This window comes from Lissotriton vulgaris, unplaced genomic scaffold, assembly GCF_964263255.1.
Source record: "Lissotriton vulgaris unplaced genomic scaffold, aLisVul1.2 SCAFFOLD_281, whole genome shotgun sequence".
Taxonomy (NCBI): Eukaryota; Metazoa; Chordata; class Amphibia; order Caudata; family Salamandridae; genus Lissotriton; species Lissotriton vulgaris.
In genome coordinates this window covers 1,883,095-1,955,183 of record NW_028248540.1, presented here as the reverse complement: position 1 = coordinate 1,955,183, position 72,089 = coordinate 1,883,095, and the positions used below count along the sequence as shown (strand labels likewise).

General features: G+C 41.1%; 2 long non-coding RNA genes across 2 annotated transcripts; both read right to left on the bottom strand.

Annotated features, from left to right (window-relative positions):
* Window positions 1–30,063: 30,063 nt before the first annotated feature.
* Window positions 30,064–39,518, bottom strand: LOC147664068 (uncharacterized). Its single transcript, XR_015305204.1, has 7 exons — window positions 39,401–39,518; window positions 37,836–37,953; window positions 36,270–36,387; window positions 34,705–34,822; window positions 33,139–33,256; window positions 31,574–31,691; window positions 30,064–30,126 (listed from the first exon to the last, which is right to left on the bottom strand). It is a non-coding gene; the product is annotated as an uncharacterized LOC147664068 (long non-coding RNA).
* Window positions 39,519–42,531: 3,013 nt separating this feature from the next.
* Window positions 42,532–67,642, bottom strand: LOC147664067 (uncharacterized). The gene is made up of 16 exons (XR_015305203.1): window positions 67,578–67,642; window positions 66,012–66,129; window positions 64,447–64,564; window positions 61,315–61,432; window positions 59,750–59,867; window positions 58,184–58,301; window positions 56,620–56,737; window positions 55,054–55,171; window positions 53,489–53,606; window positions 51,924–52,041; window positions 50,359–50,476; window positions 48,793–48,910; window positions 47,228–47,345; window positions 45,662–45,779; window positions 44,097–44,214; window positions 42,532–42,649 (listed from the first exon to the last, which is right to left on the bottom strand). It is a non-coding gene; the product is annotated as an uncharacterized LOC147664067 (long non-coding RNA).
* Between the last annotated feature and the right edge of the window lie 4,447 nt (window positions 67,643–72,089).

The following is a 72,089-nucleotide window of genomic DNA, read 5'->3' as shown; positions in this document are numbered from 1 at the left end:
ACTTAAGACAGCTCATTCCAGCCTGAAGGATGGTAATTAACTCACAGGACATATTGCCTGCACAAGTATCTAAAGAAGATTTTCTCAGACACTTAGGCAGACAAAGTCTTTGATAAACTATCATGATGGCCATTGCGTCATCCATATTGCTACCGTCTTAGAATATTATATTTATGCGGAAGACCCCACTAAAAGGCACTGAGAGCTATCAGATGCTATGAACTTTTTATTAATGGCAAAATGATTAATTGAGATTTTGACTTACCATATATATTGATCGAGGCATGGAGAAGGCTGAGGAATGAGCTTTCTTTTTTTTTCCGTCTCAGCAAGCAGGGAAATATTCCTCTGCAACACTGCCTCTGCTGGCCATTCAGTATAATCTGCAGATGGAAAAGTCCACTGTTAGTCTTTTTTTAGAACTTGAATATTTCAAAACCAAATGCAACACTACCAAAACATGATTTTTATAAAGGGTCAATTAGCACTATGGCATGTCTCATATTGTGAAAATCCAAAACTCACTAAAAATTATAATCTTAATTTAGATTTCAACCTAGCAGACTTCTTTCAATCCTCTGCCTCATTTGCTGGTACTCTCTACACAACCCTATCACCTATATGAGGACTTAGATAGAAAGCTCTCTTTGGCAGCCAAGAGATAGAGTACCCTTCTCACAGGAAATATTTCAGGTTATGGTACACCATAGCAATTCAGTGATCTGATACGTTAAGGGAGGAAGGTTTATGCTACGGTTCGTGGGAATAATAAAAACAACAGATTCTAACATCTTCATTTTAGCGCATCCCTATCACTTAACCTATAGAGAACTCCAGAATGGTAAGATCAACCACTCCGTCAAACAAATGTATAAGTCTCAAATATTGTCCTAGGTCCTTTCATCTCACCACCTTAGTCTTCAGCTGGGCATTCTGTCCACATTGCTCCATTTTCTATACCTTGATATAAGTATCCTATTGCCTACTAGGCAACTGATTGGCCCTCATGTCAGATGACACCCTGCTGTAGCTTTGTGATGTAATGGCACCACTTGACCAATCGCCCTGGGTGACGATTACACCGGAGGACCAGACATCAGCAATTACAAACTAGGTAACTATCTGTGAATATGACTGCACAGCAAGTAGGAGGTGTAAGGGGGAAGTACAGTGCGCCATTGAAAGTATTGGGCTCCTATTTAAAGAGGGCTAGAGTTAGAAGAAGCAACTGATTGGCCCTCATGTCAGATGACATTCTGCTGTAGCTTTGTGATGTAATGGCACCACTTGACCAATCGCCTTGGGTGACGATTACACCGGAGGACCAGACGTCACCAATTACACACCAGGTAATTATCTGGGAATATGACTGCACAGCAAGTAGGAGTTGTAGGGGGAAGTACAGTGCGCCATTGAAAGTAGTGGGCTCCTATTCAAAGAGGACTAGAGTTAGAAGAACACTGTTTCTAAATAGCAGTCCATCTGGAGTATCAGAGTCCCACTCACAGAGAGCAGGGAAACAGGTTAAATAGCTTCCCTCCATCTGAATGTAAGTCATTTGCTCTAACTTAAGACAGCTCATTCCAGCCTGAAGGATGGTAATTAACTCACAGGACATATTGCCTGCACAAGAATCTAAAGAAGATTTTCTCAGACACTTAGGTAGACAAAGTCTTTGATAAACTATCATGATGGCCATTGCATCATCCATATTGCTACCGTCTTGGAAGATTATATTTATGCTGAAGACCCCACTAAAAGGCACTGAGAGCTATCAGATGCTATGAACTTTTTATTAATGGCAAAATGATTAATTGAGATTTTGACTTACCATATATATTGATCGAGGCATGGAGAAGGCTGAGGAATGAGCTTTCTTTTTTTTTCCGTCTCAGCAAGCAGAGAAATATTCCTCTGCAACACTGCCTCTGCTGGCCATTCAGTATAATCTGCAGATGGAAAAGTCCACTGTTAGTCTTTTTTTAGAACTTGAATATTTCAAAACCAAATGCAACACTACCAAAACATGATTTTTATAAAGGGTCAATTAGCACTATGGCATGTCTCATATTGTGAAAATCCAAAACTCACTAAAAATTATAATCTTAATTTAGATTTCAACCTAGCAGACTTCTTTCAATCCTCTGCCTCATTTGCTGGTACTCTCTACACAACCCTATCACCTATATGAGGACTTAGATAGAAAGCTCTCTTTGGCAGCCAAGAGATAGAGTACCCTTCTCACAGGAATTATTTCAGGTTATGGTACACCATAGCAATTCAGTGATCTGATACGTTAAGGGAGGAAGGTTTATGCTACGGTTTGTGGGAATAATAAAAACAACAGATTCTAACATCTTCATTTTAGCGCATCCCTATCACTTAACCTATAGAGAACTCCAGAATGGTAAGATCAACCACTCCTTCAAACAAATGTATAAGTCTCAAATATTGTCCTAGGTCCTTTCATCTCACCACCTTAGTCTTCAGCTGGGCATTCTGTCCACATTGCTCCATTTTCTATACCTTGATATAAGTATCCTATTGCGTACTAGGCAACTGATTGGCCCTCATGTCAGATGACACCCTGCTGTAGCTTTGTGATGTAATGGCACCACTTGACCAATCGCCCTGGGTGACGATTACACCGGAGGACCAGACATCAGCAATTACAAACTAGGTAACTATCTGTGAATATGACTGCACAGCAAGTAGGAGGTGTAAGGGGGAAGTACAGTGCGCCATTGAAAGTATTGGGCTCCTATTTAAAGAGTGCTAGAGTTAGAAGAAGCAACTGATTGGCCCTCATGTCAGATGACATTCTGCTGTAGCTTTGTGATGTAATGGCACCACTTGACCAATCGCCTTGGGTGACGATTACACCGGAGGACCAGACGTCACCAATTACACACCAGGTAATTATCTGGGAATATGACTGCACAGCAAGTAGGAGTTGTAGGGGGAAGTACAGTGCGCCATTGAAAGTAGTGGGCTCCTATTCAAAGAGGACTAGAGTTAGAAGAACACTGTTCTAAATAGCAGTCCATCTGGAGTATCAGAGTCCCACTCACAGAGAGCAGGGAAACAGGTTAAATAGCTTCCCTCCATCTGAATGTAAGTCATTTGCTCTAACTTAAGACAGCTCATTCCAGCCTGAAGGATGGTAATTAACTCACAGGACATATTGCCTGCACAAGTATCTAAAGAAGATTTTCTCAGACACTTAGGCAGACAAAGTCTTTGATAAACTATCATGGTGGCCATTGCGTCATCCATATTGCTACCGTCTTAGAATATTATATTTATGCGGAAGACCCCACTAAAAGGCACTGAGAGCTATCAGATGCTATGAACTTTTTATTAATGGCAAAATGATTAATTGAGATTTTGACTTACCATATATATTGATCGAGGCATGGAGAAGGCTGAGGAATGAGCTTTCTTTTTTTTTCCGTCTCAGCAAGCAGGGAAATATTCCTCTGCAACACTGCCTCTGCTGGCAATTCAGTATAATCTGCAGATGGAAAAGTCCACTGTTAGTCTTTTTTTAGAACTTGAATATTTCAAAACCAAATGCAACACTACCAAAACATGATTTTTATAAAGGGTCAATTAGCACTATGGCATGTCTCATATTGTGAAAATCCAAAACTCACTAAAAATTATAATCTTAATTTAGATTTCAACCTAGCAGACTTCTTTCAATCCTCTGCCTCATTTGCTGGTACTCTCTACACAACCCTATCACCTATATGAGGACTTAGATAGAAAGCTCTCTTTGGCAGCCAAGAGATAGAGTACCCTTCTCACAGGAATTATTTCAGGTTATGGTACACCATAGCAATTCAGTGATCTGATACGTTAAGGGAGGAAGGTTTATGCTACGGTTTGTGGGAATAATAAAAACAACAGATTCTAACATCTTCATTTTAGCGCATCCCTATCACTTAACCTATAGAGAACTCCAGAATGGTAAGATCAACCACTCCTTCAAACAAATGTATAAGTCTCAAATATTGTCCTAGGTCCTTTCATCTCACCACCTTAGTCTTCAGCTGGGCATTCTGTCCACATTGCTCCATTTTCTATACCTTGATATAAGTATCCTATTGCGTACTAGGCAACTGATTGGCCCTCATGTCAGATGACACCCTGCTGTAGCTTTGTGATGTAATGGCACCACTTGACCAATCGCCCTGGGTGACGATTACACCGGAGGACCAGACATCAGCAATTACAAACTAGGTAACTATCTGTGAATATGACTGCACAGCAAGTAGGAGGTGTAAGGGGGAAGTACAGTGCGCCATTGAAAGTATTGGGCTCCTATTTAAAGAGTGCTAGAGTTAGAAGAAGCAACTGATTGGCCCTCATGTCAGATGACATTCTGCTGTAGCTTTGTGATGTAATGGCACCACTTGACCAATCGCCTTGGGTGACGATTACACCGGAGGACCAGACGTCACCAATTACACACCAGGTAATTATCTGGGAATATGACTGCACAGCAAGTAGGAGTTGTAGGGGGAAGTACAGTGCGCCATTGAAAGTAGTGGGCTCCTATTCAAAGAGGACTAGAGTTAGAAGAACACTGTTCTAAATAGCAGTCCATCTGGAGTATCAGAGTCCCACTCACAGAGAGCAGGGAAACAGGTTAAATAGCTTCCCTCCATCTGAATGTAAGTCATTTGCTCTAACTTAAGACAGCTCATTCCAGCCTGAAGGATGGTAATTAACTCACAGGACATATTGCCTGCACAAGTATCTAAAGAAGATTTTCTCAGACACTTAGGCAGACAAAGTCTTTGATAAACTATCATGGTGGCCATTGCGTCATCCATATTGCTACCGTCTTAGAATATTATATTTATGCGGAAGACCCCACTAAAAGGCACTGAGAGCTATCAGATGCTATGAACTTTTTATTAATGGCAAAATGATTAATTGAGATTTTGACTTACCATATATATTGATCGAGGCATGGAGAAGGCTGAGGAATGAGCTTTCTTTTTTTTTCCGTCTCAGCAAGCAGGGAAATATTCCTCTGCAACACTGCCTCTGCTGGCCATTCAGTATAATCTGCAGATGGAAAAGTCCACTGTTAGTCTTTTTTTAGAACTTGAATATTTCAAAACCAAATGCAACACTACCAAAACATGATTTTTATAAAGGGTCAATTAGCACTATGGCATGTCTCATATTGTGAAAATCCAAAACTCACTAAAAATTATAATCTTAATTTAGATTTCAACCTAGCAGACTTCTTTCAATCCTCTGCCTCATTTGCTGGTACTCTCTACACAACCCTATCACCTATATGAGGACTTAGATAGAAAGCTCTCTTTGGCAGCCAAGAGATAGAGTACCCTTCTCACAGGAAATATTTCAGGTTATGGTACACCATAGCAATTCAGTGATCTGATACGTTAAGGGAGGAAGGTTTATGCTACGGTTCGTGGGAATAATAAAAACAACAGATTCTAACATCTTCATTTTAGCGCATCCCTATCACTTAACCTATAGAGAACTCCAGAATGGTAAGATCAACCACTCCGTCAAACAAATGTATAAGTCTCAAATATTGTCCTAGGTCCTTTCATCTCACCACCTTAGTCTTCAGCTGGGCATTCTGTCCACATTGCTCCATTTTCTATACATTGATATAAGTATCCTATTGCCTACTAGGCAACTGATTGGCCCTCATGTCAGATGACACCCTGCTGTAGCTTTGTGATGTAATGGCACCACTTGACCAATCGCCCTGGGTGACGATTACACCGGAGGACCAGACATCAGCAATTACAAACTAGGTAACTATCTGTGAATATGACTGCACAGCAAGTAGGAGGTGTAAGGGGGAAGTACAGTGCGCCATTGAAAGTATTGGGCTCCTATTTAAAGAGGGCTAGAGTTAGAAGAAGCAACTGATTGGCCCTCATGTCAGATGACATTCTGCTGTAGCTTTGTGATGTAATGGCACCACTTGACCAATCGCCTTGGGTGACGATTACACCGGAGGACCAGACGTCACCAATTACACACCAGGTAATTATCTGGGAATATGACTGCACAGCAAGTAGGAGTTGTAGGGGGAAGTACAGTGCGCCATTGAAAGTAGTGGGCTCCTATTCAAAGAGGACTAGAGTTAGAAGAACACTGTTTCTAAATAGCAGTCCATCTGGAGTATCAGAGTCCCACTCACAGAGAGCAGGGAAACAGGTTAAATAGCTTCCCTCCATCTGAATGTAAGTCATTTGCTCTAACTTAAGACAGCTCATTCCAGCCTGAAGGATGGTAATTAACTCACAGGACATATTGCCTGCACAAGAATCTAAAGAAGATTTTCTCAGACACTTAGGTAGACAAAGTCTTTGATAAACTATCATGATGGCCATTGCATCATCCATATTGCTACCGTCTTGGAAGATTATATTTATGCTGAAGACCCCACTAAAAGGCACTGAGAGCTATCAGATGCTATGAACTTTTTATTAATGGCAAAATGATTAATTGAGATTTTGACTTACCATATATATTGATCGAGGCATGGAGAAGGCTGAGGAATGAGCTTTCTTTTTTTTTCCGTCTCAGCAAGCAGAGAAATATTCCTCTGCAACACTGCCTCTGCTGGCCATTCAGTATAATCTGCAGATGGAAAAGTCCACTGTTAGTCTTTTTTTAGAACTTGAATATTTCAAAACCAAATGCAACACTACCAAAACATGATTTTTATAAAGGGTCAATTAGCACTATGGCATGTCTCATATTGTGAAAATCCAAAACTCACTAAAAATTATAATCTTAATTTAGATTTCAACCTAGCAGACTTCTTTCAATCCTCTGCCTCATTTGCTGGTACTCTCTACACAACCCTATCACCTATATGAGGACTTAGATAGAAAGCTCTCTTTGGCAGCCAAGAGATAGAGTACCCTTCTCACAGGAATTATTTCAGGTTATGGTACACCATAGCAATTCAGTGATCTGATACGTTAAGGGAGGAAGGTTTATGCTACGGTTTGTGGGAATAATAAAAACAACAGATTCTAACATCTTCATTTTAGCGCATCCCTATCACTTAACCTATAGAGAACTCCAGAATGGTAAGATCAACCACTCCTTCAAACAAATGTATAAGTCTCAAATATTGTCCTAGGTCCTTTCATCTCACCACCTTAGTCTTCAGCTGGGCATTCTGTCCACATTGCTCCATTTTCTATACCTTGATATAAGTATCCTATTGCGTACTAGGCAACTGATTGGCCCTCATGTCAGATGACACCCTGCTGTAGCTTTGTGATGTAATGGCACCACTTGACCAATCGCCCTGGGTGACGATTACACCGGAGGACCAGACATCAGCAATTACAAACTAGGTAACTATCTGTGAATATGACTGCACAGCAAGTAGGAGGTGTAAGGGGGAAGTACAGTGCGCCATTGAAAGTATTGGGCTCCTATTTAAAGAGTGCTAGAGTTAGAAGAAGCAACTGATTGGCCCTCATGTCAGATGACATTCTGCTGTAGCTTTGTGATGTAATGGCACCACTTGACCAATCGCCTTGGGTGACGATTACACCGGAGGACCAGACGTCACCAATTACACACCAGGTAATTATCTGGGAATATGACTGCACAGCAAGTAGGAGTTGTAGGGGGAAGTACAGTGCGCCATTGAAAGTAGTGGGCTCCTATTCAAAGAGGACTAGAGTTAGAAGAACACTGTTCTAAATAGCAGTCCATCTGGAGTATCAGAGTCCCACTCACAGAGAGCAGGGAAACAGGTTAAATAGCTTCCCTCCATCTGAATGTAAGTCATTTGCTCTAACTTAAGACAGCTCATTCCAGCCTGAAGGATGGTAATTAACTCACAGGACATATTGCCTGCACAAGTATCTAAAGAAGATTTTCTCAGACACTTAGGCAGACAAAGTCTTTGATAAACTATCATGGTGGCCATTGCGTCATCCATATTGCTACCGTCTTAGAATATTATATTTATGCGGAAGACCCCACTAAAAGGCACTGAGAGCTATCAGATGCTATGAACTTTTTATTAATGGCAAAATGATTAATTGAGATTTTGACTTACCATATATATTGATCGAGGCATGGAGAAGGCTGAGGAATGAGCTTTCTTTTTTTTTCCGTCTCAGCAAGCAGGGAAATATTCCTCTGCAACACTGCCTCTGCTGGCAATTCAGTATAATCTGCAGATGGAAAAGTCCACTGTTAGTCTTTTTTTAGAACTTGAATATTTCAAAACCAAATGCAACACTACCAAAACATGATTTTTATAAAGGGTCAATTAGCACTATGGCATGTCTCATATTGTGAAAATCCAAAACTCACTAAAAATTATAATCTTAATTTAGATTTCAACCTAGCAGACTTCTTTCAATCCTCTGCCTCATTTGCTGGTACTCTCTACACAACCCTATCACCTATATGAGGACTTAGATAGAAAGCTCTCTTTGGCAGCCAAGAGATAGAGTACCCTTCTCACAGGAATTATTTCAGGTTATGGTACACCATAGCAATTCAGTGATCTGATACGTTAAGGGAGGAAGGTTTATGCTACGGTTTGTGGGAATAATAAAAACAACAGATTCTAACATCTTCATTTTAGCGCATCCCTATCACTTAACCTATAGAGAACTCCAGAATGGTAAGATCAACCACTCCTTCAAACAAATGTATAAGTCTCAAATATTGTCCTAGGTCCTTTCATCTCACCACCTTAGTCTTCAGCTGGGCATTCTGTCCACATTGCTCCATTTTCTATACCTTGATATAAGTATCCTATTGCGTACTAGGCAACTGATTGGCCCTCATGTCAGATGACACCCTGCTGTAGCTTTGTGATGTAATGGCACCACTTGACCAATCGCCCTGGGTGACGATTACACCGGAGGACCAGACATCAGCAATTACAAACTAGGTAACTATCTGTGAATATGACTGCACAGCAAGTAGGAGGTGTAAGGGGGAAGTACAGTGCGCCATTGAAAGTATTGGGCTCCTATTTAAAGAGTGCTAGAGTTAGAAGAAGCAACTGATTGGCCCTCATGTCAGATGACATTCTGCTGTAGCTTTGTGATGTAATGGCACCACTTGACCAATCGCCTTGGGTGACGATTACACCGGAGGACCAGACGTCACCAATTACACACCAGGTAATTATCTGGGAATATGACTGCACAGCAAGTAGGAGTTGTAGGGGGAAGTACAGTGCGCCATTGAAAGTAGTGGGCTCCTATTCAAAGAGGACTAGAGTTAGAAGAACACTGTTCTAAATAGCAGTCCATCTGGAGTATCAGAGTCCCACTCACAGAGAGCAGGGAAACAGGTTAAATAGCTTCCCTCCATCTGAATGTAAGTCATTTGCTCTAACTTAAGACAGCTCATTCCAGCCTGAAGGATGGTAATTAACTCACAGGACATATTGCCTGCACAAGTATCTAAAGAAGATTTTCTCAGACACTTAGGCAGACAAAGTCTTTGATAAACTATCATGGTGGCCATTGCGTCATCCATATTGCTACCGTCTTAGAATATTATATTTATGCGGAAGACCCCACTAAAAGGCACTGAGAGCTATCAGATGCTATGAACTTTTTATTAATGGCAAAATGATTAATTGAGATTTTGACTTACCATATATATTGATCGAGGCATGGAGAAGGCTGAGGAATGAGCTTTCTTTTTTTTTCCGTCTCAGCAAGCAGGGAAATATTCCTCTGCAACACTGCCTCTGCTGGCCATTCAGTATAATCTGCAGATGGAAAAGTCCACTGTTAGTCTTTTTTTAGAACTTGAATATTTCAAAACCAAATGCAACACTACCAAAACATGATTTTTATAAAGGGTCAATTAGCACTATGGCATGTCTCATATTGTGAAAATCCAAAACTCACTAAAAATTATAATCTTAATTTAGATTTCAACCTAGCAGACTTCTTTCAATCCTCTGCCTCATTTGCTGGTACTCTCTACACAACCCTATCACCTATATGAGGACTTAGATAGAAAGCTCTCTTTGGCAGCCAAGAGATAGAGTACCCTTCTCACAGGAATTATTTCAGGTTATGGTACACCATAGCAATTCAGTGATCTGATACGTTAAGGGAGGAAGGTTTATGCTACGGTTCGTGGGAATAATAAAAACAACAGATTCTAACATCTTCATTTTAGCGCATCCCTATCACTTAACCTATAGAGAACTCCAGAATGGTAAGATCAACCACTCCTTCAAACAAATGTATAAGTCTCAAATATTGTCCTAGGTCCTTTCATCTCACCACCTTAGTCTTCAGCTGGGCATTCTGTCCACATTGCTCCATTTTCTATACCTTGATATAAGTATCCTATTGCGTACTAGGCAACTGATTGGCCCTCATGTCAGATGACACCCTGCTGTAGCTTTGTGATGTAATGGCACCACTTGACCAATCGCCCTGGGTGACGATTACACCGGAGGACCAGACATCAGCAATTACAAACTAGGTAACTATCTGTGAATATGACTGCACAGCAAGTAGGAGGTGTAAGGGGGAAGTACAGTGCGCCATTGAAAGTATTGGGCTCCTATTTAAAGAGGGCTAGAGTTAGAAGAAGCAACTGATTGGCCCTCATGTCAGATGACATTCTGCTGTAGCTTTGTGATGTAATGGCACCACTTGACCAATCGCCTTGGGTGACGATTACACCGGAGGACCAGACGTCACCAATTACACACCAGGTAATTATCTGGGAATATGACTGCACAGCAAGTAGGAGTTGTAGGGGGAAGTACAGTGCGCCATTGAAAGTAGTGGGCTCCTATTCAAAGAGGACTAGAGTTAGAAGAACACTGTTCTAAATAGCAGTCCATCTGGAGTATCAGAGTCCCACTCACAGAGAGCAGGGAAACAGGTTAAATAGCTTCCCTCCATCTGAATGTAAGTCATTTGCTCTAACTTAAGACAGCTCATTCCAGCCTGAAGGATGGTAATTAACTCACAGGACATATTGCCTGCACAAGTATCTAAAGAAGATTTTCTCAGACACTTAGGCAGACAAAGTCTTTGATAAACTATCATGATGGCCATTGCGTCATCCATATTGCTACCGTCTTAGAATATTATATTTATGCGGAAGACCCCACTAAAAGGCACTGAGAGCTATCAGATGCTATGAACTTTTTATTAATGGCAAAATGATTAATTGAGATTTTGACTTACCATATATATTGATCGAGGCATGGAGAAGGCTGAGGAATGAGCTTTCTTTTTTTTTCCGTCTCAGCAAGCAGGGAAATATTCCTCTGCAACACTGCCTCTGCTGGCCATTCAGTATAATCTGCAGATGGAAAAGTCCACTGTTAGTCTTTTTTTAGAACTTGAATATTTCAAAACCAAATGCAACACTACCAAAACATGATTTTTATAAAGGGTCAATTAGCACTATGGCATGTCTCATATTGTGAAAATCCAAAACTCACTAAAAATTATAATCTTAATTTAGATTTCAACCTAGCAGACTTCTTTCAATCCTCTGCCTCATTTGCTGGTACTCTCTACACAACCCTATCACCTATATGAGGACTTAGATAGAAAGCTCTCTTTGGCAGCCAAGAGATAGAGTACCCTTCTCACAGGAAATATTTCAGGTTATGGTACACCATAGCAATTCAGTGATCTGATACGTTAAGGGAGGAAGGTTTATGCTACGGTTCGTGGGAATAATAAAAACAACAGATTCTAACATCTTCATTTTAGCGCATCCCTATCACTTAACCTATAGAGAACTCCAGAATGGTAAGATCAACCACTCCGTCAAACAAATGTATAAGTCTCAAATATTGTCCTAGGTCCTTTCATCTCACCACCTTAGTCTTCAGCTGGGCATTCTGTCCACATTGCTCCATTTTCTATACCTTGATATAAGTATCCTATTGCCTACTAGGCAACTGATTGGCCCTCATGTCAGATGACACCCTGCTGTAGCTTTGTGATGTAATGGCACCACTTGACCAATCGCCCTGGGTGACGATTACACCGGAGGACCAGACATCAGCAATTACAAACTAGGTAACTATCTGTGAATATGACTGCACAGCAAGTAGGAGGTGTAAGGGGGAAGTACAGTGCGCCATTGAAAGTATTGGGCTCCTATTTAAAGAGGGCTAGAGTTAGAAGAAGCAACTGATTGGCCCTCATGTCAGATGACATTCTGCTGTAGCTTTGTGATGTAATGGCACCACTTGACCAATCGCCTTGGGTGACGATTACACCGGAGGACCAGACGTCACCAATTACACACCAGGTAATTATCTGGGAATATGACTGCACAGCAAGTAGGAGTTGTAGGGGGAAGTACAGTGCGCCATTGAAAGTAGTGGGCTCCTATTCAAAGAGGACTAGAGTTAGAAGAACACTGTTCTAAATAGCAGTCCATCTGGAGTATCAGAGTCCCACTCACAGAGAGCAGGGAAACAGGTTAAATAGCTTCCCTCCATCTGAATGTAAGTCATTTGCTCTAACTTAAGACAGCTCATTCCAGCCTGAAGGATGGTAATTAACTCACAGGACATATTGCCTGCACAAGAATCTAAAGAAGATTTTCTCAGACACTTAGGTAGACAAAGTCTTTGATAAACTATCATGATGGCCATTGCATCATCCATATTGCTACCGTCTTGGAAGATTATATTTATGCGGAAGACCCCACTAAAAGGCACAGAGAGCTATCAGATGCTATGAACTTTTTATTAATGGCAAAATGATTAATTGAGATTTTGACTTACCATATATATTGATCGAGGCATGGAGAAGGCTGAGGAATGAGCTTTCTTTTTTTTTCCGTCTCAGCAAGCAGAGAAATATTCCTCTGCAACACTGCCTCTGCTGGCCATTCAGTATAATCTGCAGATGGAAAAGTCCACTGTTAGTCTTTTTTTAGAACTTGAATATTTCAAAACCAAATGCAACACTACCAAAACATGATTTTTATAAAGGGTCAATTAGCACTATGGCATGTCTCATATTGTGAAAATCCAAAACTCACTAAAAATTATAATCTTAATTTAGATTTCAACCTAGCAGACTTCTTTCAATCCTCTGCCTCATTTGCTGGTACTCTCTACACAACCCTATCACCTATATGAGGACTTAGATAGAAAGCTCTCTTTGGCAGCCAAGAGATAGAGTACCCTTCTCACAGGAATTATTTCAGGTTATGGTACACCATAGCAATTCAGTGATCTGATACGTTAAGGGAGGAAGGTTTATGCTACGGTTTGTGGGAATAATAAAAACAACAGATTCTAACATCTTCATTTTAGCGCATCCCTATCACTTAACCTATAGAGAACTCCAGAATGGTAAGATCAACCACTCCTTCAAACAAATGTATAAGTCTCAAATATTGTCCTAGGTCCTTTCATCTCACCACCTTAGTCTTCAGCTGGGCATTCTGTCCACATTGCTCCATTTTCTATACCTTGATATAAGTATCCTATTGCGTACTAGGCAACTGATTGGCCCTCATGTCAGATGACACCCTGCTGTAGCTTTGTGATGTAATGGCACCACTTGACCAATCGCCCTGGGTGACGATTACACCGGAGGACCAGACATCAGCAATTACAAACTAGGTAACTATCTGTGAATATGACTGCACAGCAAGTAGGAGGTGTAAGGGGGAAGTACAGTGCGCCATTGAAAGTATTGGGCTCCTATTTAAAGAGGGCTAGAGTTAGAAGAAGCAACTGATTGGCCCTCATGTCAGATGACATTCTGCTGTAGCTTTGTGATGTAATGGCACCACTTGACCAATCGCCTTGGGTGACGATTACACCGGAGGACCAGACGTCACCAATTACACACCAGGTAATTATCTGGGAATATGACTGCACAGCAAGTAGGAGTTGTAGGGGGAAGTACAGTGCGCCATTGAAAGTAGTGGGCTCCTATTCAAAGAGGACTAGAGTTAGAAGAACACTGTTCTAAATAGCAGTCCATCTGGAGTATCAGAGTCCCACTCACAGAGAGCAGGGAAACAGGTTAAATAGCTTCCCTCCATCTGAATGTAAGTCATTTGCTCTAACTTAAGACAGCTCATTCCAGCCTGAAGGATGGTAATTAACTCACAGGACATATTGCCTGCACAAGTATCTAAAGAAGATTTTCTCAGACACTTAGGCAGACAAAGTCTTTGATAAACTATCATGATGGCCATTGCGTCATCCATATTGCTACCGTCTTAGAATATTATATTTATGCGGAAGACCCCACTAAAAGGCACTGAGAGCTATCAGATGCTATGAACTTTTTATTAATGGCAAAATGATTAATTGAGATTTTGACTTACCATATATATTGATCGAGGCATGGAGAAGGCTGAGGAATGAGCTTTCTTTTTTTTTCCGTCTCAGCAAGCAGGGAAATATTCCTCTGCAACACTGCCTCTGCTGGCCATTCAGTATAATCTGCAGATGGAAAAGTCCACTGTTAGTCTTTTTTTAGAACTTGAATATTTCAAAACCAAATGCAACACTACCAAAACATGATTTTTATAAAGGGTCAATTAGCACTATGGCATGTCTCATATTGTGAAAATCCAAAACTCACTAAAAATTATAATCTTAATTTAGATTTCAACCTAGCAGACTTCTTTCAATCCTCTGCCTCATTTGCTGGTACTCTCTACACAACCCTATCACCTATATGAGGACTTAGATAGAAAGCTCTCTTTGGCAGCCAAGAGATAGAGTACCCTTCTCACAGGAAATATTTCAGGTTATGGTACACCATAGCAATTCAGTGATCTGATACGTTAAGGGAGGAAGGTTTATGCTACGGTTCGTGGGAATAATAAAAACAACAGATTCTAACATCTTCATTTTAGCGCATCCCTATCACTTAACCTATAGAGAACTCCAGAATGGTAAGATCAACCACTCCGTCAAACAAATGTATAAGTCTCAAATATTGTCCTAGGTCCTTTCATCTCACCACCTTAGTCTTCAGCTGGGCATTCTGTCCACATTGCTCCATTTTCTATACCTTGATATAAGTATCCTATTGCCTACTAGGCAACTGATTGGCCCTCATGTCAGATGACACCCTGCTGTAGCTTTGTGATGTAATGGCACCACTTGACCAATCGCCCTGGGTGACGATTACACCGGAGGACCAGACATCAGCAATTACAAACTAGGTAACTATCTGTGAATATGACTGCACAGCAAGTAGGAGGTGTAAGGGGGAAGTACAGTGCGCCATTGAAAGTATTGGGCTCCTATTTAAAGAGGGCTAGAGTTAGAAGAAGCAACTGATTGGCCCTCATGTCAGATGACATTCTGCTGTAGCTTTGTGATGTAATGGCACCACTTGACCAATCGCCTTGGGTGACGATTACACCGGAGGACCAGACGTCACCAATTACACACCAGGTAATTATCTGGGAATATGACTGCACAGCAAGTAGGAGTTGTAGGGGGAAGTACAGTGCGCCATTGAAAGTAGTGGGCTCCTATTCAAAGAGGACTAGAGTTAGAAGAACACTGTTTCTAAATAGCAGTCCATCTGGAGTATCAGAGTCCCACTCACAGAGAGCAGGGAAACAGGTTAAATAGCTTCCCTCCATCTGAATGTAAGTCATTTGCTCTAACTTAAGACAGCTCATTCCAGCCTGAAGGATGGTAATTAACTCACAGGACATATTGCCTGCACAAGAATCTAAAGAAGATTTTCTCAGACACTTAGGTAGACAAAGTCTTTGATAAACTATCATGATGGCCATTGCATCATCCATATTGCTACCGTCTTGGAAGATTATATTTATGCTGAAGACCCCACTAAAAGGCACTGAGAGCTATCAGATGCTATGAACTTTTTATTAATGGCAAAATGATTAATTGAGATTTTGACTTACCATATATATTGATCGAGGCATGGAGAAGGCTGAGGAATGAGCTTTCTTTTTTTTTCCGTCTCAGCAAGCAGAGAAATATTCCTCTGCAACACTGCCTCTGCTGGCCATTCAGTATAATCTGCAGATGGAAAAGTCCACTGTTAGTCTTTTTTTAGAACTTGAATATTTCAAAACCAAATGCAACACTACCAAAACATGATTTTTATAAAGGGTCAATTAGCACTATGGCATGTCTCATATTGTGAAAATCCAAAACTCACTAAAAATTATAATCTTAATTTAGATTTCAACCTAGCAGACTTCTTTCAATCCTCTGCCTCATTTGCTGGTACTCTCTACACAACCCTATCACCTATATGAGGACTTAGATAGAAAGCTCTCTTTGGCAGCCAAGAGATAGAGTACCCTTCTCACAGGAATTATTTCAGGTTATGGTACACCATAGCAATTCAGTGATCTGATACGTTAAGGGAGGAAGGTTTATGCTACGGTTTGTGGGAATAATAAAAACAACAGATTCTAACATCTTCATTTTAGCGCATCCCTATCACTTAACCTATAGAGAACTCCAGAATGGTAAGATCAACCACTCCTTCAAACAAATGTATAAGTCTCAAATATTGTCCTAGGTCCTTTCATCTCACCACCTTAGTCTTCAGCTGGGCATTCTGTCCACATTGCTCCATTTTCTATACCTTGATATAAGTATCCTATTGCGTACTAGGCAACTGATTGGCCCTCATGTCAGATGACACCCTGCTGTAGCTTTGTGATGTAATGGCACCACTTGACCAATCGCCCTGGGTGACGATTACACCGGAGGACCAGACATCAGCAATTACAAACTAGGTAACTATCTGTGAATATGACTGCACAGCAAGTAGGAGGTGTAAGGGGGAAGTACAGTGCGCCATTGAAAGTATTGGGCTCCTATTTAAAGAGTGCTAGAGTTAGAAGAAGCAACTGATTGGCCCTCATGTCAGATGACATTCTGCTGTAGCTTTGTGATGTAATGGCACCACTTGACCAATCGCCTTGGGTGACGATTACACCGGAGGACCAGACGTCACCAATTACACACCAGGTAATTATCTGGGAATATGACTGCACAGCAAGTAGGAGTTGTAGGGGGAAGTACAGTGCGCCATTGAAAGTAGTGGGCTCCTATTCAAAGAGGACTAGAGTTAGAAGAACACTGTTCTAAATAGCAGTCCATCTGGAGTATCAGAGTCCCACTCACAGAGAGCAGGGAAACAGGTTAAATAGCTTCCCTCCATCTGAATGTAAGTCATTTGCTCTAACTTAAGACAGCTCATTCCAGCCTGAAGGATGGTAATTAACTCACAGGACATATTGCCTGCACAAGTATCTAAAAGAAGATTTTCTCAGACACTTAGGCAGACAAAGTCTTTGATAAACTATCATGGTGGCCATTGCGTCATCCATATTGCTACCGTCTTAGAATATTATATTTATGCGGAAGACCCCACTAAAAGGCACTGAGAGCTATCAGATGCTATGAACTTTTTATTAATGGCAAAATGATTAATTGAGATTTTGACTTACCATATATATTGATCGAGGCATGGAGAAGGCTGAGGAATGAGCTTTCTTTTTTTTTCCGTCTCAGCAAGCAGGGAAATATTCCTCTGCAACACTGCCTCTGCTGGCCATTCAGTATAATCTGCAGATGGAAAAGTCCACTGTTAGTCTTTTTTTAGAACTTGAATATTTCAAAACCAAATGCAACACTACCAAAACATGATTTTTATAAAGGGTCAATTAGCACTATGGCATGTCTCATATTGTGAAAATCCAAAACTCACTAAAAATTATAATCTTAATTTAGATTTCAACCTAGCAGACTTCTTTCAATCCTCTGCCTCATTTGCTGGTACTTTCTACACAACCCTATCACCTATATGAGGACTTAGATAGAAAGCTCTCTTTGGCAGCCAAGAGATAGAGTACCCTTCTCACAGGAATTATTTCAGGTTATGGTACACCATAGCAATTCAGTGATCTGATACGTTAAGGGAGGAAGGTTTATGCTACGGTTCGTGGGAATAATAAAAACAACAGATTCTAACATCTTCATTTTAGCGCATCCCTATCACTTAACCTATAGAGAACTCCAGAATGGTAAGATCAACCACTCCTTCAAACAAATGTATAAGTCTCAAATATTGTCCTAGGTCCTTTCATCTCACCACCTTAGTCTTCAGCTGGGCATTCTGTCCACATTGCTCCATTTTCTATACCTTGATATAAGTATCCTATTGCGTACTAGGCAACTGATTGGCCCTCATGTCAGATGACACCCTGCTGTAGCTTTGTGATGTAATGGCACCACTTGACCAATCGCCCTGGGTGACGATTACACCGGAGGACCAGACATCAGCAATTACAAACTAGGTAACTATCTGTGAATATGACTGCACAGCAAGTAGGAGGTGTAAGGGGGAAGTACAGTGCGCCATTGAAAGTATTGGGCTCCTATTTAAAGAGGGCTAGAGTTAGAAGAAGCAACTGATTGGCCCTCATGTCAGATGACATTCTGCTGTAGCTTTGTGATGTAATGGCACCACTTGACCAATCGCCTTGGGTGACGATTACACCGGAGGACCAGACGTCACCAATTACACACCAGGTAATTATCTGGGAATATGACTGCACAGCAAGTAGGAGTTGTAGGGGGAAGTACAGTGCGCCATTGAAAGTAGTGGGCTCCTATTCAAAGAGGACTAGAGTTAGAAGAACACTGTTCTAAATAGCAGTCCATCTGGAGTATCAGAGTCCCACTCACAGAGAGCAGGGAAACAGGTTAAATAGCTTCCCTCCATCTGAATGTAAGTCATTTGCTCTAACTTAAGACAGCTCATTCCAGCCTGAAGGATGGTAATTAACTCACAGGACATATTGCCTGCACAAGTATCTAAAGAAGATTTTCTCAGACACTTAGGCAGACAAAGTCTTTGATAAACTATCATGATGGCCATTGCGTCATCCATATTGCTACCGTCTTAGAATATTATATTTATGCGGAAGACCCCACTAAAAGGCACTGAGAGCTATCAGATGCTATGAACTTTTTATTAATGGCAAAATGATTAATTGAGATTTTGACTTACCATATATATTGATCGAGGCATGGAGAAGGCTGAGGAATGAGCTTTCTTTTTTTTTCCGTCTCAGCAAGCAGGGAAATATTCCTCTGCAACACTGCCTCTGCTGGCCATTCAGTATAATCTGCAGATGGAAAAGTCCACTGTTAGTCTTTTTTTAGAACTTGAATATTTCAAAACCAAATGCAACACTACCAAAACATGATTTTTATAAAGGGTCAATTAGCACTATGGCATGTCTCATATTGTGAAAATCCAAAACTCACTAAAAATTATAATCTTAATTTAGATTTCAACCTAGCAGACTTCTTTCAATCCTCTGCCTCATTTGCTGGTACTCTCTACACAACCCTATCACCTATATGAGGACTTAGATAGAAAGCTCTCTTTGGCAGCCAAGAGATAGAGTACCCTTCTCACAGGAAATATTTCAGGTTATGGTACACCATAGCAATTCAGTGATCTGATACGTTAAGGGAGGAAGGTTTATGCTACGGTTCGTGGGAATAATAAAAACAACAGATTCTAACATCTTCATTTTAGCGCATCCCTATCACTTAACCTATAGAGAACTCCAGAATGGTAAGATCAACCACTCCGTCAAACAAATGTATAAGTCTCAAATATTGTCCTAGGTCCTTTCATCTCACCACCTTAGTCTTCAGCTGGGCATTCTGTCCACATTGCTCCATTTTCTATACATTGATATAAGTATCCTATTGCCTACTAGGCAACTGATTGGCCCTCATGTCAGATGACACCCTGCTGTAGCTTTGTGATGTAATGGCACCACTTGACCAATCGCCCTGGGTGACGATTACACCGGAGGACCAGACATCAGCAATTACAAACTAGGTAACTATCTGTGAATATGACTGCACAGCAAGTAGGAGGTGTAAGGGGGAAGTACAGTGCGCCATTGAAAGTATTGGGCTCCTATTTAAAGAGGGCTAGAGTTAGAAGAAGCAACTGATTGGCCCTCATGTCAGATGACATTCTGCTGTAGCTTTGTGATGTAATGGCACCACTTGACCAATCGCCTTGGGTGACGATTACACCGGAGGACCAGACGTCACCAATTACACACCAGGTAATTATCTGGGAATATGACTGCACAGCAAGTAGGAGTTGTAGGGGGAAGTACAGTGCGCCATTGAAAGTAGTGGGCTCCTATTCAAAGAGGACTAGAGTTAGAAGAACACTGTTTCTAAATAGCAGTCCATCTGGAGTATCAGAGTCCCACTCACAGAGAGCAGGGAAACAGGTTAAATAGCTTCCCTCCATCTGAATGTAAGTCATTTGCTCTAACTTAAGACAGCTCATTCCAGCCTGAAGGATGGTAATTAACTCACAGGACATATTGCCTGCACAAGAATCTAAAGAAGATTTTCTCAGACACTTAGGTAGACAAAGTCTTTGATAAACTATCATGATGGCCATTGCATCATCCATATTGCTACCGTCTTGGAAGATTATATTTATGCTGAAGACCCCACTAAAAGGCACTGAGAGCTATCAGATGCTATGAACTTTTTATTAATGGCAAAATGATTAATTGAGATTTTGACTTACCATATATATTGATCGAGGCATGGAGAAGGCTGAGGAATGAGCTTTCTTTTTTTTTCCGTCTCAGCAAGCAGAGAAATATTCCTCTGCAACACTGCCTCTGCTGGCCATTCAGTATAATCTGCAGATGGAAAAGTCCACTGTTAGTCTTTTTTTAGAACTTGAATATTTCAAAACCAAATGCAACACTACCAAAACATGATTTTTATAAAGGGTCAATTAGCACTATGGCATGTCTCATATTGTGAAAATCCAAAACTCACTAAAAATTATAATCTTAATTTAGATTTCAACCTAGCAGACTTCTTTCAATCCTCTGCCTCATTTGCTGGTACTCTCTACACAACCCTATCACCTATATGAGGACTTAGATAGAAAGCTCTCTTTGGCAGCCAAGAGATAGAGTACCCTTCTCACAGGAATTATTTCAGGTTATGGTACACCATAGCAATTCAGTGATCTGATACGTTAAGGGAGGAAGGTTTATGCTACGGTTTGTGGGAATAATAAAAACAACAGATTCTAACATCTTCATTTTAGCGCATCCCTATCACTTAACCTATAGAGAACTCCAGAATGGTAAGATCAACCACTCCTTCAAACAAATGTATAAGTCTCAAATATTGTCCTAGGTCCTTTCATCTCACCACCTTAGTCTTCAGCTGGGCATTCTGTCCACATTGCTCCATTTTCTATACCTTGATATAAGTATCCTATTGCGTACTAGGCAACTGATTGGCCCTCATGTCAGATGACACCCTGCTGTAGCTTTGTGATGTAATGGCACCACTTGACCAATCGCCCTGGGTGACGATTACACCGGAGGACCAGACATCAGCAATTACAAACTAGGTAACTATCTGTGAATATGACTGCACAGCAAGTAGGAGGTGTAAGGGGGAAGTACAGTGCGCCATTGAAAGTATTGGGCTCCTATTTAAAGAGTGCTAGAGTTAGAAGAAGCAACTGATTGGCCCTCATGTCAGATGACATTCTGCTGTAGCTTTGTGATGTAATGGCACCACTTGACCAATCGCCTTGGGTGACGATTACACCGGAGGACCAGACGTCACCAATTACACACCAGGTAATTATCTGGGAATATGACTGCACAGCAAGTAGGAGTTGTAGGGGGAAGTACAGTGCGCCATTGAAAGTAGTGGGCTCCTATTCAAAGAGGACTAGAGTTAGAAGAACACTGTTCTAAATAGCAGTCCATCTGGAGTATCAGAGTCCCACTCACAGAGAGCAGGGAAACAGGTTAAATAGCTTCCCTCCATCTGAATGTAAGTCATTTGCTCTAACTTAAGACAGCTCATTCCAGCCTGAAGGATGGTAATTAACTCACAGGACATATTGCCTGCACAAGTATCTAAAAGAAGATTTTCTCAGACACTTAGGCAGACAAAGTCTTTGATAAACTATCATGGTGGCCATTGCGTCATCCATATTGCTACCGTCTTAGAATATTATATTTATGCGGAAGACCCCACTAAAAGGCACTGAGAGCTATCAGATGCTATGAACTTTTTATTAATGGCAAAATGATTAATTGAGATTTTGACTTACCATATATATTGATCGAGGCATGGAGAAGGCTGAGGAATGAGCTTTCTTTTTTTTTCCGTCTCAGCAAGCAGGGAAATATTCCTCTGCAACACTGCCTCTGCTGGCCATTCAGTATAATCTGCAGATGGAAAAGTCCACTGTTAGTCTTTTTTTAGAACTTGAATATTTCAAAACCAAATGCAACACTACCAAAACATGATTTTTATAAAGGGTCAATTAGCACTATGGCATGTCTCATATTGTGAAAATCCAAAACTCACTAAAAATTATAATCTTAATTTAGATTTCAACCTAGCAGACTTCTTTCAATCCTCTGCCTCATTTGCTGGTACTTTCTACACAACCCTATCACCTATATGAGGACTTAGATAGAAAGCTCTCTTTGGCAGCCAAGAGATAGAGTACCCTTCTCACAGGAATTATTTCAGGTTATGGTACACCATAGCAATTCAGTGATCTGATACGTTAAGGGAGGAAGGTTTATGCTACGGTTCGTGGGAATAATAAAAACAACAGATTCTAACATCTTCATTTTAGCGCATCCCTATCACTTAACCTATAGAGAACTCCAGAATGGTAAGATCAACCACTCCTTCAAACAAATGTATAAGTCTCAAATATTGTCCTAGGTCCTTTCATCTCACCACCTTAGTCTTCAGCTGGGCATTCTGTCCACATTGCTCCATTTTCTATACCTTGATATAAGTATCCTATTGCGTACTAGGCAACTGATTGGCCCTCATGTCAGATGACACCCTGCTGTAGCTTTGTGATGTAATGGCACCACTTGACCAATCGCCCTGGGTGACGATTACACCGGAGGACCAGACATCAGCAATTACAAACTAGGTAACTATCTGTGAATATGACTGCACAGCAAGTAGGAGGTGTAAGGGGGAAGTACAGTGCGCCATTGAAAGTATTGGGCTCCTATTTAAAGAGGGCTAGAGTTAGAAGAAGCAACTGATTGGCCCTCATGTCAGATGACATTCTGCTGTAGCTTTGTGATGTAATGGCACCACTTGACCAATCGCCTTGGGTGACGATTACACCGGAGGACCAGACGTCACCAATTACACACCAGGTAATTATCTGGGAATATGACTGCACAGCAAGTAGGAGTTGTAGGGGGAAGTACAGTGCGCCATTGAAAGTAGTGGGCTCCTATTCAAAGAGGACTAGAGTTAGAAGAACACTGTTCTAAATAGCAGTCCATCTGGAGTATCAGAGTCCCACTCACAGAGAGCAGGGAAACAGGTTAAATAGCTTCCCTCCATCTGAATGTAAGTCATTTGCTCTAACTTAAGACAGCTCATTCCAGCCTGAAGGATGGTAATTAACTCACAGGACATATTGCCTGCACAAGTATCTAAAGAAGATTTTCTCAGACACTTAGGCAGACAAAGTCTTTGATAAACTATCATGATGGCCATTGCGTCATCCATATTGCTACCGTCTTAGAATATTATATTTATGCGGAAGACCCCACTAAAAGGCACTGAGAGCTATCAGATGCTATGAACTTTTTATTAATGGCAAAATGATTAATTGAGATTTTGACTTACCATATATATTGATCGAGGCATGGAGAAGGCTGAGGAATGAGCTTTCTTTTTTTTTCCGTCTCAGCAAGCAGGGAAATATTCCTCTGCAACACTGCCTCTGCTGGCCATTCAGTATAATCTGCAGATGGAAAAGTCCACTGTTAGTCTTTTTTTAGAACTTGAATATTTCAAAACCAAATGCAACACTACCAAAACATGATTTTTATAAAGGGTCAATTAGCACTATGGCATGTCTCATATTGTGAAAATCCAAAACTCACTAAAAATTATAATCTTAATTTAGATTTCAACCTAGCAGACTTCTTTCAATCCTCTGCCTCATTTGCTGGTACTCTCTACACAACCCTATCACCTATATGAGGACTTAGATAGAAAGCTCTCTTTGGCAGCCAAGAGATAGAGTACCCTTCTCACAGGAAATATTTCAGGTTATGGTACACCATAGCAATTCAGTGATCTGATACGTTAAGGGAGGAAGGTTTATGCTACGGTTCGTGGGAATAATAAAAACAACAGATTCTAACATCTTCATTTTAGCGCATCCCTATCACTTAACCTATAGAGAACTCCAGAATGGTAAGATCAACCACTCCGTCAAACAAATGTATAAGTCTCAAATATTGTCCTAGGTCCTTTCATCTCACCACCTTAGTCTTCAGCTGGGCATTCTGTCCACATTGCTCCATTTTCTATACCTTGATATAAGTATCCTATTGCCTACTAGGCAACTGATTGGCCCTCATGTCAGATGACACCCTGCTGTAGCTTTGTGATGTAATGGCACCACTTGACCAATCGCCCTGGGTGACGATTACACCGGAGGACCAGACATCAGCAATTACAAACTAGGTAACTATCTGTGAATATGACTGCACAGCAAGTAGGAGGTGTAAGGGGGAAGTACAGTGCGCCATTGAAAGTATTGGGCTCCTATTTAAAGAGGGCTAGAGTTAGAAGAAGCAACTGATTGGCCCTCATGTCAGATGACATTCTGCTGTAGCTTTGTGATGTAATGGCACCACTTGACCAATCGCCTTGGGTGACGATTACACCGGAGGACCAGACGTCACCAATTACACACCAGGTAATTATCTGGGAATATGACTGCACAGCAAGTAGGAGTTGTAGGGTGAAGTACAGTGCGCCATTGAAAGTAGTGGGCTCCTATTCAAAGAGGACTAGAGTTAGAAGAACACTGTTTCTAAATAGCAGTCCATCTGGAGTATCAGAGTCCCACTCACAGAGAGCAGGGAAACAGGTTAAATAGCTTCCCTCCATCTGAATGTAAGTCATTTGCTCTAACTTAAGACAGCTCATTCCAGCCTGAAGGATGGTAATTAACTCACAGGACATATTGCCTGCACAAGAATCTAAAGAAGATTTTCTCAGACACTTAGGTAGACAAAGTCTTTGATAAACTATCATGATGGCCATTGCATCATCCATATTGCTACCGTCTTGGAAGATTATATTTATGCGGAAGACCCCACTAAAAGGCACTGAGAGCTATCAGATGCTATGAACTTTTTATTAATGGCAAAATGATTAATTGAGATTTTGACTTACCATATATATTGATCGAGGCATGGAGAAGGCTGAGGAATGAGCTTTCTTTTTTTTTCCGTCTCAGCAAGCAGAGAAATATTCCTCTGCAACACTGCCTCTGCTGGCCATTCAGTATAATCTGCAGATGGAAAAGTCCACTGTTAGTCTTTTTTTAGAACTTGAATATTTCAAAACCAAATGCAACACTACCAAAACATGATTTTTATAAAGGGTCAATTAGCACTATGGCATGTCTCATATTGTGAAAATCCAAAACTCACTAAAAATTATAATCTTAATTTAGATTTCAACCTAGCAGACTTCTTTCAATCCTCTGCCTCATTTGCTGGTACTCTCTACACAACCCTATCACCTATATGAGGACTTAGATAGAAAGCTCTCTTTGGCAGCCAAGAGATAGAGTACCCTTCTCACAGGAATTATTTCAGGTTATGGTACACCATAGCAATTCAGTGATCCGATACGTTAAGGGAGGAAGGTTTATGCTACGGTTTGTGGGAATAATAAAAACAACAGATTCTAACATCTTCATTTTAGCGCATCCCTATCACTTAACCTATAGAGAACTCCAGAATGGTAAGATCAACCACTCCTTCAAACAAATGTATAAGTCTCAAATATTGTCCTAGGTCCTTTCATCTCACCACCTTAGTCTTCAGCTGGGCATTCTGTCCACATTGCTCCATTTTCTATACCTTGATATAAGTATCCTATTGCGTACTAGGCAACTGATTGGCCCTCATGTCAGATGACACCCTGCTGTAGCTTTGTGATGTAATGGCACCACTTGACCAATCGCCCTGGGTGACGATTACACCGGAGGACCAGACATCAGCAATTACAAACTAGGTAACTATCTGTGAATATGACTGCACAGCAAGTAGGAGGTGTAAGGGGGAAGTACAGTGCGCCATTGAAAGTATTGGGCTCCTATTTAAAGAGGGCTAGAGTTAGAAGAAGCAACTGATTGGCCCTCATGTCAGATGACATTCTGCTGTAGCTTTGTGATGTAATGGCACCACTTGACCAATCGCCTTGGGTGACGATAACACCGGAGGACCAGACGTCACCAATTACACACCAGGTAATTATCTGGGAATATGACTGCACAGCAAGTAGGAGTTGTAGGGGGAAGTACAGTGCGCCATTGAAAGTAGTGGGCTCCTATTCAAAGAGGACTAGAGTTAGAAGAACACTGTTCTAAATAGCAGTCCATCTGGAGTATCAGAGTCCCACTCACAGAGAGCAGGGAAACAGGTTAAATAGCTTCCCTCCATCTGAATGTAAGTCATTTGCTCTAACTTAAGACAGCTCATTCCAGCCTGAAGGATGGTAATTAACTCACAGGACATATTGCCTGCACAAGTATCTAAAGAAGATTTTCTCAGACACTTAGGCAGACAAAGTCTTTGATAAACTATCATGATGGCCATTGCGTCATCCATATTGCTACCGTCTTAGAATATTATATTTATGCGGAAGACCCCACTAAAAGGCACTGAGAGCTATCAGATGCTATGAACTTTTTATTAATGGCAAAACGATTAATTGAGATTTTGACTTACCATATATATTGATCGAGGCATGGAGAAGGCTGAGGAATGAGCTTTCTTTTTTTTTCCGTCTCAGCAAGCAGGGAAATATTCCTCTGCAACACTGCCTCTGCTGGCCATTCAGTATAATCTGCAGATGGAAAAGTCCACTGTTAGTCTTTTTTTAGAACTTGAATATTTCAAAACCAAATGCAACACTACCAAAACATGATTTTTATAAAGGGTCAATTAGCACTATGGCATGTCTCATATTGTGAAAATCCAAAACTCACTAAAAATTATAATCTTAATTTAGATTTCAACCTAGCAGACTTCTTTCAATCCTCTGCCTCATTTGCTGGTACTCTCTACACAACCCTATCACCTATATGAGGACTTAGATAGAAAGCTCTCTTTGGCAGCCAAGAGATAGAGTACCCTTCTCACAGGAAATATTTCAGGTTATGGTACACCATAGCAATTCAGTGATCTGATACGTTAAGGGAGGAAGGTTTATGCTACGGTTCGTGGGAATAATAAAAACAACAGATTCTAACATCTTCATTTTAGCGCATCCCTATCACTTAACCTATAGAGAACTCCAGAATGGTAAGATCAACCACTCCGTCAAACAAATGTATAAGTCTCAAATATTGTCCTAGGTCCTTTCATCTCACCACCTTAGTCTTCAGCTGGGCATTCTGTCCACATTGCTCCATTTTCTATACCTTGATATAAGTATCCTATTGCCTACTAGGCAACTGATTGGCCCTCATGTCAGATGACACCCTGCTGTAGCTTTGTGATGTAATGGCACCACTTGACCAATCGCCCTGGGTGACGATTACACCGGAGGACCAGACATCAGCAATTACAAACTAGGTAACTATCTGTGAATATGACTGCACAGCAAGTAGGAGGTGTAAGGGGGAAGTACAGTGCGCCATTGAAAGTATTGGGCTCCTATTTAAAGAGGGCTAGAGTTAGAAGAAGCAACTGATTGGCCCTCATGTCAGATGACATTCTGCTGTAGCTTTGTGATGTAATGGCACCACTTGACCAATCGCCTTGGGTGACGATTACACCGGAGGACCAGACGTCACCAATTACACACCAGGTAATTATCTGGGAATATGACTGCACAGCAAGTAGGAGTTGTAGGGGGAAGTACAGTGCGCCATTGAAAGTAGTGGGCTCCTATTCAAAGAGGACTAGAGTTAGAAGAACACTGTTTCTAAATAGCAGTCCATCTGGAGTATCAGAGTCCCACTCACAGAGAGCAGGGAAACAGGTTAAATAGCTTCCCTCCATCTGAATGTAAGTCATTTGCTCTAACTTAAGACAGCTCATTCCAGCCTGAAGGATGGTAATTAACTCACAGGACATATTGCCTGCACAAGAATCTAAAGAAGATTTTCTCAGACACTTAGGTAGACAAAGTCTTTGATAAACTATCATGATGGCCATTGCATCATCCATATTGCTACCGTCTTGGAAGATTATATTTATGCTGAAGACCCCACTAAAAGGCACTGAGAGCTATCAGATGCTATGAACTTTTTATTAATGGCAAAATGATTAATTGAGATTTTGACTTACCATATATATTGATCGAGGCATGGAGAAGGCTGAGGAATGAGCTTTCTTTTTTTTTCCGTCTCAGCAAGCAGAGAAATATTCCTCTGCAACACTGCCTCTGCTGGCCATTCAGTATAATCTGCAGATGGAAAAGTCCACTGTTAGTCTTTTTTTAGAACTTGAATATTTCAAAACCAAATGCAACACTACCAAAACATGATTTTTATAAAGGGTCAATTAGCACTATGGCATGTCTCATATTGTGAAAATCCAAAACTCACTAAAAATTATAATCTTAATTTAGATTTCAACCTAGCAGACTTCTTTCAATCCTCTGCCTCATTTGCTGGTACTCTCTACACAACCCTATCACCTATATGAGGACTTAGATAGAAAGCTCTCTTTGGCAGCCAAGAGATAGAGTACCCTTCTCACAGGAATTATTTCAGGTTATGGTACACCATAGCAATTCAGTGATCTGATACGTTAAGGGAGGAAGGTTTATGCTACGGTTCGTGGGAATAATAAAAACAACAGATTCTAACATCTTCATTTTAGCGCATCCCTATCACTTAACCTATAGAGAACTCCAGAATGGTAAGATCAACCACTCCTTCAAACAAATGTATAAGTCTCAAATATTGTCCTAGGTCCTTTCATCTCACCACCTTAGTCTTCAGCTGGGCATTCTGTCCACATTGCTCCATTTTCTATACCTTGATATAAGTATCCTATTGCGTACTAGGCAACTGATTGGCCCTCATGTCAGATGACACCCTGCTGTAGCTTTGTGATGTAATGGCACCACTTGACCAATCGCCCTGGGTGACGATTACACCGGAGGACCAGACATCAGCAATTACAAACTAGGTAACTATCTGTGAATATGACTGCACAGCAAGTAGGAGGTGTAAGGGGGAAGTACAGTGCGCCATTGAAAGTATTGGGCTCCTATTTAAAGAGGGCTAGAGTTAGAAGAAGCAACTGATTGGCCCTCATGTCAGATGACATTCTGCTGTAGCTTTGTGATGTAATGGCACCACTTGACCAATCGCCTTGGGTGACGATTACACCGGAGGACCAGACGTCACCAATTACACACCAGGTAATTATCTGGGAATATGACTGCACAGCAAGTAGGAGTTGTAGGGGGAAGTACAGTGCGCCATTGAAAGTAGTGGGCTCCTATTCAAAGAGGACTAGAGTTAGAAGAACACTGTTCTAAATAGCAGTCCATCTGGAGTATCAGAGTCCCACTCACAGAGAGCAGGGAAACAGGTTAAATAGCTTCCCTCCATCTGAATGTAAGTCATTTGCTCTAACTTAAGACAGCTCATTCCAGCCTGAAGGATGGTAATTAACTCACAGGACATATTGCCTGCACAAGTATCTAAAGAAGATTTTCTCAGACACTTAGGCAGACAAAGTCTTTGATAAACTATCATGATGGCCATTGCGTCATCCATATTGCTACCGTCTTAGAATATTATATTTATGCGGAAGACCCCACTAAAAGGCACTGAGAGCTATCAGATGCTATGAACTTTTTATTAATGGCAAAATGATTAATTGAGATTTTGACTTACCATATATATTGATCGAGGCATGGAGAAGGCTGAGGAATGAGCTTTCTTTTTTTTTCCGTCTCAGCAAGCAGGGAAATATTCCTCTGCAACACTGCCTCTGCTGGCCATTCAGTATAATCTGCAGATGGAAAAGTCCACTGTTAGTCTTTTTTTAGAACTTGAATATTTCAAAACCAAATGCAACACTACCAAAACATGATTTTTATAAAGGGTCAATTAGCACTATGGCATGTCTCATATTGTGAAAATCCAAAACTCACTAAAAATTATAATCTTAATTTAGATTTCAACCTAGCAGACTTCTTTCAATCCTCTGCCTCATTTGCTGGTACTCTCTACACAACCCTATCACCTATATGAGGACTTAGATAGAAAGCTCTCTTTGGCAGCCAAGAGATAGAGTACCCTTCTCACAGGAATTATTTCAGGTTATGGTACACCATAGCAATTCAGTGATCTGATACGTTAAGGGAGGAAGGTTTATGCTACGGTTCGTGGGAATAATAAAAACAACAGATTCTAACATCTTCATTTTAGCGCATCCCTATCACTTAACCTATAGAGAACTCCAGAATGGTAAGATCAACCACTCCTTCAAACAAATGTATAAGTCTCAAATATTGTCCTAGGTCCTTTCATCTCACCACCTTAGTCTTCAGCTGGGCATTCTGTCCACATTGCTCCATTTTCTATACCTTGATATAAGTATCCTATTGCGTACTAGGCAACTGATTGGCCCTCATGTCAGATGACACCCTGCTGTAGCTTTGTGATGTAATGGCACCACTTGACCAATCGCCCTGGGTGACGATTACACCGGAGGACCAGACATCAGCAATTACAAACTAGGTAACTATCTGTGAATATGACTGCACAGCAAGTAGGAGGTGTAAGGGGGAAGTACAGTGCGCCATTGAAAGTATTGGGCTCCTATTTAAAGAGGGCTAGAGTTAGAAGAAGCAACTGATTGGCCCTCATGTCAGATGACATTCTGCTGTAGCTTTGTGATGTAATGGCACCACTTGACCAATCGCCTTGGGTGACGATTACACCGGAGGACCAGACGTCACCAATTACACACCAGGTAATTATCTGGGAATATGACTGCACAGCAAGTAGGAGTTGTAGGGGGAAGTACAGTGCGCCATTGAAAGTAGTGGGCTCCTATTCAAAGAGGACTAGAGTTAGAAGAACACTGTTCTAAATAGCAGTCCATCTGGAGTATCAGAGTCCCACTCACAGAGAGCAGGGAAACAGGTTAAATAGCTTCCCTCCATCTGAATGTAAGTCATTTGCTCTAACTTAAGACAGCTCATTCCAGCCTGAAGGATGGTAATTAACTCACAGGACATATTGCCTGCACAAGTATCTAAAGAAGATTTTCTCAGACACTTAGGCAGACAAAGTCTTTGATAAACTATCATGATGGCCATTGCGTCATCCATATTGCTACCGTCTTAGAATATTATATTTATGCGGAAGACCCCACTAAAAGGCACTGAGAGCTATCAGATGCTATGAACTTTTTATTAATGGCAAAATGATTAATTGAGATTTTGACTTACCATATATATTGATCGAGGCATGGAGAAGGCTGAGGAATGAGCTTTCTTTTTTTTTCCGTCTCAGCAAGCAGGGAAATATTCCTCTGCAACACTGCCTCTGCTGGCCATTCAGTATAATCTGCAGATGGAAAAGTCCACTGTTAGTCTTTTTTTAGAACTTGAATATTTCAAAACCAAATGCAACACTACCAAAACATGATTTTTATAAAGGGTCAATTAGCACTATGGCATGTCTCATATTGTGAAAATCCAAAACTCACTAAAAATTATAATCTTAATTTAGATTTCAACCTAGCAGACTTCTTTCAATCCTCTGCCTCATTTGCTGGTACTCTCTACACAACCCTATCACCTATATGAGGACTTAGATAGAAAGCTCTCTTTGGCAGCCAAGAGATAGAGTACCCTTCTCACAGGAATTATTTCAGGTTATGGTACACCATAGCAATTCAGTGATCTGATACGTTAAGGGAGGAAGGTTTATGCTACGGTTCGTGGGAATAATAAAAACAACAGATTCTAACATCTTCATTTTAGCGCATCCCTATCACTTAACCTATAGAGAACTCCAGAATGGTAAGATCAACCACTCCTTCAAACAAATGTATAAGTCTCAAATATTGTCCTAGGTCCTTTCATCTCACCACCTTAGTCTTCAGCTGGGCATTCTGTCCACATTGCTCCATTTTCTATACCTTGATATAAGTATCCTATTGCGTACTAGGCAACTGATTGGCCCTCATGTCAGATGACACCCTGCTGTAGCTTTGTGATGTAATGGCACCACTTGACCAATCGCCCTGGGTGACGATTACACCGGAGGACCAGACATCAGCAATTACAAACTAGGTAACTATCTGTGAATATGACTGCACAGCAAGTAGGAGGTGTAAGGGGGAAGTACAGTGCGCCATTGAAAGTATTGGGCTCCTATTTAAAGAGGGCTAGAGTTAGAAGAAGCAACTGATTGGCCCTCATGTCAGATGACATTCTGCTGTAGCTTTGTGATGTAATGGCACCACTTGACCAATCGCCTTGGGTGACGATTACACCGGAGGACCAGACGTCACCAATTACACACCAGGTAATTATCTGGGAATATGACTGCACAGCAAGTAGGAGTTGTAGGGGGAAGTACAGTGCGCCATTGAAAGTAGTGGGCTCCTATTCAAAGAGGACTAGAGTTAGAAGAACACTGTTCTAAATAGCAGTCCATCTGGAGTATCAGAGTCCCACTCACAGAGAGCAGGGAAACAGGTTAAATAGCTTCCCTCCATCTGAATGTAAGTCATTTGCTCTAACTTAAGACAGCTCATTCCAGCCTGAAGGATGGTAATTAACTCACAGGACATATTGCCTGCACAAGTATCTAAAGAAGATTTTCTCAGACACTTAGGCAGACAAAGTCTTTGATAAACTATCATGGTGGCCATTGCGTCATCCATATTGCTACCGTCTTAGAATATTATATTTATGCGGAAGACCCCACTAAAAGGCACTGAGAGCTATCAGATGCTATGAACTTTTTATTAATGGCAAAATGATTAATTGAGATTTTGACTTACCATATATATTGATCGAGGCATGGAGAAGGCTGAGGAATGAGCTTTCTTTTTTTTTCCGTCTCAGCAAGCAGGGAAATATTCCTCTGCAACACTGCCTCTGCTGGCCATTCAGTATAATCTGCAGATGGAAAAGTCCACTGTTAGTCTTTTTTTAGAACTTGAATATTTCAAAACCAAATGCAACACTACCAAAACATGATTTTTATAAAGGGTCAATTAGCACTATGGCATGTCTCATATTGTGAAAATCCAAAACTCACTAAAAATTATAATCTTAATTTAGATTTCAACCTAGCAGACTTCTTTCAATCCTCTGCCTCATTTGCTGGTACTCTCTACACAACCCTATCACCTATATGAGGACTTAGATAGAAAGCTCTCTTTGGCAGCCAAGAGATAGAGTACCCTTCTCACAGGAAATATTTCAGGTTATGGTACACCATAGCAATTCAGTGATCTGATACGTTAAGGGAGGAAGGTTTATGCTACGGTTCGTGGGAATAATAAAAACAACAGATTCTAACATCTTCATTTTAGCGCATCCCTATCACTTAACCTATAGAGAACTCCAGAATGGTAAGATCAACCACTCCGTCAAACAAATGTATAAGTCTCAAATATTGTCCTAGGTCCTTTCATCTCACCACCTTAGTCTTCAGCTGGGCATTCTGTCCACATTGCTCCATTTTCTATACCTTGATATAAGTATCCTATTGCCTACTAGGCAACTGATTGGCCCTCATGTCAGATGACACCCTGCTGTAGCTTTGTGATGTAATGGCACCACTTGACCAATCGCCCTGGGTGACGATTACACCGGAGGACCAGACATCAGCAATTACAAACTAGGTAACTATCTGTGAATATGACTGCACAGCAAGTAGGAGGTGTAAGGGGGAAGTACAGTGCGCCATTGAAAGTATTGGGCTCCTATTTAAAGAGGGCTAGAGTTAGAAGAAGCAACTGATTGGCCCTCATGTCAGATGACATTCTGCTGTAGCTTTGTGATGTAATGGCACCACTTGACCAATCGCCTTGGGTGACGATTACACCGGAGGACCAGACGTCACCAATTACACACCAGGTAATTATCTGGGAATATGACTGCACAGCAAGTAGGAGTTGTAGGGGGAAGTACAGTGCGCCATTGAAAGTAGTGGGCTCCTATTCAAAGAGGACTAGAGTTAGAAGAACACTGTTTCTAAATAGCAGTCCATCTGGAGTATCAGAGTCCCACTCACAGAGAGCAGGGAAACAGGTTAAATAGCTTCCCTCCATCTGAATGTAAGTCATTTGCTCTAACTTAAGACAGCTCATTCCAGCCTGAAGGATGGTAATTAACTCACAGGACATATTGCCTGCACAAGAATCTAAAGAAGATTTTCTCAGACACTTAGGTAGACAAAGTCTTTGATAAACTATCATGATGGCCATTGCATCATCCATATTGCTACCGTCTTGGAAGATTATATTTATGCGGAAGACCCCACTAAAAGGCACTGAGAGCTATCAGATGCTATGAACTTTTTATTAATGGCAAAATGATTAATTGAGATTTTGACTTACCATATATATTGATCGAGGCATGGAGAAGGCTGAGGAATGAGCTTTCTTTTTTTTTCCGTCTCAGCAAGCAGAGAAATATTCCTCTGCAACACTGCCTCTGCTGGCCATTCAGTATAATCTGCAGATGGAAAAGTCCACTGTTAGTCTTTTTTTAGAACTTGAATATTTCAAAACCAAATGCAACACTACCAAAACATGATTTTTATAAAGGGTCAATTAGCACTATGGCATGTCTCATATTGTGAAAATCCAAAACTCACTAAAAATTATAATCTTAATTTAGATTTCAACCTAGCAGACTTCTTTCAATCCTCTGCCTCATTTGCTGGTACTCTCTACACAACCCTATCACCTATATGAGGACTTAGATAGAAAGCTCTCTTTGGCAGCCAAGAGATAGAGTACCCTTCTCACAGGAATTATTTCAGGTTATGGTACACCATAGCAATTCAGTGATCTGATACGTTAAGGGAGGAAGGTTTATGCTACGGTTCGTGGGAATAATAAAAACAACAGATTCTAACATCTTCATTTTAGCGCATCCCTATCACTTAACCTATAGAGAACTCCAGAATGGTAAGATCAACCACTCCTTCAAACAAATGTATAAGTCTCAAATATTGTCCTAGGTCCTTTCATCTCACCACCTTAGTCTTCAGCTGGGCATTCTGTCCACATTGCTCCATTTTCTATACCTTGATATAAGTATCCTATTGCGTACTAGGCAACTGATTGGCCCTCATGTCAGATGACACCCTGCTGTAGCTTTGTGATGTAATGGCACCACTTGACCAATCGCCCTGGGTGACGATTACACCGGAGGACCAGACATCAGCAATTACAAACTAGGTAACTATCTGTGAATATGACTGCACAGCAAGTAGGAGGTGTAAGGGGGAAGTACAGTGCGCCATTGAAAGTATTGGGCTCCTATTTAAAGAGGGCTAGAGTTAGAAGAAGCAACTGATTGGCCCTCATGTCAGATGACATTCTGCTGTAGCTTTGTGATGTAATGGCACCACTTGACCAATCGCCTTGGGTGACGATTACACCGGAGGACCAGACGTCACCAATTACACACCAGGTAATTATCTGGGAATATGACTGCACAGCAAGTAGGAGTTGTAGGGGGAAGTACAGTGCGCCATTGAAAGTAGTGGGCTCCTATTCAAAGAGGACTAGAGTTAGAAGAACACTGTTCTAAATAGCAGTCCATCTGGAGTATCAGAGTCCCACTCACAGAGAGCAGGGAAACAGGTTAAATAGCTTCCCTCCATCTGAATGTAAGTCATTTGCTCTAACTTAAGACAGCTCATTCCAGCCTGAAGGATGGTAATTAACTCACAGGACATATTGCCTGCACAAGTATCTAAAGAAGATTTTCTCAGACACTTAGGCAGACAAAGTCTTTGATAAACTATCATGATGGCCATTGCGTCATCCATATTGCTACCGTCTTAGAATATTATATTTATGCGGAAGACCCCACTAAAAGGCACTGAGAGCTATCAGATGCTATGAACTTTTTATTAATGGCAAAATGATTAATTGAGATTTTGACTTACCATATATATTGATCGAGGCATGGAGAAGGCTGAGGAATGAGCTTTCTTTTTTTTTCCGTCTCAGCAAGCAGGGAAATATTCCTCTGCAACACTGCCTCTGCTGGCCATTCAGTATAATCTGCAGATGGAAAAGTCCACTGTTAGTCTTTTTTTAGAACTTGAATATTTCAAAACCAAATGCAACACTACCAAAACATGATTTTTATAAAGGGTCAATTAGCACTATGGCATGTCTCATATTGTGAAAATCCAAAACTCACTAAAAATTATAATCTTAATTTAGATTTCAACCTAGCAGACTTCTTTCAATCCTCTGCCTCATTTGCTGGTACTCTCTACACAACCCTATCACCTATATGAGGACTTAGATAGAAAGCTCTCTTTGGCAGCCAAGAGATAGAGTACCCTTCTCACAGGAAATATTTCAGGTTATGGTACACCATAGCAATTCAGTGATCTGATACGTTAAGGGAGGAAGGTTTATGCTACGGTTCGTGGGAATAATAAAAACAACAGATTCTAACATCTTCATTTTAGCGCATCCCTATCACTTAACCTATAGAGAACTCCAGAATGGTAAGATCAACCACTCCGTCAAACAAATGTATAAGTCTCAAATATTGTCCTAGGTCCTTTCATCTCACCACCTTAGTCTTCAGCTGGGCATTCTGTCCACATTGCTCCATTTTCTATACCTTGATATAAGTATCCTATTGCCTACTAGGCAACTGATTGGCCCTCATGTCAGATGACACCCTGCTGTAGCTTTGTGATGTAATGGCACCACTTGACCAATCGCCCTGGGTGACGATTACACCGGAGGACCAGACATCAGCAATTACAAACTAGGTAACTATCTGTGAATATGACTGCACAGCAAGTAGGAGGTGTAAGGGGGAAGTACAGTGCGCCATTGAAAGTATTGGGCTCCTATTTAAAGAGGGCTAGAGTTAGAAGAAGCAACTGATTGGCCCTCATGTCAGATGACATTCTGCTGTAGCTTTGTGATGTAATGGCACCACTTGACCAATCGCCTTGGGTGACGATTACACCGGAGGACCAGACGTCACCAATTACACACCAGGTAATTATCTGGGAATATGACTGCACAGCAAGTAGGAGTTGTAGGGTGAAGTACAGTGCGCCATTGAAAGTAGTGGGCTCCTATTCAAAGAGGACTAGAGTTAGAAGAACACTGTTTCTAAATAGCAGTCCATCTGGAGTATCAGAGTCCCACTCACAGAGAGCAGGGAAACAGGTTAAATAGCTTCCCTCCATCTGAATGTAAGTCATTTGCTCTAACTTAAGACAGCTCATTCCAGCCTGAAGGATGGTAATTAACTCACAGGACATATTGCCTGCACAAGAATCTAAAGAAGATTTTCTCAGACACTTAGGTAGACAAAGTCTTTGATAAACTATCATGATGGCCATTGCATCATCCATATTGCTACCGTCTTGGAAGATTATATTTATGCGGAAGACCCCACTAAAAGGCACTGAGAGCTATCAGATGCTATGAACTTTTTATTAATGGCAAAATGATTAATTGAGATTTTGACTTACCATATATATTGATCGAGGCATGGAGAAGGCTGAGGAATGAGCTTTCTTTTTTTTTCCGTCTCAGCAAGCAGAGAAATATTCCTCTGCAACACTGCCTCTGCTGGCCATTCAGTATAATCTGCAGATGGAAAAGTCCACTGTTAGTCTTTTTTTAGAACTTGAATATTTCAAAACCAAATGCAACACTACCAAAACATGATTTTTATAAAGGGTCAATTAGCACTATGGCATGTCTCATATTGTGAAAATCCAAAACTCACTAAAAATTATAATCTTAATTTAGATTTCAACCTAGCAGACTTCTTTCAATCCTCTGCCTCATTTGCTGGTACTCTCTACACAACCCTATCACCTATATGAGGACTTAGATAGAAAGCTCTCTTTGGCAGCCAAGAGATAGAGTACCCTTCTCACAGGAATTATTTCAGGTTATGGTACACCATAGCAATTCAGTGATCCGATACGTTAAGGGAGGAAGGTTTATGCTACGGTTTGTGGGAATAATAAAAACAACAGATTCTAACATCTTCATTTTAGCGCATCCCTATCACTTAACCTATAGAGAACTCCAGAATGGTAAGATCAACCACTCCTTCAAACAAATGTATAAGTCTCAAATATTGTCCTAGGTCCTTTCATCTCACCACCTTAGTCTTCAGCTGGGCATTCTGTCCACATTGCTCCATTTTCTATACCTTGATATAAGTATCCTATTGCGTACTAGGCAACTGATTGGCCCTCATGTCAGATGACACCCTGCTGTAGCTTTGTGATGTAATGGCACCACTTGACCAATCGCCCTGGGTGACGATTACACCGGAGGACCAGACATCAGCAATTACAAACTAGGTAACTATCTGTGAATATGACTGCACAGCAAGTAGGAGGTGTAAGGGGGAAGTACAGTGCGCCATTGAAAGTATTGGGCTCCTATTTAAAGAGGGCTAGAGTTAGAAGAAGCAACTGATTGGCCCTCATGTCAGATGACATTCTGCTGTAGCTTTGTGATGTAATGGCACCACTTGACCAATCGCCTTGGGTGACGATAACACCGGAGGACCAGACGTCACCAATTACACACCAGGTAATTATCTGGGAATATGACTGCACAGCAAGTAGGAGTTGTAGGGGGAAGTACAGTGCGCCATTGAAAGTAGTGGGCTCCTATTCAAAGAGGACTAGAGTTAGAAGAACACTGTTCTAAATAGCAGTCCATCTGGAGTATCAGAGTCCCACTCACAGAGAGCAGGGAAACAGGTTAAATAGCTTCCCTCCATCTGAATGTAAGTCATTTGCTCTAACTTAAGACAGCTCATTCCAGCCTGAAGGATGGTAATTAACTCACAGGACATATTGCCTGCACAAGTATCTAAAGAAGATTTTCTCAGACACTTAGGCAGACAAAGTCTTTGATAAACTATCATGATGGCCATTGCGTCATCCATATTGCTACCGTCTTAGAATATTATATTTATGCGGAAGACCCCACTAAAAGGCACTGAGAGCTATCAGATGCTATGAACTTTTTATTAATGGCAAAACGATTAATTGAGATTTTGACTTACCATATATATTGATCGAGGCATGGAGAAGGCTGAGGAATGAGCTTTCTTTTTTTTTCCGTCTCAGCAAGCAGGGAAATATTCCTCTGCAACACTGCCTCTGCTGGCCATTCAGTATAATCTGCAGATGGAAAAGTCCACTGTTAGTCTTTTTTTAGAACTTGAATATTTCAAAACCAAATGCAACACTACCAAAACATGATTTTTATAAAGGGTCAATTAGCACTATGGCATGTCTCATATTGTGAAAATCCAAAACTCACTAAAAATTATAATCTTAATTTAGATTTCAACCTAGCAGACTTCTTTCAATCCTCTGCCTCATTTGCTGGTACTCTCTACACAACCCTATCACCTATATGAGGACTTAGATAGAAAGCTCTCTTTGGCAGCCAAGAGATAGAGTACCCTTCTCACAGGAAATATTTCAGGTTATGGTACACCATAGCAATTCAGTGATCTGATACGTTAAGGGAGGAAGGTTTATGCTACGGTTCGTGGGAATAATAAAAACAACAGATTCTAACATCTTCATTTTAGCGCATCCCTATCACTTAACCTATAGAGAACTCCAGAATGGTAAGATCAACCACTCCGTCAAACAAATGTATAAGTCTCAAATATTGTCCTAGGTCCTTTCATCTCACCACCTTAGTCTTCAGCTGGGCATTCTGTCCACATTGCTCCATTTTCTATACCTTGATATAAGTATCCTATTGCCTACTAGGCAACTGATTGGCCCTCATGTCAGATGACACCCTGCTGTAGCTTTGTGATGTAATGGCACCACTTGACCAATCGCCCTGGGTGACGATTACACCGGAGGACCAGACATCAGCAATTACAAACTAGGTAACTATCTGTGAATATGACTGCACAGCAAGTAGGAGGTGTAAGGGGGAAGTACAGTGCGCCATTGAAAGTATTGGGCTCCTATTTAAAGAGGGCTAGAGTTAGAAGAAGCAACTGATTGGCCCTCATGTCAGATGACATTCTGCTGTAGCTTTGTGATGTAATGGCACCACTTGACCAATCGCCTTGGGTGACGATTACACCGGAGGACCAGACGTCACCAATTACACACCAGGTAATTATCTGGGAATATGACTGCACAGCAAGTAGGAGTTGTAGGGGGAAGTACAGTGCGCCATTGAAAGTAGTGGGCTCCTATTCAAAGAGGACTAGAGTTAGAAGAACACTGTTTCTAAATAGCAGTCCATCTGGAGTATCAGAGTCCCACTCACAGAGAGCAGGGAAACAGGTTAAATAGCTTCCCTCCATCTGAATGTAAGTCATTTGCTCTAACTTAAGACAGCTCATTCCAGCCTGAAGGATGGTAATTAACTCACAGGACATATTGCCTGCACAAGAATCTAAAGAAGATTTTCTCAGACACTTAGGTAGACAAAGTCTTTGATAAACTATCATGATGGCCATTGCATCATCCATATTGCTACCGTCTTGGAAGATTATATTTATGCTGAAGACCCCACTAAAAGGCACTGAGAGCTATCAGATGCTATGAACTTTTTATTAATGGCAAAATGATTAATTGAGATTTTGACTTACCATATATATTGATCGAGGCATGGAGAAGGCTGAGGAATGAGCTTTCTTTTTTTTTCCGTCTCAGCAAGCAGAGAAATATTCCTCTGCAACACTGCCTCTGCTGGCCATTCAGTATAATCTGCAGATGGAAAAGTCCACTGTTAGTCTTTTTTTAGAACTTGAATATTTCAAAACCAAATGCAACACTACCAAAACATGATTTTTATAAAGGGTCAATTAGCACTATGGCATGTCTCATATTGTGAAAATCCAAAACTCACTAAAAATTATAATCTTAATTTAGATTTCAACCTAGCAGACTTCTTTCAATCCTCTGCCTCATTTGCTGGTACTCTCTACACAACCCTATCACCTATATGAGGACTTAGATAGAAAGCTCTCTTTGGCAGCCAAGAGATAGAGTACCCTTCTCACAGGAATTATTTCAGGTTATGGTACACCATAGCAATTCAGTGATCTGATACGTTAAGGGAGGAAGGTTTATGCTACGGTTCGTGGGAATAATAAAAACAACAGATTCTAACATCTTCATTTTAGCGCATCCCTATCACTTAACCTATAGAGAACTCCAGAATGGTAAGATCAACCACTCCTTCAAACAAATGTATAAGTCTCAAATATTGTCCTAGGTCCTTTCATCTCACCACCTTAGTCTTCAGCTGGGCATTCTGTCCACATTGCTCCATTTTCTATACCTTGATATAAGTATCCTATTGCGTACTAGGCAACTGATTGGCCCTCATGTCAGATGACACCCTGCTGTAGCTTTGTGATGTAATGGCACCACTTGACCAATCGCCCTGGGTGACGATTACACCGGAGGACCAGACATCAGCAATTACAAACTAGGTAACTATCTGTGAATATGACTGCACAGCAAGTAGGAGGTGTAAGGGGGAAGTACAGTGCGCCATTGAAAGTATTGGGCTCCTATTTAAAGAGGGCTAGAGTTAGAAGAAGCAACTGATTGGCCCTCATGTCAGATGACATTCTGCTGTAGCTTTGTGATGTAATGGCACCACTTGACCAATCGCCTTGGGTGACGATTACACCGGAGGACCAGACGTCACCAATTACACACCAGGTAATTATCTGGGAATATGACTGCACAGCAAGTAGGAGTTGTAGGGGGAAGTACAGTGCGCCATTGAAAGTAGTGGGCTCCTATTCAAAGAGGACTAGAGTTAGAAGAACACTGTTCTAAATAGCAGTCCATCTGGAGTATCAGAGTCCCACTCACAGAGAGCAGGGAAACAGGTTAAATAGCTTCCCTCCATCTGAATGTAAGTCATTTGCTCTAACTTAAGACAGCTCATTCCAGCCTGAAGGATGGTAATTAACTCACAGGACATATTGCCTGCACAAGTATCTAAAGAAGATTTTCTCAGACACTTAGGCAGACAAAGTCTTTGATAAACTATCATGATGGCCATTGCGTCATCCATATTGCTACCGTCTTAGAATATTATATTTATGCGGAAGACCCCACTAAAAGGCACTGAGAGCTATCAGATGCTATGAACTTTTTATTAATGGCAAAATGATTAATTGAGATTTTGACTTACCATATATATTGATCGAGGCATGGAGAAGGCTGAGGAATGAGCTTTCTTTTTTTTTCCGTCTCAGCAAGCAGGGAAATATTCCTCTGCAACACTGCCTCTGCTGGCCATTCAGTATAATCTGCAGATGGAAAAGTCCACTGTTAGTCTTTTTTTAGAACTTGAATATTTCAAAACCAAATGCAACACTACCAAAACATGATTTTTATAAAGGGTCAATTAGCACTATGGCATGTCTCATATTGTGAAAATCCAAAACTCACTAAAAATTATAATCTTAATTTAGATTTCAACCTAGCAGACTTCTTTCAATCCTCTGCCTCATTTGCTGGTACTCTCTACACAACCCTATCACCTATATGAGGACTTAGATAGAAAGCTCTCTTTGGCAGCCAAGAGATAGAGTACCCTTCTCACAGGAATTATTTCAGGTTATGGTACACCATAGCAATTCAGTGATCTGATACGTTAAGGGAGGAAGGTTTATGCTACGGTTCGTGGGAATAATAAAAACAACAGATTCTAACATCTTCATTTTAGCGCATCCCTATCACTTAACCTATAGAGAACTCCAGAATGGTAAGATCAACCACTCCTTCAAACAAATGTATAAGTCTCAAATATTGTCCTAGGTCCTTTCATCTCACCACCTTAGTCTTCAGCTGGGCATTCTGTCCACATTGCTCCATTTTCTATACCTTGATATAAGTATCCTATTGCGTACTAGGCAACTGATTGGCCCTCATGTCAGATGACACCCTGCTGTAGCTTTGTGATGTAATGGCACCACTTGACCAATCGCCCTGGGTGACGATTACACCGGAGGACCAGACATCAGCAATTACAAACTAGGTAACTATCTGTGAATATGACTGCACAGCAAGTAGGAGGTGTAAGGGGGAAGTACAGTGCGCCATTGAAAGTATTGGGCTCCTATTTAAAGAGGGCTAGAGTTAGAAGAAGCAACTGATTGGCCCTCATGTCAGATGACATTCTGCTGTAGCTTTGTGATGTAATGGCACCACTTGACCAATCGCCTTGGGTGACGATTACACCGGAGGACCAGACGTCACCAATTACACACCAGGTAATTATCTGGGAATATGACTGCACAGCAAGTAGGAGTTGTAGGGGGAAGTACAGTGCGCCATTGAAAGTAGTGGGCTCCTATTCAAAGAGGACTAGAGTTAGAAGAACACTGTTCTAAATAGCAGTCCATCTGGAGTATCAGAGTCCCACTCACAGAGAGCAGGGAAACAGGTTAAATAGCTTCCCTCCATCTGAATGTAAGTCATTTGCTCTAACTTAAGACAGCTCATTCCAGCCTGAAGGATGGTAATTAACTCACAGGACATATTGCCTGCACAAGTATCTAAAGAAGATTTTCTCAGACACTTAGGCAGACAAAGTCTTTGATAAACTATCATGATGGCCATTGCGTCATCCATATTGCTACCGTCTTAGAATATTATATTTATGCGGAAGACCCCACTAAAAGGCACTGAGAGCTATCAGATGCTATGAACTTTTTATTAATGGCAAAATGATTAATTGAGATTTTGACTTACCATATATATTGATCGAGGCATGGAGAAGGCTGAGGAATGAGCTTTCTTTTTTTTTCCGTCTCAGCAAGCAGGGAAATATTCCTCTGCAACACTGCCTCTGCTGGCCATTCAGTATAATCTGCAGATGGAAAAGTCCACTGTTAGTCTTTTTTTAGAACTTGAATATTTCAAAACCAAATGCAACACTACCAAAACATGATTTTTATAAAGGGTCAATTAGCACTATGGCATGTCTCATATTGTGAAAATCCAAAACTCACTAAAAATTATAATCTTAATTTAGATTTCAACCTAGCAGACTTCTTTCAATCCTCTGCCTCATTTGCTGGTACTCTCTACACAACCCTATCACCTATATGAGGACTTAGATAGAAAGCTCTCTTTGGCAGCCAAGAGATAGAGTACCCTTCTCACAGGAATTATTTCAGGTTATGGTACACCATAGCAATTCAGTGATCTGATACGTTAAGGGAGGAAGGTTTATGCTACGGTTCGTGGGAATAATAAAAACAACAGATTCTAACATCTTCATTTTAGCGCATCCCTATCACTTAACCTATAGAGAACTCCAGAATGGTAAGATCAACCACTCCTTCAAACAAATGTATAAGTCTCAAATATTGTCCTAGGTCCTTTCATCTCACCACCTTAGTCTTCAGCTGGGCATTCTGTCCACATTGCTCCATTTTCTATACCTTGATATAAGTATCCTATTGCGTACTAGGCAACTGATTGGCCCTCATGTCAGATGACACCCTGCTGTAGCTTTGTGATGTAATGGCACCACTTGACCAATCGCCCTGGGTGACGATTACACCGGAGGACCAGACATCAGCAATTACAAACTAGGTAACTATCTGTGAATATGACTGCACAGCAAGTAGGAGGTGTAAGGGGGAAGTACAGTGCGCCATTGAAAGTATTGGGCTCCTATTTAAAGAGGGCTAGAGTTAGAAGAAGCAACTGATTGGCCCTCATGTCAGATGACATTCTGCTGTAGCTTTGTGATGTAATGGCACCACTTGACCAATCGCCTTGGGTGACGATTACACCGGAGGACCAGACGTCACCAATTACACACCAGGTAATTATCTGGGAATATGACTGCACAGCAAGTAGGAGTTGTAGGGGGAAGTACAGTGCGCCATTGAAAGTAGTGGGCTCCTATTCAAAGAGGACTAGAGTTAGAAGAACACTGTTCTAAATAGCAGTCCATCTGGAGTATCAGAGTCCCACTCACAGAGAGCAGGGAAACAGGTTAAATAGCTTCCCTCCATCTGAATGTAAGTCATTTGCTCTAACTTAAGACAGCTCATTCCAGCCTGAAGGATGGTAATTAACTCACAGGACATATTGCCTGCACAAGTATCTAAAGAAGATTTTCTCAGACACTTAGGCAGACAAAGTCTTTGATAAACTATCATGGTGGCCATTGCGTCATCCATATTGCTACCGTCTTAGAATATTATATTTATGCGGAAGACCCCACTAAAAGGCACTGAGAGCTATCAGATGCTATGAACTTTTTATTAATGGCAAAATGATTAATTGAGATTTTGACTTACCATATATATTGATCGAGGCATGGAGAAGGCTGAGGAATGAGCTTTCTTTTTTTTTCCGTCTCAGCAAGCAGGGAAATATTCCTCTGCAACACTGCCTCTGCTGGCCATTCAGTATAATCTGCAGATGGAAAAGTCCACTGTTAGTCTTTTTTTAGAACTTGAATATTTCAAAACCAAATGCAACACTACCAAAACATGATTTTTATAAAGGGTCAATTAGCACTATGGCATGTCTCATATTGTGAAAATCCAAAACTCACTAAAAATTATAATCTTAATTTAGATTTCAACCTAGCAGACTTCTTTCAATCCTCTGCCTCATTTGCTGGTACTCTCTACACAACCCTATCACCTATATGAGGACTTAGATAGAAAGCTCTCTTTGGCAGCCAAGAGATAGAGTACCCTTCTCACAGGAAATATTTCAGGTTATGGTACACCATAGCAATTCAGTGATCTGATACGTTAAGGGAGGAAGGTTTATGCTACGGTTCGTGGGAATAATAAAAACAACAGATTCTAACATCTTCATTTTAGCGCATCCCTATCACTTAACCTATAGAGAACTCCAGAATGGTAAGATCAACCACTCCGTCAAACAAATGTATAAGTCTCAAATATTGTCCTAGGTCCTTTCATCTCACCACCTTAGTCTTCAGCTGGGCATTCTGTCCACATTGCTCCATTTTCTATACCTTGATATAAGTATCCTATTGCCTACTAGGCAACTGATTGGCCCTCATGTCAGATGACACCCTGCTGTAGCTTTGTGATGTAATGGCACCACTTGACCAATCGCCCTGGGTGACGATTACACCGGAGGACCAGACATCAGCAATTACAAACTAGGTAACTATCTGTGAATATGACTGCACAGCAAGTAGGAGGTGTAAGGGGGAAGTACAGTGCGCCATTGAAAGTATTGGGCTCCTATTTAAAGAGGGCTAGAGTTAGAAGAAGCAACTGATTGGCCCTCATGTCAGATGACATTCTGCTGTAGCTTTGTGATGTAATGGCACCACTTGACCAATCGCCTTGGGTGACGATTACACCGGAGGACCAGACGTCACCAATTACACACCAGGTAATTATCTGGGAATATGACTGCACAGCAAGTAGGAGTTGTAGGGGGAAGTACAGTGCGCCATTGAAAGTAGTGGGCTCCTATTCAAAGAGGACTAGAGTTAGAAGAACACTGTTTCTAAATAGCAGTCCATCTGGAGTATCAGAGTCCCACTCACAGAGAGCAGGGAAACAGGTTAAATAGCTTCCCTCCATCTGAATGTAAGTCATTTGCTCTAACTTAAGACAGCTCATTCCAGCCTGAAGGATGGTAATTAACTCACAGGACATATTGCCTGCACAAGAATCTAAAGAAGATTTTCTCAGACACTTAGGTAGACAAAGTCTTTGATAAACTATCATGATGGCCATTGCATCATCCATATTGCTACCGTCTTGGAAGATTATATTTATGCGGAAGACCCCACTAAAAGGCACTGAGAGCTATCAGATGCTATGAACTTTTTATTAATGGCAAAATGATTAATTGAGATTTTGACTTACCATATATATTGATCGAGGCATGGAGAAGGCTGAGGAATGAGCTTTCTTTTTTTTTCCGTCTCAGCAAGCAGAGAAATATTCCTCTGCAACACTGCCTCTGCTGGCCATTCAGTATAATCTGCAGATGGAAAAGTCCACTGTTAGTCTTTTTTTAGAACTTGAATATTTCAAAACCAAATGCAACACTACCAAAACATGATTTTTATAAAGGGTCAATTAGCACTATGGCATGTCTCATATTGTGAAAATCCAAAACTCACTAAAAATTATAATCTTAATTTAGATTTCAACCTAGCAGACTTCTTTCAATCCTCTGCCTCATTTGCTGGTACTCTCTACACAACCCTATCACCTATATGAGGACTTAGATAGAAAGCTCTCTTTGGCAGCCAAGAGATAGAGTACCCTTCTCACAGGAATTATTTCAGGTTATGGTACACCATAGCAATTCAGTGATCTGATACGTTAAGGGAGGAAGGTTTATGCTACGGTTTGTGGGAATAATAAAAACAACAGATTCTAACATCTTCATTTTAGCGCATCCCTATCACTTAACCTATAGAGAACTCCAGAATGGTAAGATCAACCACTCCTTCAAACAAATGTATAAGTCTCAAATATTGTCCTAGGTCCTTTCATCTCACCACCTTAGTCTTCAGCTGGGCATTCTGTCCACATTGCTCCATTTTCTATACCTTGATATAAGTATCCTATTGCGTACTAGGCAACTGATTGGCCCTCATGTCAGATGACACCCTGCTGTAGCTTTGTGATGTAATGGCACCACTTGACCAATCGCCCTGGGTGACGATTACACCGGAGGACCAGACATCAGCAATTACAAACTAGGTAACTATCTGTGAATATGACTGCACAGCAAGTAGGAGGTGTAAGGGGGAAGTACAGTGCGCCATTGAAAGTATTGGGCTCCTATTTAAAGAGGGCTAGAGTTAGAAGAAGCAACTGATTGGCCCTCATGTCAGATGACATTCTGCTGTAGCTTTGTGATGTAATGGCACCACTTGACCAATCGCCTTGGGTGACGATTACACCGGAGGACCAGACGTCACCAATTACACACCAGGTAATTATCTGGGAATATGACTGCACAGCAAGTAGGAGTTGTAGGGGGAAGTACAGTGCGCCATTGAAAGTAGTGGGCTCCTATTCAAAGAGGACTAGAGTTAGAAGAACACTGTTCTAAATAGCAGTCCATCTGGAGTATCAGAGTCCCACTCACAGAGAGCAGGGAAACAGGTTAAATAGCTTCCCTCCATCTGAATGTAAGTCATTTGCTCTAACTTAAGACAGCTCATTCCAGCCTGAAGGATGGTAATTAACTCACAGGACATATTGCCTGCACAAGTATCTAAAGAAGATTTTCTCAGACACTTAGGCAGACAAAGTCTTTGATAAACTATCATGATGGCCATTGCGTCATCCATATTGCTACCGTCTTAGAATATTATATTTATGCGGAAGACCCCACTAAAAGGCACTGAGAGCTATCAGATGCTATGAACTTTTTATTAATGGCAAAACGATTAATTGAGATTTTGACTTACCATATATATTGATCGAGGCATGGAGAAGGCTGAGGAATGAGCTTTCTTTTTTTTTCCGTCTCAGCAAGCAGGGAAATATTCCTCTGCAACACTGCCTCTGCTGGCCATTCAGTATAATCTGCAGATGGAAAAGTCCACTGTTAGTCTTTTTTTAGAACTTGAATATTTCAAAACCAAATGCAACACTACCAAAACATGATTTTTATAAAGGGTCAATTAGCACTATGGCATGTCTCATATTGTGAAAATCCAAAACTCACTAAAAATTATAATCTTAATTTAGATTTCAACCTAGCAGACTTCTTTCAATCCTCTGCCTCATTTGCTGGTACTCTCTACACAACCCTATCACCTATATGAGGACTTAGATAGAAAGCTCTCTTTGGCAGCCAAGAGATAGAGTACCCTTCTCACAGGAAATATTTCAGGTTATGGTACACCATAGCAATTCAGTGATCTGATACGTTAAGGGAGGAAGGTTTATGCTACGGTTCGTGGGAATAATAAAAACAACAGATTCTAACATCTTCATTTTAGCGCATCCCTATCACTTAACCTATAGAGAACTCCAGAATGGTAAGATCAACCACTCCGTCAAACAAATGTATAAGTCTCAAATATTGTCCTAGGTCCTTTCATCTCACCACCTTAGTCTTCAGCTGGGCATTCTGTCCACATTGCTCCATTTTCTATACCTTGATATAAGTATCCTATTGCCTACTAGGCAACTGATTGGCCCTCATGTCAGATGACACCCTGCTGTAGCTTTGTGATGTAATGGCACCACTTGACCAATCGCCCTGGGTGACGATTACACCGGAGGACCAGACATCAGCAATTACAAACTAGGTAACTATCTGTGAATATGACTGCACAGCAAGTAGGAGGTGTAAGGGGGAAGTACAGTGCGCCATTGAAAGTATTGGGCTCCTATTTAAAGAGGGCTAGAGTTAGAAGAAGCAACTGATTGGCCCTCATGTCAGATGACATTCTGCTGTAGCTTTGTGATGTAATGGCACCACTTGACCAATCGCCTTGGGTGACGATTACACCGGAGGACCAGACGTCACCAATTACACACCAGGTAATTATCTGGGAATATGACTGCACAGCAAGTAGGAGTTGTAGGGGGAAGTACAGTGCGCCATTGAAAGTAGTGGGCTCCTATTCAAAGAGGACTAGAGTTAGAAGAACACTGTTTCTAAATAGCAGTCCATCTGGAGTATCAGAGTCCCACTCACAGAGAGCAGGGAAACAGGTTAAATAGCTTCCCTCCATCTGAATGTAAGTCATTTGCTCTAACTTAAGACAGCTCATTCCAGCCTGAAGGATGGTAATTAACTCACAGGACATATTGCCTGCACAAGAATCTAAAGAAGATTTTCTCAGACACTTAGGTAGACAAAGTCTTTGATAAACTATCATGATGGCCATTGCATCATCCATATTGCTACCGTCTTGGAAGATTATATTTATGCGGAAGACCCCACTAAAAGGCACTGAGAGCTATCAGATGCTATGAACTTTTTATTAATGGCAAAATGATTAATTGAGATTTTGACTTACCATATATATTGATCGAGGCATGGAGAAGGCTGAGGAATGAGCTTTCTTTTTTTTTCCGTCTCAGCAAGCAGAGAAATATTCCTCTGCAACACTGCCTCTGCTGGCCATTCAGTATAATCTGCAGATGGAAAAGTCCACTGTTAGTCTTTTTTTAGAACTTGAATATTTCAAAACCAAATGCAACACTACCAAAACATGATTTTTATAAAGGGTCAATTAGCACTATGGCATGTCTCATATTGTGAAAATCCAAAACTCACTAAAAATTATAATCTTAATTTAGATTTCAACCTAGCAGACTTCTTTCAATCCTCTGCCTCATTTGCTGGTACTCTCTACACAACCCTATCACCTATATGAGGACTTAGATAGAAAGCTCTCTTTGGCAGCCAAGAGATAGAGTACCCTTCTCACAGGAATTATTTCAGGTTATGGTACACCATAGCAATTCAGTGATCTGATACGTTAAGGGAGGAAGGTTTATGCTACGGTTTGTGGGAATAATAAAAACAACAGATTCTAACATCTTCATTTTAGCGCATCCCTATCACTTAACCTATAGAGAACTCCAGAATGGTAAGATCAACCACTCCTTCAAACAAATGTATAAGTCTCAAATATTGTCCTAGGTCCTTTCATCTCACCACCTTAGTCTTCAGCTGGGCATTCTGTCCACATTGCTCCATTTTCTATACCTTGATATAAGTATCCTATTGCGTACTAGGCAACTGATTGGCCCTCATGTCAGATGACACCCTGCTGTAGCTTTGTGATGTAATGGCACCACTTGACCAATCGCCCTGGGTGACGATTACACCGGAGGACCAGACATCAGCAATTACAAACTAGGTAACTATCTGTGAATATGACTGCACAGCAAGTAGGAGGTGTAAGGGGGAAGTACAGTGCGCCATTGAAAGTATTGGGCTCCTATTTAAAGAGTGCTAGAGTTAGAAGAAGCAACTGATTGGCCCTCATGTCAGATGACATTCTGCTGTAGCTTTGTGATGTAATGGCACCACTTGACCAATCGCCTTGGGTGACGATTACACCGGAGGACCAGACGTCACCAATTACACACCAGGTAATTATCTGGGAATATGACTGCACAGCAAGTAGGAGTTGTAGGGGGAAGTACAGTGCGCCATTGAAAGTAGTGGGCTCCTATTCAAAGAGGACTAGAGTTAGAAGAACACTGTTCTAAATAGCAGTCCATCTGGAGTATCAGAGTCCCACTCACAGAGAGCAGGGAAACAGGTTAAATAGCTTCCCTCCATCTGAATGTAAGTCATTTGCTCTAACTTAAGACAGCTCATTCCAGCCTGAAGGATGGTAATTAACTCACAGGACATATTGCCTGCACAAGTATCTAAAGAAGATTTTCTCAGACACTTAGGCAGACAAAGTCTTTGATAAACTATCATGGTGGCCATTGCGTCATCCATATTGCTACCGTCTTAGAATATTATATTTATGCGGAAGACCCCACTAAAAGGCACTGAGAGCTATCAGATGCTATGAACTTTTTATTAATGGCAAAATGATTAATTGAGATTTTGACTTACCATATATATTGATCGAGGCATGGAGAAGGCTGAGGAATGAGCTTTCTTTTTTTTTCCGTCTCAGCAAGCAGGGAAATATTCCTCTGCAACACTGCCTCTGCTGGCCATTCAGTATAATCTGCAGATGGAAAAGTCCACTGTTAGTCTTTTTTTAGAACTTGAATATTTCAAAACCAAATGCAACACTACCAAAAGATGATTTTTATAAAGGGTCAATTAGCACTATGGCATGTCTCATATTGTGAAAATCCAAAACTCACTAAAAATTATAATCTTAATTTAGATTTCAACCTAGCAGACTTCTTTCAATCCTCTGCCTCATTTGCTGGTACTCTCTACACAACCCTATCACCTATATGAGGACTTAGATAGAAAGCTCTCTTTGGCAGCCAAGAGATAGAGTACCCTTCTCACAGGAATTATTTCAGGTTATGGTACACCATAGCAATTCAGTGATCTGATACGTTAAGGGAGGAAGGTTTATGCTACGGTTCGTGGGAATAATAAAAACAACAGATTCTAACATCTTCATTTTAGCGCATCCCTATCACTTAACCTATAGAGAACTCCAGAATGGTAAGATCAACCACTCCTTCAAACAAATGTATAAGTCTCAAATATTGTCCTAGGTCCTTTCATCTCACCACCTTAGTCTTCAGCTGGGCATTCTGTCCACATTGCTCCATTTTCTATACCTTGATATAAGTATCCTATTGCGTACTAGGCAACTGATTGGCCCTCATGTCAGATGACACCCTGCTGTAGCTTTGTGATGTAATGGCACCACTTGACCAATCGCCCTGGGTGACGATTACACCGGAGGACCAGACATCAGCAATTACAAACTAGGTAACTATCTGTGAATATGACTGCACAGCAAGTAGGAGGTGTAAGGGGGAAGTACAGTGCGCCATTGAAAGTATTGGGCTCCTATTTAAAGAGGGCTAGAGTTAGAAGAAGCAACTGATTGGCCCTCATGTCAGATGACATTCTGCTGTAGCTTTGTGATGTAATGGCACCACTTGACCAATCGCCTTGGGTGACGATTACACCGGAGGACCAGACGTCACCAATTACACACCAGGTAATTATCTGGGAATATGACTGCACAGCAAGTAGGAGTTGTAGGGGGAAGTACAGTGCGCCATTGAAAGTAGTGGGCTCCTATTCAAAGAGGACTAGAGTTAGAAGAACACTGTTCTAAATAGCAGTCCATCTGGAGTATCAGAGTCCCACTCACAGAGAGCAGGGAAACAGGTTAAATAGCTTCCCTCCATCTGAATGTAAGTCATTTGCTCTAACTTAAGACAGCTCATTCCAGCCTGAAGGATGGTAATTAACTCACAGGACATATTGCCTGCACAAGTATCTAAAGAAGATTTTCTCAGACACTTAGGCAGACAAAGTCTTTGATAAACTATCATGGTGGCCATTGCGTCATCCATATTGCTACCGTCTTAGAATATTATATTTATGCGGAAGACCCCACTAAAAGGCACTGAGAGCTATCAGATGCTATGAACTTTTTATTAATGGCAAAATGATTAATTGAGATTTTGACTTACCATATATATTGATCGAGGCATGGAGAAGGCTGAGGAATGAGCTTTCTTTTTTTTTCCGTCTCAGCAAGCAGGGAAATATTCCTCTGCAACACTGCCTCTGCTGGCCATTCAGTATAATCTGCAGATGGAAAAGTCCACTGTTAGTCTTTTTTTAGAACTTGAATATTTCAAAACCAAATGCAACACTACCAAAACATGATTTTTATAAAGGGTCAATTAGCACTATGGCATGTCTCATATTGTGAAAATCCAAAACTCACTAAAAATTATAATCTTAATTTAGATTTCAACCTAGCAGACTTCTTTCAATCCTCTGCCTCATTTGCTGGTACTCTCTACACAACCCTATCACCTATATGAGGACTTAGATAGAAAGCTCTCTTTGGCAGCCAAGAGATAGAGTACCCTTCTCACAGGAATTATTTCAGGTTATGGTACACCATAGCAATTCAGTGATCTGATACGTTAAGGGAGGAAGGTTTATGCTACGGTTCGTGGGAATAATAAAAACAACAGATTCTAACATCTTCATTTTAGCGCATCCCTATCACTTAACCTATAGAGAACTCCAGAATGGTAAGATCAACCACTCCTTCAAACAAATGTATAAGTCTCAAATATTGTCCTAGGTCCTTTCATCTCACCACCTTAGTCTTCAGCTGGGCATTCTGTCCACATTGCTCCATTTTCTATACCTTGATATAAGTATCCTATTGCCTACTAGGCAACTGATTGGCCCTCATGTCAGATGACACCCTGCTGTAGCTTTGTGATGTAATGGCACCACTTGACCAATCGCCCTGGGTGACGATTACACCGGAGGACCAGACATCAGCAATTACAAACTAGGTAACTATCTGTGAATATGACTGCACAGCAAGTAGGAGGTGTAAGGGGGAAGTACAGTGCGCCATTGAAAGTATTGGGCTCCTATTTAAAGAGGGCTAGAGTTAGAAGAAGCAACTGATTGGCCCTCATGTCAGATGACATTCTGCTGTAGCTTTGTGATGTAATGGCACCACTTGACCAATCGCCTTGGGTGACGATTACACCGGAGGACCAGACGTCACCAATTACACACCAGGTAATTATCTGGGAATATGACTGCACAGCAAGTAGGAGTTGTAGGGGGAAGTACAGTGTGCCATTGAAAGTAGTGGGCTCCTATTCAAAGAGGACTAGAGTTAGAAGAACACTGTTCTAAATAGCAGTCCATCTGGAGTATCAGAGTCCCACTCACAGAGAGCAGGGAAACAGGTTAAATAGCTTCCCTCCATCTGAATGTAAGTCATTTGCTCTAACTTAAGACAGCTCATTCCAGCCTGAAGGATGGTAATTAACTCACAGGACATATTGCCTGCACAAGTATCTAAAGAAGATTTTCTCAGACACTTAGGCAGACAAAGTCTTTGATAAACTATCATGGTGGCCATTGCGTCATCCATATTGCTACCGTCTTAGAATATTATATTTATGCGGAAGACCCCACTAAAAGGCACTGAGAGCTATCAGATGCTATGAACTTTTTATTAATGGCAAAATGATTAATTGAGATTTTGACTTACCATATATATTGATCGAGGCATGGAGAAGGCTGAGGAATGAGCTTTCTTTTTTTTTCCGTCTTAGCAAGCAGGGAAATATTCCTCTGCAACACTGCCTCTGCTGGCCATTCAGTATAATCTGCAGATGGAAAAGTCCACTGTTAGTCTTTTTTTAGAACTTGAATATTTCAAAACCAAATGCAACACTACCAAAACATGATTTTTATAAAGGGTCAATTAGCACTATGGCATGTCTCATATTGTGAAAATCCAAAACTCACTAAAAATTATAATCTTAATTTAGATTTCAACCTAGCAGACTTCTTTCAATCCTCTGCCTCATTTGCTGGTACTCTCTACACAACCCTATCACCTATATGAGGACTTAGATAGAAAGCTCTCTTTGGCAGCCAAGAGATAGAGTACCCTTCTCACAGGAAATATTTCAGGTTATGGTACACCATAGCAATTCAGTGATCTGATACGTTAAGGGAGGAAGGTTTATGCTACGGTTCGTGGGAATAATAAAAACAACAGATTCTAACATCTTCATTTTAGCGCATCCCTATCACTTAACCTATAGAGAACTCCAGAATGGTAAGATCAACCACTCCTTCAAACAAATGTATAAGTCTCAAATATTGTCCTAGGTCCTTTCATCTCACCACCTTAGTCTTCAGCTGGGCATTCTGTCCACATTGCTCCATTTTCTATACCTTGATATAAGTATCCTATTGCCTACTAGGCAACTGATTGGCCCTCATGTCAGATGACACCCTGCTGTAGCTTTGTGATGTAATGGCACCACTTGACCAATCGCCCTGGGTGACGATTACACCGGAGGACCAGACATCAGCAATTACAAACTAGGTAACTATCTGTGAATATGACTGCACAGCAAGTAGGAGGTGTAAGGGGGAAGTACAGTGCGCCATTGAAAGTATTGGGCTCCTATTTAAAGAGGGCTAGAGTTAGAAGAAGCAACTGATTGGCCCTCATGTCAGATGACATTCTGCTGTAGCTTTGTGATGTAATGGCACCACTTGACCAATCGCCTTGGGTGACGATTACACCGGAGGACCAGACGTCACCAATTACACACCAGGTAATTATCTGGGAATATGACTGCACAGCAAGTAGAAGTTGTAGGGGGAAGTACAGTGCGCCATTGAAAGTAGTGGGCTCCTATTCAAAGAGGACTAGAGTTAGAAGAACACAGTTTCTAAATAGCAGTCCATCTGGAGTATCAGAGTCCCACTCACAGAGAGCAGGGAAACAGGTTAAATAGCTTCCCTCCATCTGAATGTAAGTCATTTGCTCTAACTTAAGACAGCTCATTCCAGCCTGAAGGATGGTAATTAACTCACAGGACATATTGCCTGCACAAGTATCTAAAGAAGATTTTCTCAGACACTTAGGCAGACAAAGTCTTTGATAAACTATCATGGTGGCCATTGCGTCATCCATATTGCTACCGTCTTAGAATATTATATTTATGCGGAAGACCCCACTAAAAGGCACTGAGAGCTATCAGATGCTATGAACTTTTTATTAATGGCAAAATGATTAATTGAGATTTTGACTTACCATATATATTGATCGAGGCATGGAGAAGGCTGAGGAATGAGCTTTCTTTTTTTTTCCGTCTCAGCAAGCAGGGAAATATTCCTCTGCAACACTGCCTCTGCTGGCCATTCAGTATAATCTGCAGATGGAAAAGTCCACTGTTAGTCTTTTTTTAGAACTTGAATATTTCAAAACCAAATGCAACACTACCAAAACATGATTTTTATAAAGGGTCAATTAGCACTATGGCATGTCTCATATTGTGAAAATCCAAAACTCACTAAAAATTATAATCTTAATTTAGATTTCAACCTAGCAGACTTCTTTCAATCCTCTGCCTCATTTGCTGGTACTCTCTACACAACCCTATCACCTATATGAGGACTTAGATAGAAAGCTCTCTTTGGCAGCCAAGAGATAGAGTACCCTTCTCACAGGAATTATTTCAGGTTATGGTACACCATAGCAATTCAGTGATCTGATACGTTAAGGGAGGAAGGTTTATGCTACGGTTCGTGGGAATAATAAAAACAACAGATTCTAACATCTTCATTTTAGCGCATCCCTATCACTTAACCTATAGAGAACTCCAGAATGGTAAGATCAACCACTCCTTCAAACAAATGTATAAGTCTCAAATATTGTCCTAGGTCCTTTCATCTCACCACCTTAGTCTTCAGCTGGGCATTCTGTCCACATTGCTCCATTTTCTATACCTTGATATAAGTATCCTATTGCCTACTAGGCAACTGATTGGCCCTCATGTCAGATGACACCCTGCTGTAGCTTTGTGATGTAATGGCACCACTTGACCAATCGCCCTGGGTGACGATTACACCGGAGGACCAGACATCAGCAATTACAAACTAGGTAACTATCTGTGAATATGACTGCACAGCAAGTAGGAGGTGTAAGGGGGAAGTACAGTGCGCCATTGAAAGTATTGGGCTCCTATTTAAAGAGGGCTAGAGTTAGAAGAAGCAACTGATTGGCCTCATGTCAGATGACATTCTGCTGTAGCTTTGTGATGTAATGGCACCACTTGACCAATCGCCTTGGGTGACGATTACACCGGAGGACCAGACGTCACCAATTACACACCAGGTAATTATCTGGGAATATGACTGCACAGCAAGTAGGAGTTGTAGGGGGAAGTACAGTGTGCCATTGAAAGTAGTGGGCTCCTATTCAAAGAGGACTAGAGTTAGAAGAACACTGTTCTAAATAGCAGTCCATCTGGAGTATCAGAGTCCCACTCACAGAGAGCAGGGAAACAGGTTAAATAGCTTCCCTCCATCTGAATGTAAGTCATTTGCTCTAACTTAAGACAGCTCATTCCAGCCTGAAGGATGGTAATTAACTCACAGGACATATTGCCTGCACAAGTATCTAAAGAAGATTTTCTCAGACACTTAGGCAGACAAAGTCTTTGATAAACTATCATGGTGGCCATTGCGTCATCCATATTGCTACCGTCTTAGAATATTATATTTATGCGGAAGACCCCACTAAAAGGCACTGAGAGCTATCAGATGCTATGAACTTTTTATTAATGGCAAAATGATTAATTGAGATTTTGACTTACCATATATATTGATCGAGGCATGGAGAAGGCTGAGGAATGAGCTTTCTTTTTTTTTCCGTCTTAGCAAGCAGGGAAATATTCCTCTGCAACACTGCCTCTGCTGGCCATTCAGTATAATCTGCAGATGGAAAAGTCCACTGTTAGTCTTTTTTTAGAACTTGAATATTTCAAAACCAAATGCAACACTACCAAAACATGATTTTTATAAAGGGTCAATTAGCACTATGGCATGTCTCATATTGTGAAAATCCAAAACTCACTAAAAATTATAATCTTAATTTAGATTTCAACCTAGCAGACTTCTTTCAATCCTCTGCCTCATTTGCTGGTACTCTCTACACAACCCTATCACCTATATGAGGACTTAGATAGAAAGCTCTCTTTGGCAGCCAAGAGATAGAGTACCCTTCTCACAGGAAATATTTCAGGTTATGGTACACCATAGCAATTCAGTGATCTGATACGTTAAGGGAGGAAGGTTTATGCTACGGTTCGTGGGAATAATAAAAACAACAGATTCTAACATCTTCATTTTAGCGCATCCCTATCACTTAACCTATAGAGAACTCCAGAATGGTAAGATCAACCACTCCTTCAAACAAATGTATAAGTCTCAAATATTGTCCTAGGTCCTTTCATCTCACCACCTTAGTCTTCAGCTGGGCATTCTGTCCACATTGCTCCATTTTCTATACCTTGATATAAGTATCCTATTGCGTACTAGGCAACTGATTGGCCCTCATGTCAGATGACACCCTGCTGTAGCTTTGTGATGTAATGGCACCACTTGACCAATCGCCCTGGGTGACGATTACACCGGAGGACCAGACATCAGCAATTACAAACTAGGTAACTATCTGTGAATATGACTGCACAGCAAGTAGGAGGTGTAAGGGGGAAGTACAGTGCGCCATTGAAAGTATTGGGCTCCTATTTAAAGAGGGCTAGAGTTAGAAGAAGCAACTGATTGGCCCTCATGTCAGATGACATTCTGCTGTAGCTTTGTGATGTAATGGCACCACTTGACCAATCGCCTTGGGTGACGATTACACCGGAGGACCAGACGTCACCAATTACACACCAGGTAATTATCTGGGAATATGACTGCACAGCAAGTAGAAGTTGTAGGGGGAAGTACAGTGCGCCATTGAAAGTAGTGGGCTCCTATTCAAAGAGGACTAGAGTTAGAAGAACACAGTTTCTAAATAGCAGTCCATCTGGAGTATCAGAGTCCCACTCACAGAGAGCAGGGAAACAGGTTAAATAGCTTCCCTCCATCTGAATGTAAGTCATTTGCTCTAACTTAAGACAGCTCATTCCAGCCTGAAGGATGGTAATTAACTCACAGGACATATTGCCTGCACAAGTATCTAAAGAAGATTTTCTCAGACACTTAGGCAGACAAAGTCTTTGATAAACTATCATGGTGGCCATTGCGTCATCCATATTGCTACCGTCTTAGAATATTATATTTATGCGGAAGACCCCACTAAAAGGCACTGAGAGCTATCAGATGCTATGAACTTTTTATTAATGGCAAAATGATTAATTGAGATTTTGACTTACCATATATATTGATCGAGGCATGGAGAAGGCTGAGGAATGAGCTTTCTTTTTTTTTCCGTCTCAGCAAGCAGGGAAATATTCCTCTGCAACACTGCCTCTGCTGGCCATTCAGTATAATCTGCAGATGGAAAAGTCCACTGTTAGTCTTTTTTTAGAACTTGAATATTTCAAAACCAAATGCAACACTACCAAAACATGATTTTTATAAAGGGTCAATTAGCACTATGGCATGTCTCATATTGTGAAAATCCAAAACTCACTAAAAATTATAATCTTAATTTAGATTTCAACCTAGCAGACTTCTTTCAATCCTCTGCCTCATTTGCTGGTACTCTCTACACAACCCTATCACCTATATGAGGACTTAGATAGAAAGCTCTCTTTGGCAGCCAAGAGATAGAGTACCCTTCTCACAGGAAATATTTCAGGTTATGGTACACCATAGCAATTCAGTGATCTGATACGTTAAGGGAGGAAGGTTTATGCTACGGTTCGTGGGAATAATAAAAACAACAGATTCTAACATCTTCATTTTAGCGCATCCCTATCACTTAACCTATAGAGAACTCCAGAATGGTAAGATCAACCACTCCTTCAAACAAATGTATAAGTCTCAAATATTGTCCTAGGTCCTTTCATCTCACCACCTTAGTCTTCAGCTGGGCATTCTGTCCACATTGCTCCATTTTCTATACCTTGATATAAGTACCCTATTGCGTACTAGGCAACTGATTGGCCCTCATGTCAGATGACACCCTGCTGTAGCTTTGTGATGTAATGGCACCACTTGACCAATCGCCCTGGGTGACGATTACACCGGAGGACCAGACATCAGCAATTACAAACTAGGTAACTATCTGTGAATATGACTGCACAGCAAGTAGGAGGTGTAAGGGGGAAGTACAGTGCGCCATTGAAAGTATTGGGCTCCTATTTAAAGAGGGCTAGAGTTAGAAGAAGCAACTGATTGGCCCTCATGTCAGATGACATTCTGCTGTAGCTTTGTGATGTAATGGCACCACTTGACCAATCGCCTTGGGTGACGATTACACCGGAGGACCAGACGTCACCAATTACACACCAGGTAATTATCTGGGAATATGACTGCACAGCAAGTAGGAGTTGTAGGGGGAAGTACAGTGCGCCATTGAAAGTAGTGGGCTCCTATTCAAAGAGGACTAGAGTTAGAAGAACACTGTTCTAAATAGCAGTCCATCTGGAGTATCAGAGTCCCACTCACAGAGAGCAGGGAAACAGGTTAAATAGCTTCCCTCCATCTGAATGTAAGTAATTTGCTCTAACTTAAGACAGCTCATTCCAGCCTGAAGGATGGTAATTAACTCACAGGACATATTGCCTACACAAGTATCTAAAGAAGATTTTCTCAGACACTTAGGCAGACAAAGTCTTTGATAAACTATCATGGTGGCCATTGCGTCATCCATATTGCTACCATCTTAGAATATTATATTTATGCGGAAGACCCCACTAAAAGGCACTGAGAGCTATCAGATGCTATGAACTTTTTATTAATGGCAAAATGATTAATTGAGATTTTGACTTACCATATATATTGATCGAGGCATGGAGAAGGCTGAGGAATGAGCTTTCTTTTTTTTTCCGTCTCAGCAAGCAGGGAAATATTCCTCTGCAACACTGCCTCTGCTGGCCATTCAGTATAATCTGCAGATGGAAAAGTCCACTGTTAGTCTTTTTTTAGAACTTGAATATTTCAAAACCAAATGCAACACTACCAAAACATGATTTTTATAAAGGGTCAATTAGCACTATGGCATGTCTCATATTGTGAAAATCCAAAACTCACTAAAAATTATAATCTTAATTTAGATTTCAACCTAGCAGACTTCTTTCAATCCTCTGCCTCATTTGCTGGTACTCTCTACACAACCCTATCACCTATATGAGGACTTAGATAGAAAGCTCTCTTTGGCAGCCAAGAGATAGAGTACCCTTCTCACAGGAAATATTTCAGGTTATGGTACACCATAGCAATTCAGTGATCTGATACGTTAAGGGAGGAAGGTTTATGCTACGGTTCGTGGGAATAATAAAAACAACAGATTCTAACATCTTCATTTTAGCGCATCCCTATCACTTAACCTATAGAGAATTCCAGAATGGTAAGATCAACCACTCCGTCAAACAAATGTATAAGTCTCAAATATTGTCCTAGGTCCTTTCATCTCACCACCTTAGTCTTCAGCTGGGCATTCTGTCCACATTGCTCCATTTTCTATACCTTGATATAAGTATCCTATTGCCTACTAGGCAACTGATTGGCCCTCATGTCAGATGACACCCTGCTGTAGCTTTGTGATGTAATGGCACCACTTGACCAATCGCCCTGGGTGACGATTACACCGGAGGACCAGACATCAGCAATTACAAACTAGGTAACTATCTGTGAATATGACTGCACAGCAAGTAGGAGGTGTAAGGGGGAAGTACAGTGCGCCATTGAAAGTATTGGGCTCCTATTTAAAGAGGGCTAGAGTTAGAAGAAGCAACTGATTAGCCCTCATGTCAGATGACATTCTGCTGTAGCTTTGTGATGTAATGGCACCACTTGACCAATCGCCCTGGGTGACGATTACACTGGAGGACCAGACGTCACCAATTACACACCAGGTAATTATCTGGGAATATGACTGCACAGCAAGTAGGAGTTGTAGGGGGAAGTACAGTGCGCCATTGAAAGTAGTGGGCTCCTATTCAAAGAGGACTAGAGTTAGAAGAACACAGTTTCTAAATAGCAGTCCATCTGGAGTATCAGAGTCCCACTCACAGAGAGCAGGGAAACAGGTTAAATAGCTTCCCTCCATCTGAATGTAAGTCATTTGCTCTAACCTAAGACAGCTCATTCCAGCCTGAAGGATGGTAATTAACTCACAGGACATATTGCCTGCACAAGTATCTAAAGAAGATTTTCTCAGACACTTAGGCAGACAAAGTCTTTGATAAACTATCATGATGGCCATTGCATCATCCATATTGCTACCGTCTTGGAAGATTATATTTATGCGGAAGACCCCACTAAAAGGCACAGAGAGCTATCAGATGCTATGAACTTTTTATTAATGGCAAAATGATTAATTGAGATTTTGACTTACCATATATATTGATCGAGGCATGGAGAAGGCTGAGGAATGAGCTTTCTTTTTTTTTCCGTCTCAGCAAGCAGAGAAATATTCCTCTGCAACACTGCCTCTGCTGGCCATTCAGTATAATCTGCAGATGGAAAAGTCCACTGTTAGTCTTTTTTTAGAACTTGAATATTTCAAAACCAAATGCAACACTACCAAAACATGATTTTTATAAAGGGTCAATTAGCACTATGGCATGTCTCATATTGTGAAAATCCAAAACTCACTAAAAATTATAATCTTAATTTAGATTTCAACCTAGCAGACTTCTTTCAATCCTCTGCCTCATTTGCTGGTACTCTCTACACAACCCTATCACCTATATGAGGACTTAGATAGAAAGCTCTCTTTGGCAGCCAAGAGATAGAGTACCCTTCTCACAGGAAATATTTCAGGTTATGGTACACCATAGCAATTCAGTGATCTGATACGTTAAGGGAGGAAGGTTTATGCTACGGTTCGTGGGAATAATAAAAACAACAGATTCTAACATCTTCATTTTAGCGCATCCCTATCACTTAACCTATAGAGAACTCCAGAATGGTAAGATCAACCACTCCTTCAAACAAATGTATAAGTCTCAAATATTGTCCTAGGTCCTTTCATCTCACCACCTTAGTCTTCAGCTGGGCATTCTGTCCACATTGCTCCATTTTCTATACCTTGATATAAGTATCCTATTGCCTACTAGGCAACTGATTGGCCCTCATGTCAGATGACACCCTGCTGTAGCTTTGTGATGTAATGGCACCACTTGACCAATCGCCCTGGGTGACGATTACACCGGAGGACCAGACATCAGCAATTACAAACTAGGTAACTATCTGTGAATATGACTGCACAGCAAGTAGGAGGTGTAAGGGGGAAGTACAGTGCGCCATTGAAAGTATTGGGCTCCTATTTAAAGAGGGCTAGAGTTAGAAGAAGCAACTGATTGGCCCTCATGTCAGATGACATTCTGCTGTAGCTTTGTGATGTAATGGCACCACTTGACCAATCGCCTTGGGTGACGATTACACCGGAGGACCAGACGTCACCAATTACACACCAGGTAATTATCTGGGAATATGACTGCACAGCAAGTAGAAGTTGTAGGGGGAAGTACAGTGCGCCATTGAAAGTAGTGGGCTCCTATTCAAAGAGGACTAGAGTTAGAAGAACACAGTTTCTAAATAGCAGTCCATCTGGAGTATCAGAGTCCCACTCACAGAGAGCAGGGAAACAGGTTAAATAGCTTCCCTCCATCTGAATGTAAGTCATTTGCTCTAACTTAAGACAGCTCATTCCAGCCTGAAGGATGGTAATTAACTCACAGGACATATTGCCTGCACAAGTATCTAAAGAAGATTTTCTCAGACACTTAGGCAGACAAAGTCTTTGATAAACTATCATGGTGGCCATTGCGTCATCCATATTGCTACCGTCTTAGAATATTATATTTATGCGGAAGACCCCACTAAAAGGCACTGAGAGCTATCAGATGCTATGAACTTTTTATTAATGGCAAAATGATTAATTGAGATTTTGACTTACCATATATATTGATCGAGGCATGGAGAAGGCTGAGGAATGAGCTTTCTTTTTTTTTCCGTCTCAGCAAGCAGGGAAATATTCCTCTGCAACACTGCCTCTGCTGGCCATTCAGTATAATCTGCAGATGGAAAAGTCCACTGTTAGTCTTTTTTTAGAACTTGAATATTTCAAAACCAAATGCAACACTACCAAAACATGATTTTTATAAAGGGTCAATTAGCACTATGGCATGTCTCATATTGTGAAAATCCAAAACTCACTAAAAATTATAATCTTAATTTAGATTTCAACCTAGCAGACTTCTTTCAATCCTCTGCCTCATTTGCTGGTACTCTCTACACAACCCTATCACCTATATGAGGACTTAGATAGAAAGCTCTCTTTGGCAGCCAAGAGATAGAGTACCCTTCTCACAGGAAATATTTCAGGTTATGGTACACCATAGCAATTCAGTGATCTGATACGTTAAGGGAGGAAGGTTTATGCTACGGTTCGTGGGAATAATAAAAACAACAGATTCTAACATCTTCATTTTAGCGCATCCCTATCACTTAACCTATAGAGAACTCCAGAATGGTAAGATCAACCACTCCTTCAAACAAATGTATAAGTCTCAAATATTGTCCTAGGTCCTTTCATCTCACCACCTTAGTCTTCAGCTGGGCATTCTGTCCACATTGCTCCATTTTCTATACCTTGATATAAGTATCCTATTGCCTACTAGGCAACTGATTGGCCCTCATGTCAGATGACACCCTGCTGTAGCTTTGTGATGTAATGGCACCACTTGACCAATCGCCCTGGGTGACGATTACACCGGAGGACCAGACATCAGCAATTACAAACTAGGTAACTATCTGTGAATATGACTGCACAGCAAGTAGGAGGTGTAAGGGGGAAGTACAGTGCGCCATTGAAAGTATTGGGCTCCTACTTAAAGAGGGCTAGAGTTAGAAGAAGCAACTGATTGGCCCTCATGTCAGATGACATTCTGCTGTAGCTTTGTGATGTAATGGCACCACTTGACCAATCGCCTTGGGTGACGATTACACCGGAGGACCAGACGTCACCAATTACACACCAGGTAATTATCTGGGAATATGACTGCACAGCAAGTAGGAGTTGTAGGGGGAAGTACAGTGCGCCATTGAAAGTAGTGGGCTCCTATTCAAAGAGGACTAGAGTTAGAAGAACACTGTTCTAAATAGCAGTCCATCTGGAGTATCAGAGTCCCACTCACAGAGAGCAGGGAAACAGGTTAAATAGCTTCCCTCCATCTGAATGTAAGTAATTTGCTCTAACTTAAGACAGCTCATTCCAGCCTGAAGGATGGTAATTAACTCACAGGACATATTGCCTACACAAGTATCTAAAGAAGATTTTCTCAGACACTTAGGCAGACAAAGTCTTTGATAAACTATCATGGTGGCCATTGCGTCATCCATATTGCTACCGTCTTAGAATATTATATTTATGCGGAAGACCCCACTAAAAGGCACTGAGAGCTATCAGATGCTATGAACTTTTTATTAATGGCAAAATGATTAATTGAGATTTTGACTTACCATATATATTGATCGAGGCATGGAGAAGGCTGAGGAATGAGCTTTCTTTTTTTTTCCGTCTCAGCAAGCAGGGAAATATTCCTCTGCAACACTGCCTCTGCTGGCCATTCAGTATAATCTGCAGATGGAAAAGTCCACTGTTAGTCTTTTTTTAGAACTTGAATATTTCAAAACCAAATGCAACACTACCAAAACATGATTTTTATAAAGGGTCAATTAGCACTATGGCATGTCTCATATTGTGAAAATCCAAAACTCACTAAAAATTATAATCTTAATTTAGATTTCAACCTAGCAGACTTCTTTCAATCCTCTGCCTCATTTGCTGGTACTCTCTACACAACCCTATCACCTATATGAGGACTTAGATAGAAAGCTCTCTTTGGCAGCCAAGAGATAGAGTACCCTTCTCACAGGAAATATTTCAGGTTATGGTACACCATAGCAATTCAGTGATCTGATACGTTAAGGGAGGAAGGTTTATGCTACGGTTCGTGGGAATAATAAAAACAACAGATTCTAACATCTTCATTTTAGCGCATCCCTATCACTTAACCTATAGAGAATTCCAGAATGGTAAGATCAACCACTCCGTCAAACAAATGTATAAGTCTCAAATATTGTCCTAGGTCCTTTCATCTCACCACCTTAGTCTTCAGCTGGGCATTCTGTCCACATTGCTCCATTTTCTATACCTTGATATAAGTATCCTATTGCCTACTAGGCAACTGATTGGCCCTCATGTCAGATGACACCCTGCTGTAGCTTTGTGATGTAATGGCACCACTTGACCAATCGCCCTGGGTGACGATTACACCGGAGGACCAGACATCAGCAATTACAAACTAGGTAACTATCTGTGAATATGACTGCACAGCAAGTAGGAGGTGTAAGGGGGAAGTACAGTGCGCCATTGAAAGTATTGGGCTCCTATTTAAAGAGGGCTAGAGTTAGAAGAAGCAACTGATTAGCCCTCATGTCAGATGACATTCTGCTGTAGCTTTGTGATGTAATGGCACCACTTGACCAATCGCCCTGGGTGACGATTACACTGGAGGACCAGACGTCACCAATTACACACCAGGTAATTATCTGGGAATATGACTGCACAGCAAGTAGGAGTTGTAGGGGGAAGTACAGTGCGCCATTGAAAGTAGTGGGCTCCTATTCAAAGAGGACTAGAGTTAGAAGAACACAGTTTCTAAATAGCAGTCCATCTGGAGTATCAGAGTCCCACTCACAGAGAGCAGGGAAACAGGTTAAATAGCTTCCCTCCATCTGAATGTAAGTCATTTGCTCTAACCTAAGACAGCTCATTCCAGCCTGAAGGATGGTAATTAACTCACAGGACATATTGCCTGCACAAGTATCTAAAGAAGATTTTCTCAGACACTTAGGCAGACAAAGTCTTTGATAAACTATCATGATGGCCATTGCATCATCCATATTGCTACCGTCTTGGAAGATTATATTTATGCGGAAGACCCCACTAAAAGGCACAGAGAGCTATCAGATGCTATGAACTTTTTATTAATGGCAAAATGATTAATTGAGATTTTGACTTACCATATATATTGATCGAGGCATGGAGAAGGCTGAGGAATGAGCTTTCTTTTTTTTTCCGTCTCAGCAAGCAGAGAAATATTCCTCTGCAACACTGCCTCTGCTGGCCATTCAGTATAATCTGCAGATGGAAAAGTCCACTGTTAGTCTTTTTTTAGAACTTGAATATTTCAAAACCAAATGCAACACTACCAAAACATGATTTTTATAAAGGGTCAATTAGCACTATGGCATGTCTCATATTGTGAAAATCCAAAACTCACTAAAAATTATAATCTTAATTTAGATTTCAACCTAGCAGACTTCTTTCAATCCTCTGCCTCATTTGCTGGTACTCTCTACACAACCCTATCACCTATATGAGGACTTAGATAGAAAGCTCTCTTTGGCAGCCAAGAGATAGAGTACCCTTCTCACAGGAAATATTTCAGGTTATGGTACACCATAGCAATTCAGTGATCTGATACGTTAAGGGAGGAAGGTTTATGCTACGGTTCGTGGGAATAATAAAAACAACAGATTCTAACATCTTCATTTTAGCGCATCCCTATCACTTAACCTATAGAGAACTCCAGAATGGTAAGATCAACCACTCCTTCAAACAAATGTATAAGTCTCAAATATTGTCCTAGGTCCTTTCATCTCACCACCTTAGTCTTCAGCTGGGCATTCTGTCCACATTGCTCCATTTTCTATACCTTGATATAAGTATCCTATTGCCTACTAGGCAACTGATTGGCCCTCATGTCAGATGACACCCTGCTGTAGCTTTGTGATGTAATGGCACCACTTGACCAATCGCCCTGGGTGACGATTACACCGGAGGACCAGACATCAGCAATTACAAACTAGGTAACTATCTGTGAATATGACTGCACAGCAAGTAGGAGGTGTAAGGGGGAAGTACAGTGCGCCATTGAAAGTATTGGGCTCCTATTTAAAGAGGGCTAGAGTTAGAAGAAGCAACTGATTGGCCCTCATGTCAGATGACATTCTGCTGTAGCTTTGTGATGTAATGGCACCACTTGACCAATCGCCTTGGGTGACGATTACACCGGAGGACCAGACGTCACCAATTACACACCAGGTAATTATCTGGGAATATGACTGCACAGCAAGTAGAAGTTGTAGGGGGAAGTACAGTGCGCCATTGAAAGTAGTGGGCTCCTATTCAAAGAGGACTAGAGTTAGAAGAACACAGTTTCTAAATAGCAGTCCATCTGGAGTATCAGAGTCCCACTCACAGAGAGCAGGGAAACAGGTTAAATAGCTTCCCTCCATCTGAATGTAAGTCATTTGCTCTAACTTAAGACAGCTCATTCCAGCCTGAAGGATGGTAATTAACTCACAGGACATATTGCCTGCACAAGTATCTAAAGAAGATTTTCTCAGACACTTAGGCAGACAAAGTCTTTGATAAACTATCATGGTGGCCATTGCGTCATCCATATTGCTACCGTCTTAGAATATTATATTTATGCGGAAGACCCCACTAAAAGGCACTGAGAGCTATCAGATGCTATGAACTTTTTATTAATGGCAAAATGATTAATTGAGATTTTGACTTACCATATATATTGATCGAGGCATGGAGAAGGCTGAGGAATGAGCTTTCTTTTTTTTTCCGTCTCAGCAAGCAGGGAAATATTCCTCTGCAACACTGCCTCTGCTGGCCATTCAGTATAATCTGCAGATGGAAAAGTCCACTGTTAGTCTTTTTTTAGAACTTGAATATTTCAAAACCAAATGCAACACTACCAAAACATGATTTTTATAAAGGGTCAATTAGCACTATGGCATGTCTCATATTGTGAAAATCCAAAACTCACTAAAAATTATAATCTTAATTTAGATTTCAACCTAGCAGACTTCTTTCAATCCTCTGCCTCATTTGCTGGTACTCTCTACACAACCCTATCACCTATATGAGGACTTAGATAGAAAGCTCTCTTTGGCAGCCAAGAGATAGAGTACCCTTCTCACAGGAAATATTTCAGGTTATGGTACACCATAGCAATTCAGTGATCTGATACGTTAAGGGAGGAAGGTTTATGCTACGGTTCGTGGGAATAATAAAAACAACAGATTCTAACATCTTCATTTTAGCGCATCCCTATCACTTAACCTATAGAGAACTCCAGAATGGTAAGATCAACCACTCCTTCAAACAAATGTATAAGTCTCAAATATTGTCCTAGGTCCTTTCATCTCACCACCTTAGTCTTCAGCTGGGCATTCTGTCCACATTGCTCCATTTTCTATACCTTGATATAAGTATCCTATTGCCTACTAGGCAACTGATTGGCCCTCATGTCAGATGACACCCTGCTGTAGCTTTGTGATGTAATGGCACCACTTGACCAATCGCCCTGGGTGACGATTACACCGGAGGACCAGACATCAGCAATTACAAACTAGGTAACTATCTGTGAATATGACTGCACAGCAAGTAGGAGGTGTAAGGGGGAAGTACAGTGCGCCATTGAAAGTATTGGGCTCCTATTTAAAGAGGGCTAGAGTTAGAAGAAGCAACTGATTAGCCCTCATGTCAGATGACATTCTGCTGTAGCTTTGTGATGTAATGGCACCACTTGACCAATCGCCCTGGGTGACGATTACACTGGAGGACCAGACGTCACCAATTACACACCAGGTAATTATCTGGGAATATGACTGCACAGCAAGTAGGAGTTGTAGGGGGAAGTACAGTGCGCCATTGAAAGTAGTGGGCTCCTATTCAAAGAGGACTAGAGTTAGAAGAACACAGTTTCTAAATAGCAGTCCATCTGGAGTATCAGAGTCCCACTCACAGAGAGCAGGGAAACAGGTTAAATAGCTTCCCTCCATCTGAATGTAAGTCATTTGCTCTAACCTAAGACAGCTCATTCCAGCCTGAAGGATGGTAATTAACTCACAGGACATATTGCCTGCACAAGTATCTAAAGAAGATTTTCTCAGACACTTAGGCAGACAAAGTCTTTGATAAACTATCATGATGGCCATTGCGTCATCCATATTGCTACCGTCTTGGAAGATTATATTTATGCGGAAGACCCCACTAAAAGGCACAGAGAGCTATCAGATGCTATGAACTTTTTATTAATGGCAAAATGATTAATTGAGATTTTGACTTACCATATATATTGATCGAGGCATGGAGAAGGCTGAGGAATGAGCTTTCTTTTTTTTTCCCGTCTCAGCAAGCAGGGAAATATTCCTCTGCAACACTGCCTCTGCTGGCCATTCAGTATAATCTGCAGATGGAAAAGTCCACTGTTAGTCTTTTTTTAGAACTTGAATATTTCAAAACCAAATGCAACACTACCAAAAGATGATTTTTATAAAGGGTCAATTAGCACTATGGCATGTCTCATATTGTGAAAATCCAAAACTCACTAAAAATTATAATCTTAATTTAGATTTCAACCTAGCAGACTTCTTTCAATCCTCTGCCTCATTTGCTGGTACTCTCTACACAACCCTATCACCTATATGAGGACTTAGATAGAAAGCTCTCTTTGGCAGCCAAGAGATAGAGTACCCTTCTCACAGGAATTATTTCAGGTTATGGTACACCATAGCAATTCAGTGATCTGATACGTTAAGGGAGGAAGGTTTATGCTACGGTTCGTGGGAATAATAAAAACAACAGATTCTAACATCTTCATTTTAGCGCATCCCTATCACTTAACCTGTAGAGAACTCCAGAATGGTAAGATCAACCACTCCTTCAAACAAATGTATAAGTCTCAAATATTGTCCTAGGTCCTTTCATCTCACCACCTTAGTCTTCAGCTGGGCATTCTGTCCACATTGCTCCATTTTCTATACCTTGATATAAGTATCCTATTGCGTACTAGGCAACTGATTGGCCCTCATGTCAGATGACACCCTGCTGTAGCTTTGTGATGTAATGGCACCACTTGACCAATCGCCCTGGGTGACGATTACACCGGAGGACCAGACATCAGCAATTACAAACTAGGTAACTATCTGTGAATATGACTGCACAGCAAGTAGGAGGTGTAAGGGGGAAGTACAGTGCGCCATTGAAAGTATTGGGCTCCTATTTAAAGAGGGCTAGAGTTAGAAGAAGCAACTGATTGGCCCTCATGTCAGATGACACCCTGCTGTAGCTTTGTGATGTAATGGCACCACTTGACCAATCGCCCTGGGTGACGATTACACCGGAGGACCAGACATCAGCAATTACAAACTAGGTAACTATCTGTGAATATGACTGCACAGCAAGTAGGAGGTGTAAGGGGGAAGTACAGTGCGCCATTGAAAGTATTGGGCTCCTATTTAAAGAGGGCTAGAGTTAGAAGAAGAAACTGATTGGCCCTCATGTCAGATGACATTCTGCTGTAGCTTTGTGATGTAATGGCACCACTTGACCAATCGCCTTGGGTGACGATTACACCGGAGGACCAGACGTCACCAATTACACACCAGGTAATTATCTGGGAATATGACTGCACAGCAAGTAGGAGTTGTAGGGGGAAGTACAGTGCG